The sequence below is a fragment of the Opisthocomus hoazin genome, chromosome 2, assembly GCF_030867145.1.
Source record: "Opisthocomus hoazin isolate bOpiHoa1 chromosome 2, bOpiHoa1.hap1, whole genome shotgun sequence".
Classification (NCBI taxonomy): Eukaryota; Metazoa; Chordata; class Aves; order Opisthocomiformes; family Opisthocomidae; genus Opisthocomus; species Opisthocomus hoazin.
In genome coordinates, this window is record NC_134415.1 from 34,635,309 (window position 1) to 34,707,397 (window position 72,089).

Below are 72,089 nucleotides of genomic sequence, written 5' to 3' on the forward strand. Positions count from 1 at the left end.
ATTGTCTTTATCTCAACCCACGAGTTTCCCCTTTCTCCTCCCCATCCCACTGAGGGGGAAGGGGAGGGGTGAACGAGCGGCTGTCAGGTCCCGGTTGCCGGCTACTGGGTTAAACCGTGACAGTGACAAAGCTTGCACCAGTTTGAATAGAGCAGGATGAGGTCAACACATGCCCATGTGATGCTTTAATTCTCACTTCCTCGCATCCTGCAAACACAAGCCCTGAAGCCTTTGAGGCTGAGAGGGGTCCTAAACCCGCAGGCTGAGGTGCGGGGCTGCGGCATCCCTGCGCAGGCTCTTGCTGTGGGGGACTGACGGGTGGTCAGTGCAGAGACCACCACTGAAAGCATCTCAATTAGACATCAGTCTTTAATTAGGCACTAGGATTGCTGCTGCGTACCAGACCCCTTCACATCCGCTGCGCTCTCATCTCCCTGTTTCTGCCTGACTTTGTGGCTATCGCCTGGCTTCTCTATCTCATCGTTACTTTTCTCTCATTATCTACACTTCCCCTGTGTGACGATAGCACAGGTGCTGGTTGGGAACGGAGGCCAGTGGTGAGGGCAAGGGGAAGAACATGCCATGGCTGAGGGGAGGCAATTCCTCCATGGGGCAGGCCGCAATTTTTGGATGCCCCTCACGTGCTGCTCTAAAAAGGCCAAACAACAGCAAAAAAAAAAAAAGTCTGTTTGCACTTGGAAATAGTGCAATTTCTGCTTTTAAAAAAATGTCAACACTAGTAAAGTCTTTCAATTTCAGCTAACGAGGAAAGCATCTGCAAAGATCGATGCTCCTGAACATGTGCAGGCAGAACAGCTCTGGGACTTGGATGGTGGGAGCTTGATACAATCAAGTTGTGTTCTGCCTGCTGAAAAATTTATGTCTGTAGAAATGCAATCAGGGCAATTTTAGGCTTGAGATAATGTTTGGAACAGGCAACCTGAAGGCTGTGTGGATACACAGAGGTTAGCCCATTCCCCAGGCACCTTTGCATTCCCTCCATGAGTTAGAAAGCAAAGCCGACAGGAAATCTTTGGTATTTAGGAGACTTGTGTGGCCCGTTAAAATCACTTATAATCACCTGTTCAGACGTAATATGACCATGGCAGTATGCTGGGTGTTGATGTAAGCTTAGTATAAATGCCACCTCGTATTTAGCTTACATTGACACTCTTAGCCAATACTTAGGAAAAACTTGGAAAAAATAGTATCTATAAAAATATATGAAAACTTATATGTAGACAAAAAATTATTAAATTTACATTTCTAGGGACACCTTTCTGAAAGTAAGCTTTTTTTCCCACTGTTCTGCATCCTCCTGTCAGACTGTGTTAAAAATGTACATGGGAGCAGACAAACTGTGATGAGTACGGATGAGCCACTACAACGTGAGCTTGGCTGGGGTAAACGCGACTCTGCTTGCAGCGGTTTCAGAGGCCGGCCAGAAACCAGCCTAACAGAAGTAACAATCCTCAGCTTTGGTGTACCCCAAAAGTCAGCAGTACCCCTTTTAAAATGGACAGAGCGGCCAAAAAATGGTTGCTGCAAAAAGCATTTAGGAAGGTGTTGCTCTTTATGCAGTTCATAGTGGAAAAGTATATGAATCTGACCAGGCATCCTTGTTGATGCCCTGAAAGGAGACGGGCTCTTCACTTCCCCCCGAAGCAGAATCCGTCACTGCTGTGGGTGGCAGCACCTTTAGATAAAACCACTTGGGTGTCACACTCGTCCTCCTACCCAACCCTTCTCTGGGGAGAGCAGCAGTTATTCTAGCCTGTGTTTTTAGCAGCTTGCAGCTCTATGCACCCCCCAGATCGAAGTGCCCATCAATAATGTATTAGGATCTGAATGACCGAATTTGTTGAGCAGTGGGGGAGGAAAATCCACATGGGCACCGTCACTTTGCTCTCCTGGGGCAGCTCCATGGACCATGCCGTTTAACTGCAGCAGAGAAAATCTTTGTGGTTTGAATTAAACACAGCACCACTCCAAAGGCACAATATTGCATACTCAGAGTCTCTCCTCACGTTCGCAGTATCCGCCTTGCAGATGCTTTAATAACACTCACAACAAATTTCCTGCTCACACGAGAAAGCACTGAACCAGGCGTGGACAAGCTCTCCGAGGGATGATGCTGAGTGGTGGCTCCCAGACTCCCAGAGCTGCAGACGTGGCATATTAAACATTAACGGGGTACTAGAAAGATGCTGGAGGATACAGGGCTGATGCTAACAGAGGCCAGCTGCAGCTTCTGGAGTTTTAAAAGACTTTAGAGCAAAGATGACTGACAACGCTGGATGATGCAGTGGATGCATCTTCTCCTGATCTACTGGTGATGCCTTGGGCATATCAAAATTGGCTCCGGCACTGGGAAATCTCCCCCTTGGCCCTGGGCATCTGTGGGTACCAGCAGTGGCTTGAAATGATTTGCTCTGCGGAGATTGTTTCCCTCCCTGCAGCTCGTGGAGACCCTCCATGTCATGACACCAGATTTTCATCAGCAGTAGGAGATATGGGGACGTTGCCTGCTGCTGAGCTGAAGGGCTGATGGGAAAAGTGCTGCTGCGAGCAGCAGTGTCACCCTGAACACCAGGGTCCTGCCAATGCACCAGCCCTCCTCGCTGCTTGTCAGGCAGAGACAATTTCTTTAAAACCCTTTAATCAAATTATGTTCTTAAAAAAACAGCTCCTGAGTCTCCTCTGCTGGAGTTGTTACGTAGTTAATTGCTTGAAGGGCATCCAGGAGCACTTCTTTGGGCACCAGTGCCAAACCATCTTCTGCTTGCAGATGGGATGGATGCTAGTGGTGCTCTGGATGCTGCCCCAGGGCTCGTGATGGAGCTGAGCGGTGCTGTGGCTGCTCCGCAAAGCCCTTGGGCTTCTCAGCCCTGAGAGCCATGCTCAGGGCCCCGCGGCGCTGCAGGGGATGCGAATGATCAGGAGCCGGCTTGCGAGGGAGACCTGGACATCGTGGTGGCACCCGTTCCTTGGCTCAGGGTTTGGGTCCTGAGGTGGCCTGCAGGTCTGGTCAAAATGAGGGGCAGGAAGGGGAGAGACAGCTTAAACACCCCAGCCGATGCGCCGAGACCCCTGCAGCGCTCCTGTCCCTCTCTGCTGGAGCAGCCCCGGAAGAAGGGGCTGCTGAGAGGGACCCCAGAGAGCCCTCAGATCCAGCCCAAGTACCCCCAGAGGCACCCGGCTCTCACCAGATTTCGCTTAAGGGGGTCAAAACATCAGGAGCTGCACTGGCAGGCATGTGTACGGTGCCCAGGGATGCTCTGGGCACCCGACCCCCGCGCGTTGCAATGCACGGTGAGCGCCTGTTACCCCACGGCTGTCTTCACTGTTACCTCTGCCTGTGCTAAGCCGTATTTTCTGCGGTGGAGGTGCATGGAGTGCGCATGAGCCCTCTCTGACGGTATTGCTGGCTGCACCGGTCTTCAGCACCTCTGTGGAAAAGCAAGCAAAATCGCCTGTGACATGAGGCAGAATTTTGCATTGGTGATTTTACCACTTGCTTTGGAAAATAAACTGATACGCTCTAGCAGGAAAGTGGTTACGATATTTCTGGGAACTTCCAGCAGCGTCTGTCCGTGGCCCCAGAATTCTCTGTCGTCTCTGCTCTTTTGTAGGTGAAACCAGCCAAAAAAGAGTGAACAATCCATCACAGTTGTTCTCACGTGAAGTTTTGAAGTAATATTTTTACAGAAAAGCAGTGTAGATCAAAATGCATTCAGGTTGGGAGGTGATACCATAAAAAATTTCTAAAAAGTTAGCTCGTCAACTTTTCAATGCTTAGGTACAAAGCAAAAATAAAGTAATTCTCAGGATAGCTTTTAAAACTGCTGAGGGATGCAGCTGCCTTTTCACTGGCAGTTTGAAAACCTAGAGCTATGCTTTTTTTAGACTACTTTGATAAACGGATGTTTTGTTAAAATCCCACTGAGCTGGGCTGCTTTCTGCCTCCTGCTTCCTAATTCTGATACCTGTGTGATGGGAGGATTTGTCCCCGTCAGCTTTATACACGGCAATATCTGCTTTCAGCTCTTTCATTTGCCTTTAATAATACTCTCAGGTTTTCAGTGCTGTGGCTTGATGTCAGCTTTTACCACCTTTGCGTGCACAAGGGAGCCGGTTTGGCAAAGAATTTGGAAAATGCCGAATACTCTCCCTTTCTCTTGGAGCCAAGGTGCTCAAGATTTGTAGGGTTGGGACTCATCCTCACTATCTTCAGGATAAACCACACAGAAGCATGTGCTGCCTATGACATTGGTCCAGGACTCAAGGACCTGCTGTTAATTCCTGCGCAAATCTCCTGCGTTATGATGGGCAAGTCCTTGGCTTTCCGGTGTCTGAGTTTCTGCATACAGTATCATAGAATCATTCAGGTTGGAAAAGAGCCTTAAGATCATCGACTAATGTATATGAAATGTGGATGCCCAAAGCTTGTCATTCAGAGGACTGAGGATAAGCTTACGGCTGGTCATGAGACACCTGGAAATCATGAGCAGTAGAAGCACCAGCAACAGAGGGGAGCAAAGATGGAGTATTTAATTCTTCCACGGGCTCCTTGTTATTGATAATGCTCTGAGGAGTTAGAAAAAAGATGATTGCACTTCAGATGGAAACAGTCACTAAAACATTATTCTTGATGGTTCATTTATTTTCTCTAAAGGGCTGTGGATACAGCCTGTAACTGCCTATAACCCATTTTTAATATAAGGTAATTTCTGCTCAAACGATCTCACAGATCTCAAGGATATGATAACATTTACCATCATCTATTAGATCTACACAGGAATATTTCATTTCTTCTGTAATAGCATAGCTGATGCTTATGAGAGGTTGCTTAATTATACCTACATTTTTGGAAGATGAAAGATGAAAGAAAATATTGGTACAAATCAAGATTTTACTTGCAGTCATGAAGAGCCAAGAGCAAAAATTCAGCATCATTATATGTTTATGAACAATCTTGTCCAATATTGGCTTGCTCCTTTCTAATGGCTGAAGGGTTTTACCTGATTTGCAGAGATTTCAGGAGTGAGTGTTTCTCTCCATGTATAATTCAGATGAATTGGTTTGATTTTGCATTGCCAGTACAGTTGATGTAATGAGACACAGACTGTTGCAGCTCCTGGTATGGACACGTCTCTGGCCAGGAGTGCAGGTCAGTGCCTGATCAGGGTGGGAGTGAGCTGGGGCAACACCAAAGCACGTGGATAAAGCAAAGTGACCCTTCGTGTTATCCCAGAGTCGTCCTCTTGGGTTTGGTCTCTCCATTAGTTTAATCACTTATTATGTCATGTCAAAATTAAGATGCTGTAGTGTTTGGCTAAACAGTTTTCCTTTCCTAGATGCTGCAGGTTAGTGGAAATGCCTCATCTGAAAGACACTTACCATCAAATTCCCACATACTTCCTACTGAGATAGACTTTCCGAGTGACTTGGAGTCACTTGTCCCATATAGTTTCCCCAGGAAGGGGTAGGGGTGGCCACCGGTCCGCAGCTCAGCGAGGATAGAGGTTATATCACCATAGCAGAGAGAAGATCTGAGGAAGAGCACAGAACTTGTGTGCCAGAGGGACTGGCATGCTTTTACTGGTCTATCAGTATGCAAGTGCCTCTAGCACACAAGCCTGCCCTCAGTGCAATACGTGGCTGGAGATCGAACCATATTGAAAGCAAAGAGATGCAATTAGATGGCTACTCTTATCAAAGCAAATCAAACAGATTAGTTACAGGTGCATTAGGTCCACTCCACTGGGGTTTTGGTTATTCCTTTCTCTAGTTTACCGGGAGCGTAAGAAGGTCAGAGTAATTTCCCTGGCCAAGTGAGCCATACATGCAGTATTTTGCCAACTGATTGACATTTAGTTGGTGGACATATGGACATAAAACTGCACAACACGCATCCATCTATTGCAGCTATTGGGGTGAGGGAAGGGGGCTGTCTCTCCTATTTCAGCAGGCATGCCCAAAGAGAAAATATCCCCAATCATTTGCCATTGCTTCAGGGCTGAATCACTCAGCAAATGATCTCTCTTGGTGTCAACATGATGTGCTGTGTTAGAGGCAATTGGAAGTTTTCATGCAGAAGATTGCATAGGAAATCAGATTTCCCTGCAAGCACAGCTCTCCCAGGGCGCGCAAATGTGTTGCTTTGGGTTCTGCTCGCTTAGTTTACAAGTAAAACAGAGTAACACGGTGAAGGAAAGCAGTTTGTAACTCTGGGGAGGTGAGACTTGTGGACAATTCTTCTCGAATTTGGTGGCATCTAGCATCTTTTTTACAGGGTCTCTCTCACCCATTCACTGGCCATTTGGGGACGCAGCAGAGGGTGGCTCTCCTGGAAAGGGACCTTATGTCTGTGCAAGATCTCACGGGTTGCAGGAGGACCGGCAGCCTCCTAGTCAATGCAGTGGTATAGCTGTGATTACAGACACTCAAATGTCAATAAAATCCAAAATAACGGGCTTCATCACAGCATTAAAAACTTCCCATGTCAACTGTTTTGAATGACTGGAGGGTGACAATCTAAATATAAATCTAACTTTTTTTTTAAAACTGATTTCAGGCACACATGTACAGCTTCGGTTGACTTTCAAGAGGAGTTTGTGGGAACATCTGACAGCAAAATTAAGTTCTATGTTTCTTGTGGGAGTCCGTTTCCTACAAAAACTGTAAACGCCTTGTTTCCTTGGCACTAAGATTTTTAAACCTGTAATCCTAGCAGGATATGAACTGTTTTTAATTATCCCCAGCGACAGTATTTAGTCCTTTGAAGGAATCGCTTAGGGGGAGGAGGGGAACACGGAGGTTTAGTGCAAACGCGAGGGTATGATTTATTTTTAGGGCCGGTGCAGCAACCAGCTCAGCCGCGGAGGTTTTGTCACCAATTTCAGCAGGTCACAAGTTCACACACTGCTTTTGAATTAGTTTGGGAGAATAAAGCAGTGGGAAGGAAACGGGAGACCTGGAAGGAGGCAGAGGAATAAATGGGGCAAAAGACCAATTAAACTGGATAAAAGCAAAGAGACAAACAGGCAGCATGGTGAGGGCTTTAATGACTTCGACAGCACATTTCAAGGGTGTTTCAGGTGAAACCTTTTTTGACTCACTCCTTTAAATAGCCTCATTTCTACCAAAATCACTGGTTACATGACTAGGGTGAGCTGGATTGTAACCTTTATGTAATCTTCCTATATAAATGTAATGGTTGCACAAAGTGCACTTTCCAGATAGGGTACAGACTTGCGAAGGAGGTGATGGTGTGTTTCTCGGTGTGAGATCAGCTACCCACCCAAGGTGGAAGCAGAATGAAACTCAGACCCAGAAGAATGCAATGGCAGTCATCTTAATCCAATGAAGTTTGCAGCTTGGTGGCTGGAACTGCTGAAAAACGTAATACGTCATTAAACCACACATCACACTGCACAAGGTCTAATGAATCATCCGTAGCTGCCTCATCATGTATGTACCAGCCCTCGCGCAGGGTTTTATCCAGCATGCTCGCTTCTCTCAAAACTAAGGCCATGTCTCCCGCCATGTCTCAGTGAGCTGGGAGCAGGACGGGGGTGCCAAAACTGCACGTGTGCCCGTTGTGGGCGATGCTGGAAAGGAGGAAAGCCAGCGCGGCACAGCGGTCACATGCCAGCGGGCAGCCCGAATGCCGAGCTGGTACCGGTATGCATATACAATGAGATCCCAGTGTCCTGGTTGCAGCTGGGATAGAGTTAATTTTCCTCCCAGTAGCTGCTGTGGCTTGGATTTAGTACCAGCAGAATGTTGGTAACACTGATGTTTTCAGGTGTTGCTATGAAATCAAGGACTTTTCCCAGTTTCTCATATTCAGCTGATGAGCAGGGGTGCAGGAGCTGGGAGGGAGCACAGCCAGGCAGCGAGCCCAAGCTGGCCAGTGGAAATATTCCTTGCCATGGACTTCATGCTCAGTTTAGGAATGGGGGTTGGCCAGAGGGCAGGAATATTTCTCTGCTCTTCTCATTTCCGTGAGTTCGAACCCTCTCTTGTCTGGGAGTTTGAACTTTTCTGGGAATTTGGTCTTTTTCGGGAATTCACAAAATCTGTGATTTCCAAGTTCCGTGATCACTGCTTGGGGACTGGATGCAAATCAGTCATCGGGTGGTGAGAAAAATTGTATTGTATATTGTTTGTTTTGCATATTCATTATTACCAGTAGTAGTAGTAGCATTAGTAGTAGTAGTGGTATTTCTTTTGTTGCCTTATTAAACTGTCTTTATCTCAACCCATGAGTTTCCCCTTTTGTGCATTTCTCCTCCCCGTCCCACTGGGGGGGAAGGGGAGGGGTGAGCGAGCGGCTGCCTGGTACTTAGTTGCTGGCTGCCGACTTAAACCATGACAGCCTTTCTTGGCATACAACACGGGGCTTGAAGGGCTGAGATAATGGCAGATCTGACCAGACCATGTAAAAACAAATTTGTGATAAGCATTCATTATGTCAGTTTGGTCGTCGCTGGTCACGACGTGGCTCTCAGAGTTGGCCTCAGAGTTGTGTTGAGTAACAACTTGCTGCATATACTGTTTACTGGTGTTTATGTGCAGTCCGTTACCTCTGGGCGTTGGATTAAGTTTACCACTTTACTGTCGCTGCTGGGTTAAACTATGATACCCAGTGACATATTCGGGAGCTTGAGGAGGCCCCATCATCCCTCTAATGTAAACGCCTTGCAGTGTAGCATAACGTAAATATAAATATAAATGCAGCCCTTATGTGAGGGCTGGATCCTGCTGCAATAAATTGGATTCAGGGCTGTTTTTACACCCCTGCCTCTGGCAAGGGTTTTAGGGAGCTGGAGGGAGATGCATGCCCTGGCTCGGTACTGGCAGCCCCATGTCCACTCCTAGAGGGGTCACCAAGGGGCTGAGGGAGCCAGCCCAGGCTTACCAGAGGGCAGCCATGGATGAGCTTTCCGCCAGCAGCAGAAACAAGGGAACTCTGCTCCCAGCGAGCCAGTTGCCTTCTCCCACCCCCTGATATGCACCAAGGATGGATACTTTTGCAGCCGCCTTTCGCCTGTCCCATGACAAGCCACTTGAGAGATCTTGGGAGCAGTTTGGGAGCTGCCAGTGTCGCCCATCCAGGTGAGTTTTCTCTTCCCCCCTTTTGCTTTGCTGCCTTCTTGAAGAGCAGAGCTAAGTGTCGCTTTTGCCCCCATTAGGAAATGAGTTGAGGTAGCTGGTGGTTCCTCCAGGAAGGGATATATGTGCAAACCAGGAAGGTACCAGAACAGTAGCATCAAAATGGAGTGGGGTAGAAAGTATAATTGTTATTAAAAAAAAAAAAAGAAAAATGTATTTTCTGTAGATACAAGTATCTATCAGATTAGTAGGGTTTTCCTCCCATACTCTGCGATGGAGAACCTTATGACTGGAATTCAGAGGAAACTGAAATATTCTGAAAATCTTAACTTCTTTGAAGCATGGGAGACCCCAAATAAATCCCCGGGGAACTGATACTCCTGACATCAGCATCTTTGAGGACACCTAGCATCAGTGCAGTCAGTGCTAAACAGCCAGCAGCTTCCCTCTCCCCTTCGCTGCCTGGGCCAGCATAAATTCTGGTGGCTGCAACTCATCAGCCCTTACTCCTTCTGCCAGGAAAACAATTTGTGTGTGTTTTGGCAAGCAGGGGCTGTCAAACCAGTGCTCGCAGGTTGTGTGTCTGGCTGGGACACTGCAGCAGCGGGTGCCATCCAGAGCATGTGCCCAGCACCAGCTCTCGCTGGGGCTTGTTTTAGCTAGCTGAGGAGATGGGGACAGCAATATGTGTTTTTGCCGGGTTTATAAACCAGAAAGGTTTGCACTTTGGGTACATGTTATCTAGCAAGATTAGCAAGCCTCCATGTTTGGTGCAGTGACATTTCTCTGTTTGCAGTGTGATTGATTTCTTAAGTGCCTTTCTAATCAATATCAAAATTTCCAGGATTTATCTTAATACCTTGGACAGATGGATCCGATTGATTTGAATGGAAGCTGGGGAGAGGGGATATATAGGGAGTTCCTTGTAACTGTATACAGAGCAAACAGTTTCCATCTGCTCTTTATTTTACCATAAAGCAAAGGATCAGTCAGCTGCAAACTTTAACAGATGACCATCACGTACATTAGCAGCATGTCACACTGGTTATTATCCCCCCCGGCTCTGCTCAACCATACACGGCTTAGTCGGCATCTATGGGATTGTCGGGTCACCCCTTATGTCTCCATGGTCTCCAAGCCACAAGTTTCAGAGAGGAAACTCGCCTCCTGCTCCCCATGCTCAGAAAAGAAGAGTACTTGCATACACATCCCAGGCAACAGGTTTCTCCTGTTTATTTCAAAAGTCTCTGTAATAGCTTAATTGCAACAATCCGAACGTCACCTAGAATTTGACATCCTCCCAGATGTACAGTATTCATCCTTTGTTGTGTATCACAGCATTAAAAACACACAGGAATGTTCCCCGAACACCATCAGCGGGTTCTTGCATGGTCTCATTAACTACCAGCTCTACACATCCTCTGGCAACGCCTCTGCACCGCTTCGCAGTGCGGCTGCGCATCAGCCGTCTCTGCCTCCCAGGTCCATAACCACACTTCTGTGAATGAAGGGGTGCCAAGCCCAAAAATATCCAGTTTTGTCTGCAAACTGTATATAATGCACCAGTAGAAATGTGATCTGTATTTAATTTGCTTAGTATATGGCTTTTAGTCCTCTTCATTCAAAGATCTTATAGTGGAAAAATCCTGAGCTGACATCAAAAACGGGACTGAGTCGCTAAAAGCACTCACAATTATGGCATAAGTTGGAGGCAAAGTTCCTGTCAACCCAGAACTGAAGCATTTTTTAAAATGCCACTTGTTTAAATAGATTTCCATCTTGAAATTTATTCCAGTTTAATGTTTTGCTAGGAGGTATCATGTGGAAGAGAATAAAAATCTCTGTTTTCTGATCAACAATTTACAGGAATTTATGCTTCTTGATTTCACCTCTTGACTCAGTGAACACAACCGAAATTGTGCTGGAAAAATACATGCAGCTCCTTTTGACTTCTAGCAGGCATTTAAAAGTCATTATGTCTATTTAATTCGGCTGTTTACTACCTGCAGTTCTACTAAGCTAATCCAGATTCAGGCAGGAGCAGCATTTGCTTCTGAGAACCTATGGGCTCTTTTGGCTTATTTAAATAATTTCAGTATCGTTCAAGCCTTTGGGAGTACACTGAGCGATGCCAGGCACTGGGACCTGCCACGACTGTTTCTGTCTGGAGTAATGTCATTTTTTTCTGACCAACAGTCAGCTGAAATTCCTCTTGGGTGCTAGAACAGTCCCTGGCTAATACCCATATTCACTGGTGACAGGACAGAACTCGTGTGGGACTTGCTGCCATCCTCTGATTTCAGTACCAATGATGAGAAATTTCCCTAACAGTGCAGAAACTTGTTCAGAGAATGCCATTTTTGGTGCTGCAGCTGCTCGCAGGGCAACGTCCAGCACCCCAAACATCCAGCTGATGCTCTCCTGAACCCAATCTTCTCCTGCTGCTGCCAAGCAGCTGGCTGCTGCGGTCAGAGGCAGCTCTGCTCACAGCTTTTGCATGTGAGCTCCTTGCTGTCTCATTTAGGATTATATTGCTTTTCTGATATGCTGATATTGGGTGGGGTTTTGCTGAACTTTTTTTATTTTTTTTTTCTGAAAAACCATGACCACTTGAAGGTCAGCTGTCAAATGGATTGAATGATCAGCGCAGGAAAATTGAAAATCATGACATCTTGTGCGTAGGCTGTGAATAATGGGCAACACCCTTTTGATCATTAAAATAGAAAATGATCTCTATATTTTCTGATGTTTTTAGCCCATTAAGAAGGCAGGGATATGACCGCATTGCTGATGATCTGCACCGCTTTCCTGGCAGTACATTTGCTGGCGGCAGACCAGGGGCTGGCGGTGGGATGGATCCCACGCCGGGGGAAGCTTGGCTGGAGAAGGCAGCTGCAGCCTGCCATGACATTCAGCTCCTCTCCAAAAACCACAGACGCCCCGAGGCAGGTCCGTTTTCTGCTGGGGGCTGGACCAGTATTCATGGTCCCTTGACCACGGGCACGCTCAGATTTGAGGACGGAGGCAACTCCATCCCTGAGTGCTATTCAGACCAAGGCATGGTCTCAAATACGTTTTGCTCTCATACAGATGAAGAAAACATAAGCCTTGACAGCCCCAGTGCTGTCAGAAACCGAGGACGTCCCTCGAGATGCAGGTGCATTGAGTTTAGAAATGAACGCTATAATTTTGTGGTGCATGCCTGAGCTTTGGGGCCCAATTGTGTATTTTAGCATCTTACTTTCTGATCAGACCACCACTTTTGTTGCTTCACTGTACTTTTAGGATGGTAAGAGAATTTTTCCCTTTTTTACTGATAAAGATCTCTTAGCAAATATAACCAGAATTGGTAATTGATTCATCTTGTAATATTTATATATGCTGTCATCACGCAGAACACTGAAACAAATCTCTCTATCTGTTTTCTGAGGAAACTAGGGATCATAGTGTTACTGCTTTGTCGATGCAGAGGCTGAAGGTAAAACGACTAGATAACTGCACCTGGGTCCCAAACACCCCAGAGTCAGGAACAAACCGGGTTCAAAGGTGGCCAGAAACAGTCTAGCACCGGCTACAGCACTTTGCTGCGCTTCTCAAGATTGGCTCAATATGTCAGTATGGGGTTTTTTTTAATTCTTTTGCCGTTCTCTATTTTTTAATATATTGACAATTCAAATAGAACAGTTGCTAGCCCTGAGACCCAAGGGCAGGGGCAGGCGTGTACAAGGCCTAAAGACAAGCACCGTCCTTAGGAGCTGCAATGGGCAGGGGCGATGGCAAACCGTGTCCCAAGGCACAGCGAAGGGAATTGCTCGGTATCCCCCAGCCAAGCTGCTTTAACAACCCTGGTGTAAACTCCCAGCCACCGAGCCAACCTGCAAAACAACATCTTTGGGCAACAAGGGTCAGTAAATTATCCTTGGCGCTGTAGCTGTGTGCCAGCGGTCTCTGATAAAAGTGGTCAGTAGCGAGTGGAGCTCTATTATTTGTTTCTTTGCCTGAATTAGAATTACATTTGCATGCCCTTAGTTTGCAGTTGCCAAACAGGTAAAACCATTCACCTTTTGGAGATCTGTACATATAATTGTGTTTGCAGTGATCCAGTAGTCTCAGTTTTAATCCCTTTAGAAGCTCTATTCATAGGAGTGAGTGTACAGGTTAGGGCATTTTCCAAATAGGATTTATGTCCTTCTGACTTTCTTTTAAAAAGCTTAAACAAATTAGACAAAATTGGCAAATGAAATAGGAAGGGCTTATTACATAAAACTATATCTTTAGCATCTTTCACTGAGTTCATGTCAAGGATTTCTGTTGGTAGGAAAAATATTCAGTCTGCGAATTCCAACCATGACAAGTAAATTATAAATTTAATTTTACAAAAAAATTTTTAAACGAAAAATATTCAGAAAAGTGTCTAATCTCAGTATATCTGTGAACATTTGCTGGTTAACTTGCTGGTGTTAGTATTTCAGCTGTTTGCAATCAATTCAAATGGGAAAGTGATACCAACCAGAAACCAGCACAGAACTGGTCATTCCTTTTATAATTCACACTTAGTAAAATACAGAAGCAAGTAAATACCAAAGCCAGTGCAATTAACTGCAGAAGTAAAATTCTTGACGTTTGCAATAGGAGATAATAATGCCAACTCCATTAAAGATATCCACCAATCTGTGCCCTTTTAAAAAGAAATAAAAATTAAACAGGAATACCATTGAGCAGATATATTATCACTGAAGTCTTTTTAACTTGGCTTGAAATTTGGAACTAATATATTTGCAGAGTATACAACAAGGTAGTATTCTAGTGAGCTAAAAATGTGTGTGCCTGTATATGTGAAGGAATGGCATTTTTTATTTTTGTAAATAAACAATGTCCACACGCACACACAAAAATAAAAACCCCAACACAAACCCAAAACCATTTTTCAGATGTTGTTCTTTCAGACACTGAGGTTTTACAATAAAATTGGAACTCAATTCTTGCACTGCCCGTACAGCCCATGGATGTTACTATAAACAAAAATTTTTGGGCATATTTTACTTGCAGAGAATAAAACTGATTCACCGATAGAAAAATCAGGGAATTATATGCACTGAGAAAGCACCTGGTGTTCAAATTGCACATTGTCAGAAATAGCAGTAATTTTTTCCAAGTTATTTATTGTGTATTGTTACAAAAGCATTAATTTTGCATTGACTCACTGGCTTTATAGAGTAATCTTACAGTCTGCAAAGTACAAAGGGATTATGGGAACATCTTTGTATTTCTTAAGACGGTCTGATAAAGCATCGCCTGCTGGGGGTGAAAATACTTGGGACAGTGATGTTTCACTATTTCAAATCCACCTACATTCTTGTGCTGAGCCCAGGCTTGGGAGCTGGCTGGGACAGACCTGGGCATGACACGGCCCTGGGACGGAGGGGGTCTGGAGGAGTGGGAATCTGCACCTACAATCTGCCCATCACTGCCAGGGATCAGCGTGGCTGCTTTTCCAATAGTAGGCTGGGTGATCGTCTTCCCAAAATCAGCCCTTGACAGCGTTCACCTCCTGAATGAAGTGCAGATGGTGAGTGTGAGCGTGTGGTCCCTTCCCTCTCTGCCCTGTGCCCCACAAAACACTTCTCTCCATGTTCCAGATGAGGCAGCTGAGCCTGTGATGCCACGAGAGATACTTGGGGCTGTGACGGTGCCTCACTGTTTTGGGACAGGGCATAATGCACGTACGCAAGGAGAGCAAAGCAAGGCTTTGGTTTTCTGCTGGACTGGTTGGAAAATACTTCTGAGCCTCTCCCTTACCCACACTTTTCATTCCTTTATAACAGTACACTTGCTGTACCTTGAGAAAAGCTCATATTTTTTTTCTCATGCTAAACTGCCAGACTGCTTGGCACTGCTATAAACTGTATCCATATTTACTGCCTCTTTCCTTTCCCAAGGAAGGACTACACACAATAGACAGGAAGGCTGTGGGTTTGCAGCTCCATTTCAAACTTCAAAACTGCACCATTTCAGTTCCCAAGAGCTGAAAGTTTGAATTTGATCCTAGAACTCTTTTTGGCTATGCAAGATATAGGCAATTGCATCATTCTTCCTGGTTTAAAGGTATATTCTAATTAAAGGATGGATACTATGCATTTAATAAACAAAAAGAGTAAGAAAAACGGTATGCTTCTTTATTGGTAGCTGCATTCGGACTGTGGCCACATAAACTGAAGTAGTCCTTCCTCTGCTATTGCTACACAACGTATTTACAACACATAAGGAACTGCTTACTGTGCGTACTTTAATACGCATATCCTACGAGTCAAATATCAGCGGAATTGCCCATACCTTCATGCATTTTCCACAGACAATGTAATTAGATAACCTTTAAATGTCCCTTCCAACCCAAACTATTCTATGATTCTATGATAATGCTTCTGTTTTCCTAACATGAGTATTCACAAAGGCAGAATATGAGCTCAAACACAGAATTCTTCACAAAAAGGAAATTGCATACTGGTTGTACAATGTGCAATGTACACTTCATCAGTTTTTTTGTGTGAGTCAAGTATTAACATGCCTTAATTGTGTTTATTATGTAACATAACATTTATTATATTATTTAAATGTAACATTGAAAATGTGTGTTGGTTTGGAAAGGCATGTTAGTAATCCAATTAGAGCAGAAGCCACATCCATAGATGTGCTAACAATCAGCAAAGTATGATTTCGTTTAGATTAGCTCTGAACATTCATTGTAGTAATTGGTCACTGAATATTTTTTAAGTTAAAGATTAGAAAACCACAAAAAAACTGAGAACAGTCTCATTGCTACAGCTAATTTCCATATAGTTATAAATTCACCCCACACAGGCAATCAGGTTTCTACCGAGCCCACATGCCTGGCTATATGGCCTCCACTGCTGCTCAAGTCCTCCCTTCAGCAGCAAGTCAAGACATGACCGAAATGCAGATAAATGGTCAGAGTATACCCACATTTTCACCCAGAGAAAGCTGGGGAGGAGAAGAAATCAAGGGCCACAGCTGAAGCCATGCTGGGACACCAGTGCTACACTGACAGGCAGCATCGCGGTGCATCTCTGGGTAACCCAAGCATGGCGTGGGGTGATCATCAAGCGCTTTAACGTGACTCTTACACCATTCTTGTCTTCCACTGGGTATTTTTGCTGCAATTAGAGCTGGCAACTGGGCTATCAAATAGCAAGTACATGTCAAAGAGGCACAAATATCCTTTATAACAGACCTTCTTTCCATTTTTAGTTGTGCCTACTGCTGCAAAGCCCCAACCACTGCCTAAAGTACCTTTGCACATGTCGCTGGCAGTAACCGCAGTTACCTGTGCAATGCTTCTTCTGCAGGGAGACCGGCAAACTACGGCCTTGTCCTTCAGAAACTTCCATCTGTGACTGAGGCAAATGAAATTACTTCTCTGAACAGTTATGCCCTCTGAAGCACAGCCTTTGCATTGCAAGGAAATAAGCGGCGATCCGAATTTTTTGCACAAAATGAGAAGTGTGTTTGCCGATGGGAAGAAATCAATGAGAATCAGATGACATCTCAGTGTGACTCCAAACTTTGTCTGAGACACAGAGGAAAGACAAACCCTAAGAAGTAAATGTCGTGACTTGTCAAACATTACTGGTTTCACAAGAAACTGTTCCTTCTAACTGTTCTGCCCTGAGCTCCAGGGGAAAGAGAAGACATCGCTTGAATTGGTCATTGTCCCTTATTAATTTTTACTTAAACTTTACTTCTCATCTGCAAGGCATTAGCACGGAGGCCAGGTGAACACGGTATCTCCTCCCTTCGTGCTGGAGGTCTGAGCAGCTCACGCCTGTGCAATCCTTGGTCTCACTAGCGACTGTTCACAGAGAAGTCCTCAGTCTGCAGCTTTCTGCCGCTCCTGAACGCTCTTCCCAGGCTCAGACAGCAAAAGACCAACCTGGGACATGTGGTCTGAGCTCCCGCCTGTGCTGCTTGTACAGCTGCTCAGTGGGCAGCTGGGATGGCTGGGTCTGGGCCCGCTGGGAGTCACCGCCGCTGTTCTACAGGGTGGTGCAGAGGGGGTTGTAGCAGGGAAGATGAACTTTTAAATCCTAAGTAAATTGCTGTCCAAAAATCAACCCTGGAAAAAAAATAATTTCAAGAATGTAACACAACTCCCAAGTTCCCTGAAAAGAAAGTACAATCTAGTGTCGTGTGCTTTCACTGTCCCACCGTTCCTTCAATTTCTTTCTGATTTCTTGTGCTTCAGCCTGTGCATGTGTATTGCAGGCATTTGCTTTGTCTGTAGAAATGAAATACCAGGAGGAATTGCACTTGTTGCAACTGGTTCATGTTTCGGGTTTAATTCACAAAAGAAGCAGGCTGCCCTGGGGAATCGTCAGCTGGACCACGCACAACAAAGAGGAGTTAAGAGCCCAAGTCTGCCAAGTTTGAAGAGAAGTTGTCATAAAAAAAGCTAAAGAAAGATCAGGAAGGACTAGGAAAGACTGATCTCAAATCTCTTACGTCCTCCTGGCTCATATACTCATGCACATGGGCGATGGGTGCCCAGGTAGTGCTAGCAGGCAGAATAGTAGAGATTTGGAGATTTGGAGTTCTCATGAGTCCTTGAAAAATACTTTGGCTACTGAGTATGACAGAACTGTAAGGCCACTCTTTGGGAGACCCAGTTCAGTAATTGTGCTCTGAACCCTCTTATAAATTGGCCTTGCTGAGCCAGATGGGGTTGGGGATTTTTACGGGGCTTAGATATGAGCTGGGGTTGAGTTGTGTCAGCTTCTGGGGATATGTGCGCTGCAAGAAACAGGGGCACTGGTAGAAAACTGGGCATGCACTTTATATGCCTCTGAGGCTAAGCAGAAGCAGAACAGAGTTTATCAAAGATCTTGCGAATAAAGAAACATTAGACCTAAGTGCATAGAGCAGCAATCAGATGGTCAGATCCCTTGGGGAACCCAGCTCTGGAAGCCAATCCAGTTCCCCCTGAAATCAACAGGAACTGCAAAGGGTCCTGCAATGGCATCGCTGTGACCAAAAGTACCAAAAAGACTCAGAAACGTTTAAATCATACTACAACACACTGCGTGTCTGCCTTTGACTGGACTCAGAAAAAGTACAGAAATAGCAGAGGAGGTATGTACAATTTCATATTACTTCACTGTATTTCCCAGGCAGGAATAGGTAGTTTGAAAACAATTTACAAGCACTTAAATAGCTTCCTAATCACAGTTACAATACTTATCCTTTGAAAACAACTTAACTGAAAAAAAAATAAAACCCCTTAATTTGCAAATTTGTTACCATAAAAATATAGTTCTTGAGCTCACAGAATGTTAATGCACTTGAACTTTTTTTTTATGAGTAAAATGATAAACCTAAGTAATTCTGCTGTGGCTTGGGATCCTATCTACTCAACCTCTTACGACCTTTGGGATAGAGCCCGACTGCTTCGATTTACACAGCACTTCACACAGCGGGGTCCATTCTAATGAGTAATAGTCCCCATGATGGCAAATGTACCAAGATACAACGCTAAGAGAGGTCTAGCTGCAAGAAGAGAGCAGCACCCCATACACGCTCTTAATAAACAAGCACATACATCATCATAGTTTAAGAGATTTACCCCGGGGGTAATCCTGAGGGAAAAGAACAAATTTTAATCCTTTTGGTTCCCTGCCTCTACTGTTTCCAAAAATGGTCTCTGCAGCTCTGAAGTCGCCTTCCTGAACTGGGTCTTTGCAGTTGGTCTTTGAGTCTTTCCCAGACCACGACCTGCCCCTACACATCCTGCTTACATTTATCCTTCAGTGGGCTTCAAATTAGGATCACCAAACATTTTGACCTCTGACTGCTTCTTCAAAGGGTCACTCACAGTAGCATTGGAGATGGAGTGCAGAGACAGACAGGCACATGGACACATGGACCTGAGGGTGTGTGTGTGTGTGTGTGTGTGTGTCTCTGCCACCAGGGAAGCTCCTGCCAGATGAATGCCTCCTGAATGCAGTCTCTGCCATACAATGTACTCTTAAGTATGAGTCCGTACCAGGTAGACAGAGAACACAAACACCACTGAGTGTTTCTGGCCAAATACATCTTTATAAAACCTGTGACTATGTTTATAGTATGATACAGATACACGTGTGATGGTTTATCTCCTGCTCTGGTTCCTTCTCCTTCAGGCAAAAGATATCACCGCTGCCATACTTCAGCTGGCAGACTCAAGTGTGCAAAACCTCAAATTAAAAGTTCGTCTTCTGAGGTTAAATTCCAAAATGTTTTGCACTACTACAAATTTAAAGGAAAGCAAATTGATGGATGCCCCAAACCCATGCAAAACAAAGTAAATAAACAATGGAGTAAAATATCTATATGAAGCTTCATGGAAATATTTTCAAACATTTCTAATATTCCCAGTTTGTTTTCACCAGCCTTTTCAATTTATTCAGCAATCAACCTACTATTCATGATCTTGCCTATAATGACCGAAGTTGTTTTCAAGAGCTGACCATTGTGGCTTCTCAGACTTCAGGTTTAAGTTGTATTTCTTGCTGGAATCAGCAGAATCCTTTTTATTACCTTCACAGCATTCAAGGAGTGGCACAGTATAGAGAATTCAGAGAAATGATCCAGAGCTTTGCACACATTTCTGAAAGAGATTTGCAGTATTTCCTATGCACCCATTTGTCATGCTAAACCAGACACTTAGACCAGGTTTGCTTGAAGATGCTTCTGGTTCTACAGCAGTTCGGGCTAGCACAGGTTAAACATGACTTAAGACAGTAGCAACAGCCTTAGGCCAATTTATGATTTAGTACCAATTTTCTGGGGGGAAACCAGCTTCTGGGGGAGCTCCAACACAATGTTCTTCCATATAACCTTCACAACCAGATTTGTGGGGGAAAAAATAGAGGATTGGGGTCCCCAAAGAGCTGAAAAGAAATCATTTGCATGAATCTCTGCAACAATCTGGCAGAAGTAAAAGATGCAAATTTAGGACAACAGAGAGCCTACATTCATTTTTGCTACTTATTTTCATGTAAAAGTAATGAAATAGGCATTTCAGCGGTGACGCAAACATTGACACCAGAGGTGCATACCGGTTTCTCTTGTATTAAATGAAGTCAGTACCAAAGCTGACAACTGCCTGTTTTCAGTATTTCAGCAGGTAGGAAGAGTGTTCCACATTTTAACACAGTTCTCGATAATCCCCTGACTTTTAAGAGTTAGGTAGCAGGTAGTATTTCAGACAAGACTGGCTAAAAAACATTGATAGTCAGGGGAATTCAGCCCATTTGATCCTCTATCACTGAAGTCAGCAGGATTACACAAGTGAAACACAGTCACCCTAAATCTGGTGTAACTGCAGTCACCTACGTCTATGTTATACACAGGCCTGCTATGAGGAACTGCTGCAGAGCACTGAGTACAAAGTTCAGGGCCAGATCCAGACCAACAAATGGTGAGGTACTGGTTTAGCCAAACCTTATCAACCTCAAGTTTGAATCTGGAGCTGAACTTGCCCATTTTACGCATTTTTAACCCAAAGTTTGGGCTCAGGCTATGTTCTGAAGAAGAACCTGCTGGTTTTGACACCATCATAACCATGTCACACCATTCTTCTATAATTGCATCAGATTCTGCACCAAAGACATCCAAGTCTTTTCCAAAAAAACCCTTTGGGGAAAATTATAACATTACAGTAAAGATGTTGCTGCATATTAGAGAAGACTTATAAAACCCTCAGAAACTAAAATGCTGAACGCTCAAAGAATACCAAGGATGACTCTGAATTTAAAACTTTCCAGTAGTTTACAGTGATAATTCCACCCTCATTACCAATTTATTTTTATTAAAGAAACAAAAGGAATTTCAAAAACTCTACCTAGAATCACTGGTTTCTGCCAAGCGGTTGTTCATGATGGCTAGAGCACCCACCCCTGCGGAGAAACCGTTTTGTCTCGTATTGATACAAACGTTCCTCGGGTAGCCATTGGCTGTCTCAGACAACTGCTTTTGCAAAATGGCCAGGGAGACTTTATTCGATGCCGTGAGCTCCCTCATGGAGATCATCTCTCCAGAGAGCCTCCTCCCCTCGGTGTCACTGTCATACTGTCCATCAGCGTCCACTGAGATGTTGTGTCGACGTAGGCGGGCTCCTGGGGTGATGGCGTTGCGACGTCCAAGGCGGGCACTTGATTTATGGCACTTTGGGCAACATCTGCATTCAAATTTTTTCAACACCCAGTTCAAAACTTGCTTGATTACAATTGAGATGACATTAAAAAGAGAGTATATGCAACATACCCCCATTAATATAAATATGAAGTTTCCGAATCTGTATAATCCCTGATTTTGGTATGCAGCATTTTGGCTGCTTACCAAATCTCCAAAGCCGATGGTGCTGAAGGTGACAAAGCAATAGTACAAGGAGTCAACGTAGTTCCATCCTTCCACCGCTGTGTACATTGCAGAGGCGCAGCAGGAAAGGGTAATAGCAAAAATTCCCAGAATCAGCATCACGTGGTAAACGGATGGCTTCCACCCCACAAGGCTGCCCACCCCTGACATAGCTGGCCCCCTTCGGAAGTTGGGAGGTAGGAGACCGCTTCTTCGCAGCTGTCTCTCATGGCACGCCTTCATGATAAATGCCAGGAGAGAGATAATGCGCTCCAAGAAGAGGTTGAAGAAAAGAATAGTCCCAGCACACCCAAAAAGGCCATAAATGATGAGGAATACTTTCCCAGCCACAGTTGCTGGCGTGGTCATCCCGAAACCTAAGGTGTGGAGACAAACGAGCATCGTTAATGACACGTTTTTTCATGCATAAGCTCAGGACGTATGAAACTTAACAAAGGTCCCATCTCACTGGACAAACGGAGTGCTACCTCTAAGTCATCTTAGGCCAACAGGAAACTGAGTTTTGTGAAGAATTTAGAAGGCACCAGAAAGCTCAGCAAGATGACCAAAACTCAAGAGAAAGCAAAACACCCTTGCAGACATGAAAGATGATACTAACAGCAAAACACCACTCTGTAAATGCAGGTGGAAGCATTCCTGAGCCCAAACCGTCTTGAAATGAGATGAGGTGAGGAGGCCACTTCCTTGCTCCCACGCGCGTGAGCCAGCGTGGCCTGATGAAAAGTTTAAGCTCTCTATTGACAAGCTGTAACCCAGCACAATGCTGCTGTTATCAAGGGCTGATTATACCACTCCCACTGAGAAGATGCCATGTTTCAGGTTGTATAACAGAAAAAAACAACCTCACCCCCAAAGATTGAATATTCTTTTAAAAATAACAGCACTTTAACATCTCAACCAAATTCAAAATACGGCTAGCCCACCTGATATGATCACAGAAGGAAGGAAAAGCCACGGCCCTGATTAAGTTCATCGGTGAGATACCCCTGCTGCAGAGCTGCCTGGCACACTGAGAGCACCAGGACCTTGCAATTTCAGCAGGGAAAGACACTGCCGCAGTTAAATAGAAAAATCGGAGTATAGAAACTCTGGAAACATCCAGCAGCAATATTAATTCACCTCTTCTTTACAAGAACTGTCTTCTGATGTCACTCGTGCACAACATTTTATATGTATAAGCAGAAATGCCTTGTAGCTATAGATGCTTAAATAACAGCAAGAGTGACCTTAAATTTGCATGCAAATAAATAGACGAAGTTTGCTCCACGTTATTTGCTGATATCAGTTATTTTATGAAAAAGAATTACATATGTTTCACATACTATCTCAGGAAGACTTCTGAAACTTAGTTCTGTAGGTATTGCCCTTGTTCTGCTGTTCTTCCCTGTAAAAATGCTCTGTGGTTCAATCAAAAAGCGTACTGATGGGGTTGAGGTGACTGCTCATGTCCCATGAACGAATAACCATATCTAATCTAAAATGCAGAGCAAGTAACGTATTCAGAGAGGTAAATATCAACATCAGATCACATCAATGAGAGTTTCCAAAGAAAAAAGGAGCTACTTTTAGCATAGAGCATAATGAAATCATTAAATCCAGTTTATTATCACGACCCACCTTTAAAAAGCAACAGGAAAATATTCCCTGTGTATAATGAGTTGAGATTGCTACTTGAAATCTATTGATTTATTTTTGTAATGGCTGTATTTTTCTGTGTAATTTGTTTGTGTTACCTTTGTACTTCATTGATACAGAATTTCGCATCTGTTGAAAAAGAATGTAAAAGCTTGTAACAAGTAAACTTGGAAACATCTTTTCAATGACACAAAGGTGCATGATGAAAGAGGTGGTCCTGCTTCCAGATTTGGTGTGCTTGGAAAACAGCTGTGTGACGGCAATTCAGACCATACTGCATCATCAGTATCTTCACAATAGAAACAGTCTTTTCTGTAAAAAGACAGCAAAAAAACTTGCACAGTATTATCAAAAAAATAAAAAAATTACCAAAGGGGACATTAGACTCTGTTTTCTGGACCCACGGTCTCTCTGTTTTGTCGTGCATAAAGACCACCTTTGAGCAGATCTCACAAAGGGGTCCCAGGCTTAACATGGGGGAATGGAAAGCTTGTGTCTGTTCCTCCTCCTCTGTGGGTGAAGCCGTTATCTGGGCTGGGCTGGCTGCTCGCGGGAGCCTTCTTATTTGATGATGAATATCAACTAGTGCCTGGTCCCCAGGAGAAGCTGGAGAGCCTGTTGCGGTTGCCAGCTAGAGATACCCGGCCAGCTCATTATGGAGAAGGCATCTGTTCGCCCATGCCTTGTCAGCAAAGCATTTAAACATGTGCTTCACAGCAAGCATGTGAACATCATCACCAAAATAAATGGGTTTATTGTCACACATATGGCTAGACACATTTATTAATTAAAAAAAAAATAGTGACAGTTTTGATCAAGTTGTAAATGCACTGAAGCTTTTTTAGTATTTTCTGGCGATCATTCATGAGAGGTGGTGCAGTTTCACAGTCTCGATGCAGTTTGTATAAGTAAGATTTCCTGAAGCATAGCTACCAAAATTCAGTATGTAGCTATGCAAGGTGAAAGGAGCCATACATCAACGAGAGTGCTAAGACTTACATAAAACAGGCAAAAAGTAAGACCAGGCAGACGTAGTAACTTCAGGTCAACAGCTAGCAGAGAGAAGTGCGCTCATGTACTTTTCATACAGGGTCTTCCCTTGCTGTGTTTGTCCCTTCGGCACCACCTGGACCATGAGAAGTTAGTCCTGGTGTGCTCTGCACAACAGGTCTGAGCTCAGCCCCTGCTCAAGGCTAAGTACATCATGATGCCTGGGTGAAATAAATTCATCCAGAACTGCCTGTGCTTCTGAGACAGTACAAGGAAAGAAGCACAACAATGCTCTGCATTTTTCATGGCCCTGACATACATGGTACAGGCACCCTGAAGTTAATACTGTGTGGTTCAGACACAATACTTCAACCCCTCTCACGCTAATTCTGCCCCACCACTTCAGATACCAGCTCTATGGCAGCATTAATTTCAGCCGTTTGATACTTCTCCATAAACAAACAGAATTAGTAGAGCTGAGTTGATAAAAACACTCAGATAACATTTATCCTTCAGCAGCGTCTCATGGGTAAGTGCTGGCAATTAATGAGTCCGTCATCCTGACTTGTGTAATAGGTTTTGTAGTTACTATTCTGCTCATTTGGACTTTTAATTTACTTAAGCTGGTGATGGATTCAAGAGGTAGTGCAACTGGACAAACTTGTGTTTGTCCAGTTGCCTTCTGATATGCTTCCCGTTGGGCTTCCTTTCTTTTCTTTTACCCATTTTTTTACAAGTAAGAGATGGTTGGTACCAGAAACCAAGAAGGAACAGCGGCTTTAGTACCCGTGAGCTCTCCTCTCAGGCCAGTCGGTTTGGTGATTACCTTGTCTTACTATATTTGGAGATTAAAGGGGTTGACAGTAAAGATATATTTAACCCGAGATGAAGGAAAGTTTTGGTCACCTTGAAAACCGAATACAAGAAAGTCTTCCAGCCTTTACCACGGCACTGTGTGTCCCTGCTTCTTTCAGCCAGGCCCTCAGCTCTTCTCACAGAGGCATCCTGCCACGGGACTTGGCTCGTACAGCAAGCCAGCATAACTGAGCAATCATTTTAAATCCCAGAGTGTATTTCATGAGAGTAGCACCACCTCTACTACCTCTTAATAATGAAGCTATAGTTAATGGAATTGAAAGAAACTAAAATTCTCGAATATAATTTTTTAAAAAATGATTCCTCAGAAATAAAGAAAACTATAACCAGAATGCTGCTTCCAGAGGGAAAGAAGTTCTTGCGGCATAAAGACCAAGCTCTTACAGAGCTGGTCCCCAAGAGATGTGGGTTACACAACACTGGCAGACAAACTAAGAGCAACCAATTTTGTTTTATGTCTGTTCCACACTTGCCTTAGTTCATGGCTTTCCATAGTCTTGGTTGATCTTTATTGACTAACATGTATACTGCACCAAGGAAGACATTACCATATTCTCAATTTTAAGACTAAAATTTCACATTTGTATTCTGGTGCTCCCTTCAACCCCTTTTCCACCTGTCAGCATTTCATAATTATTGCCCCTGGTAAGAGTCATACCTGTATATTTCACAACTACCTCTCCTTTATTCTATAGCTCCTCACCACCTAACATCCAGAAACAGTTGCCTTGGATACAGGGTCACAGCTCAGAGCCGACAAAGCCGCCACAGATGGAAACCTTCTGCTGCATCCAGTGCCTTTACCCAGGGAGTGAGAATACTACAAGGCAGTTCTTCCACCTGGCTTTGCATTTTCAGACTACAAATGAAAAACTTACTTCCCCTTTAACACCTTTGCCAGCCTGCTTTATTAAAATACCCCGCTTTGGGCTCAAACAGTACATTTTTTTAGAGTGTTTCCATTGCCAGAGCCTTTAATATCAAAGCTGCTGTACAATCACATTTGATCTTATTTAGACTGCTATCTGGAAACACAGTGCCTGAACAGCAGTGGTCTGTCCAGCACAGTGTGCATTAACATACTTAAGTTAGACCCATGCTAAGTCTGAAGGTATGAGATACCACCGCAGTTTTTAGGGCTGGTCTAACCTGTATCACACACAAGCTTAGACTACTTGGTGACCCATGTACTGGAGCAGATATCCCATGGAGAAAATGCTGAGTGACTATGCAACTAAGGACTGAGTTCCATAATCTACCTACCCACCCACACTTGGTAATCTATGTACCACTTCCAAGACGAAAAAGCAGGCCGTTTCTGGCATTTCCTAACTTTTTTTTTGCAATTTTAATAACATTCTTCTAACATGAACTTGTTCTCCACATAGCCTACAGTAAATAGATGGTCAAAGGCCCTGTAATTTTGCTTTGTGAATCATGGTGGGCTAAACCAGGTCCTTTTTTTCCCTAACTCCTATGACTGTTCAGTATATAAAAACATGCATACATGCACCCAATCCACCAGAGACTGTGGGAAAAGATGCCCAGTCTGTTCTGTGACCTGAAAGAGCACCATGATAAACTCAACGAACAGAGTTAAAAACCATCCAGGTCATTGCTGTTGCTTCTTGTTACATCTCCACTGGTGAAATATTAGTCAGGTGTCTGAGACAACTGCTACTCAAAAGGAGCCACGCTGGCAGAACAGAGGCAGAAGATGATTAATTGAACATCAAGGACTTTCAAGGAGCTGCAGGCAATTATTAAAGGCTTTCCACAGTACCAATTGCATTATGTTTATACACAACTGTGATCAGGTTATCGGTTATCTGAAATGCTGCTACATACTACATCACTGAACACCAGAATCAATCACCCTCAGCGTTTCTGTGCTGGCTGTGATTTAAATGGCAGCCTGAAAGGTCATGCCCACATTTTTATTCCTCTTTAAAGTACACTGTTTTTTAAAAGAGTTAATTGAGTTGTCAGCCTAAAATAACCTAAGCTTCCCTGACAAAAAAAAAGTGATTAAATTGGCAACCATGACCATAAATAATTAAAAGGGAAAGCTAATAAATAGTTGTTAGTTACCAGATACATGTGAAGGGTATAAAGAGACCAAGAGGTACCGATATTTTTTTTGTACAGGTGAATGGCAAAGACAAACCTAAAATGATGCCAAAAATTGACTCGGATGAGGATAAGAAACACGAGTGGGCAGCACGGCCTTGTGCCCAGGGCTGGGAGGCAGCAGGGCAGCTCCATCAGGCCAGGGATCCCAGGACTCCCTGGCTCCTCTGGCAACCTGCGATTTCTGCTCGTGGGCAAGGGGCTTGTGCCCCCAGGGGCATCCCTGAAGAGCAGCGGGATGCCATGAGGGGCTGCCCCCATGGGGATGGGGCTGGAGGCACCTGCAGTGGGGAGCGGGGTGATGGAGAGGGCTGTGGAGGTAACCAGAGGTGCTGGCGGCTGTGATCCTTGCGTTGAAGAGAGGACTTGGGTGCTCTGGAGAGGAAATTTTGGAACACAGACGGTGGTGAAGGATCTCCTCTGCTAGGAAGGGGACAGGGCAGCCAGTTCAGGGCTAAGAAGCTGCAAAGAAACCTCTGTCTCGTGAAACCCCCTGAAGATGGGAATATGAAGCCTGACCCTGCGTGCAGTGTACTTGCACATGGAGGTGCTGCCATGTGCGGCTAATACCTGGCCACGTCAGCAGGCAGGTGACGAGGAGACCCCATGTCCTACAGAGAAAGTGTCCTGTCTGACAGAGCTGGAACAACGTATTAAAGATGAAGGATATGCCTGACCTGAAAGCAGTAAGGGTGAAGTTTCTTCTGAGAAACCTCCAGTGTTACCACCTTGGCAGGGGTCTAAGGCATTAGGGGTAGCCTCCTAAGATGCCCCAGGAAAGGGGAGAGGAATAACCTCCTCAAAATTTGGCTGCTTCTGTACGTTTACCTTCTCCTCCTTGCAGCAGGTTTCCCAAGTGCGGTGTTCTACGCTGACACCTTCTAGTGGAGCTTTCCAAGAAAGAGCTTCAATTGCTAGTGGCTACTCAGCAGGCACATTTATCAGCTCAAGTGGCCTAACTTTGGTAAATGTGCATGATAAACGACCCTCAAAAAGAGAAACGCTGGGGCTTCAGCTTCACCAGCAGCAGCAGTACTCTTGCTCTATTCATTTACCAGAAGCAGGCAAGCTTTTTTGCTGAGTGGTACTTGCATGGTGCCCTTGCTGTGTACAGCGTGAGAAGTGCATACCATAGACAAAGCAAAAAAACCCCACCCCTGCTCACTACTAAATGCCATTATCGTAAACACGTAGCCCAATAAATACAGAAGGAGGCTGATCATCTGGTCTGGCCAAGCTGCTTTGGCGCAGAACTCAGACAAAGAAGAAGCAGAAGTGTCTCTAAATCAGTTTTACAGTTCCCTGCCTGGGGCTGGCTCCTTGCCTATGCACCTCGTACAAGCAAATGGGGACTGGCTTGTGCCAAGCCACCAGCGTCGCCAGCTAAGCAGCAGCTCTGGCCAGCGGTCTTGCTAAGCAGCCCGCCTGAAGCGGGAATATATGGGGAGGGTCACAGGCTTGAGGCTGGGAATCTTTGGCAAGCTTATGTCTGGGCTTTCCGGTTAATCCTTTTGACACAGTTTCGAACGAGGGACAGGGGCCCTTTCCTAAAAGGAGACATCGGACAACAAAGTTCAGAGAAATATGAAAATCAGAGGAGTATGAATTCAAATTGCACACAGAAAGTCAGGACCTACAAGCTGGCATTATTCTTGCTGACTCAACTGTAAACGGACGGAGATGTCCTGTGGCGTTAACAGTCTTCCTCAACTTCTCCATTAGCATATTGTTCACAAATAAACTTTCTTCCAGTGCTTCGGGTTTTACTGCTCTTATAAATAATAAAATCTGCTCTGCTAAACTCTCGGGGCCAGACTCCTGTTTAAAGTCATAAAAATCAAGACTGAAACTATTTTCTTCATTTTATGCTACCTTTCTTGGGCAAATCTTAAGCAAGATGATACTAAATGGCCTCTCGTTTTGTCAGTTTCTCTGCCCCTTGGCACAGCTGGGGTGCTCTAACGGCTTGTTAAAATGGAAAGAATCCGAGTTAGTGTTGGCTAAATTAGCACTAAACCACCTCGCACAGGAAAACTTCCAGAAAAAGGGGATGAAAGCAGGATGCTCTTTCTTTTGGTTGCAGCCTGTCTCCTTGTGAATTGACCTAAGCTAGTCCAGAGCTGCCTCTCAGGGCTGTCTCCACAGCTGACAATCATAGAGTCCTATCTTTGGTGTTTTCTTGCCTTATCCTAACAGCTGGGAGAAAACACTGTTGCTGTAATCTTTTCTGAAATGGTGGTGGTGTTAATAATGGAAAAATATAGCCCACAAGCTCCTCTGTTGTTTAAGTTACATTACTGCGGATAAACACTTCCTTGTGCTGGAGGCTAATGGCCTTTAAAATCCTGCCTCAACAGCCATTGGGGCTGTATCAAACCCTTGCTCACATCTGAGGTTGTGTGCAGAAGCACCTGCCTTGGCTTAACGCATTGCCGAACCTCAGCTAAAACACTGAGGTTTCTGAGACACTATCAGACAGAGGAATCTTCTCTGAATTTAGCATAACTATTTTCGAAAATCTGCAGAAAACAAAAGCATGATAATCGAGAAATACACAAAGTCTGTCTCAACAACCAGGGGTAAACGTGGAGGCACAGCTCATGGACCCTAAGAGCAGCCACTTCCTTCCCTCTCTTGAGATGTGTCCAACATCTGAAGTTGTACACTGCCACCTCCTCTGACCTTCCTACGGTCCTCATGCAGCTGATGATTCCAGGTGAACATTGTTCCAAATGTTGACTTCTCTTGCAATCTTAATTTTTCTCTCCTTAAAGCTGCCTCCACTCTTTTACTTCTATGTTTTTGAGAATGTTTTCTTTTTGTGTGGATAATTGTGTATCTAAGCAACACCCTAACAGGAAGAAGCTTATGCCCTGTCATTTCAAACAGAATGTTTCAAACATTAGCATCCACACCTGCTTTCGCTGTTTATTGAAACTTGCAGTTGCATTTCAGATGCCTGAATAGACCCCAGGTTGTGCAAAATTTTCTTCTGAGCTGTAAGGGAAAAAGAAAAACTGATCTAAATTTTGTTATATTCTTGAGACATCATGGGCTTCGAAGAACACTTGCATGCGTACCGCCATTCCAGTGCCAGCACATCTCACGATACTGCTCCTTTCAGGCTAAGAAATAGCATTATCTGAATTTCACGAGTGATCTTGGGTGTATGTCATATTTACCCACACGTGAAGTCTGATAATACAAGATGTTGCTCCTGGGCTTTCTAAGCCTTACAGGTGGGAAAGGCTGCCAAATGGTTAAATCACTGACTTATCTTTTGACTGGATAAGGCAATAGACTTGCAGCATTTTTTTCTGCCACTGACATTTGTGCAGGTATTCAGTGAACATCTATTTCTTGATAGTTGTCTTAGCTCTTCTGCTTTACCAAGAGTCAGCCTATAAAGATGGACCCGTAGGGCAAAAAGGACCTAAACATACAGGGCAAGAACTTTTACATTGTTTGGCCATTTTTTCCCGGATTTCTGTGCAAACTGCTACAGTTACGATTTAATGAAAAAAGCCTGACCAATACACCTCAACTTTTAAATGGTTTAAATAAGCCTTCCCAAGTCCCTTATTTCAAAAAGTTCCAGCTGAAAGAAGCAAATTCTTAAGTATCTTTTAGCTCAGGCACCTCTTCTAATTTATTCACGTAGGCATAAAGACCTAATTTTAAGTAACTGTAACAGAAATTTAGGGTGACAGGACTGCTGACTAACCAGTTATTTCTCATTTTCTGTTTCTGCATTTAACTATTAGTTCCTTAGTAGGCATTTCTCTTGACTACTTTTAAATTTAATGATACTGAACAACTTCGCCACTTCATCAAGATCGTTTTGAGCTTTTGATTTTACCTGATATTTTCCTGGTCCTCGCAGCTCTGCCAGTAGCAGTTTTTGTAAATGAACAAACCATTTTATCACACAACTTTTTCCCCCACTCCCCATTAAAATCATCATTTGAATTGAAGATCTTTACACCGCAGTCATTTCCATCATCAAAGGCTTAAAGTAGATTCGACTCCATACGTGTTGAGCACGAGTGACACTGTATTTTTTATTTACCCTCATAAGAAAAATATATTGCTTGCACAATACTCAATCGGAGCAAAGATGACAGAATATTCAATAATGAATAACCAAAAGGATTTTATGCAGTTTTCTTTTAACCGAAACTTATTGAATCAATTTCTCATCCAGTTCTCATGTGGGCAAATTTCTCCTAATTGCTGTTTCTGCCTTGATTAAATTTGCCTGCCTAAGACTTGAGAATGAATGTGAGCATTTGGCCCATCATTTCTAAAAGGGAGGAAGCTGCAGTGGGACTGGCTCAGAAAGTTTGAAGTTCATTGACGAATCGCAGGGGAGCTTTATTTGTTATCAAGGTATTAGCACTTTTTTTAGCAATGAGTAAGGAGCACTTACTAACTCCAGCCATAAAACAATTAGATCTCCACTGTATCGATGTCAGTGTTTTGAAACACAGGGTTTCAGACAGGGTTTAATATTTAAGAAACCTCTGAAACTCTTAAATTGAGTAATCTGAGCTAATGTGCTCTGTAGAAATCACTCAGTTTAGATGACTGAAGTGCAGCAACAGCTTTGCTTTCTGGGTCTGGCATAACCCTGCTGGGGCAGGTAAACCCTAAGCAGTACCGAGACTGATTTTCTCCAAAATAATATTTTCAGAAAACTTTTTTTTCTTTTAGAAAGGGCTGTATTTAAAGCACTGGGGTTCCTCCCTCCCACCTTCTAGAATAAAAACCCAAGAAATCTGGAATCAAAATTATTTCATCGCGACCTTTCAACAGGGACACCTCAAGATACCCGCGCAATTACATGGATGTACTCCAAGCAAAGCGTCCCATTGTTGCTCTCAACCACGAGAAGGCAAGCTGTGATTTAGATTACTTTCCTGCTCGAGCACCCAACCTATGCCCACACATTTAGGAAATTTCCATCAGCGGTACCCAAAGAACTTAATAGTCCCATGAAGCTACAGCAAGTAGAAAACATTGCTATGGTGCCACGTCCTCATCTGAGGAAAATCACTGTTGGATCTCCACAGAAACACGCTGACAATTGACTTGCTAAGCTCGGAGCCTCTAGCTCCCCGTTCTTTATTGAGACTACTACGGTGAGAAAATAACTTTTGCATATCCACTGGCGCATTGATCAGAACATCACACACGGCTAAGGAATCAGATCTGGCTGCAGCAGACCAAGCTGAAAGAGACTCTCACGCTGGCTGCAGACCGCATACAGGCTGGCAAAGACAAATCACCTGACACTGCAGCTTAATAATAATGCTTGCTGTCTCAACTGCTTTCTTGTTTGGTTTGTGTTCGGGGTTTTTCTTGACTTCCAAGAAGGTCAACTCTGGAGGCAACTGCCCCCTAATTTGAACCCTCTGCAAGAGCTGCCTGTACAAGCCTCAGAGCATTGCAGAGCCCTGAGAAAACACAACACTGATGCTGATAGGTGCACACTGTGGTTTGACTGTCGCCTTTTGGTCTATGTTGGCTGTATAGACAGTGAAATTGCATTCATGGAGAGCAGAGCGCCAGCACTGCAGTTCAAATTCATATCCTGAAATGTATCAATGAAGAAGACAGAGCAAATACATTTGCCCCTTAAAGCCTTCAGATCAGCTCAGTTATTTGTGGAATTTCTTGCCAAATCACCACATTAAGTGCCTGCTCTTGGGCAAGCTCATTCCCTGGCTTCTTGCAGCACAATCCAACATCTGACCATGCACTTGCTGAGTTGTCTGCCTGCCTTTTGCACATCACTTCCACTGAATTACCGCCTTCAGCACATCTGCACCTCCAGATTTTCTCACAAGACTACAACACAGAGCCAGAGGAGATTTTAGAAGCGAGTGGCTATGGTGGGTTGTGGAGCATAAGCAGAAATGATGTGCTGGGTATGCTGGGTCCCTACAGAGGACCCAGAGAGAAGGGGGTCTAACCCCAGGCGTCATCCTAAGCAAGGAGGGCACAGCTGCCAGGAGCTAGTTAGCTTGCAGAAAATACTGAACATTACATCTCTTATTATGTGGCCTCTCTTCACGTGGGTTCAGAGCCCATCTCACTGCAGGGCTGTGCCTTATCTCTTTGAGATAACAGCGGAGAAGAGCATGCCCCGTCCCTTTGGGTGGAGCTGTCAGTCTACAGGAATACCAGTCATTTAACAGGATACTTCAGGGATAAGGGAAGGATGAACAGTCCTTCTCACACCTATACACCGTGCCCAAAACACCTGTAACCCTCGCACAGCTGTACAGAGGGAAGGACTTTGCACAATTTCTCCCCTCCTCAAAGCACCTACAACCCACACATGCTCCACCCCAAAACAATCCATCCACAGTAATGCTGCTTTTAAAAAATATTATTTTGAAAACATCATTTCATGTACTGGACTACTTCTTTTGACCTCATTATTTAGTACCTGGCATGGACTTCTATAAAGCAACTGTATCACTTGATCTTCCAAAGGATTCCGAAACGTACACTTACATGTAGGAAGCTTAAAATCCAAATTCAGTAATACGTCGATGTCTCAATATGTTTTAATATGTAGGTATCTAATGTTTATTCTAACATTTAAGAGAGGAAAAAAGTCTGGATAGAGTCTAGATTCATGGACTGAGTCAGAAATCCAGAGCTTCAGGCATCCCGGAGTTGCCTTATGCGCTAGGCAGAATGAATCTGTGCTACCAGAATATGAGGAAAACTGTGATTGATGATGCTGTACTCTGCAACATTTCACCAGGAAGAAAACTGGTCTGAGTTATGCTTTGCTTTCAGTCTTTAACAAAGTGCTGGGAACTATTTGTGATTTGTATTTGGGGAAGGAAGGAGAAAAACTCAACCGAAAAACAAAGTCTACTGCCAGTTAGACCAATGAATCAAGAAAGAACTTTCACCTAGCTGCTCCTTAAATAAATCAGCACAAAAATAATAATAAATGCCTATGAGAAAATACCTTTTGGCGTGCCAGATAATGACTGAATAAATGGTGCGGACTGACAGCAAGCAATTAGAAATTAGAATGAAGAATTTTCTTACTTAGCTCTGAAAAGCAAGATGTGTCTAAGGAAAAATAGACTCAACATTTCATTATTCAACCACAAACAATGCAATAATAAAAAAAATGAATGCCCAGAGTGCTATCAAGAGGGCGTTTTATGGACGGTGAGCCATTCGCTTTGTGGGCTATTCAGGAAAACACTTTAAGATTGGACTCACCATTTCACTTCAGCTCTCTCTCCCATTTCTTAAAGCCCCCACTAACATGTTTCTCACTCACAGGGTTTGACCACTTCCCTCTGTAACCAGGGAAGATGCAGAACTACAGCCAGGGAAGTACAGGATACAAAGCACCTAATGAAGAGGAGCTCCTCGGCTCTGCAAAGGCCCTGCTCAGGGAAGGTGGATGGGGCAGTTTTCTCCATGCCCGACTACACCTAACCCATGTGTTCACAGGATGGAGAATTGGAGCCTCCCTCCCTCAAACCCCAGAAAAACTTGCAGCCCTGACCTTGGGCGGCTGTACTTCGATGCCTACACAGGACGAATTTACTACTTTTATTAAAACCAGTGAGAGCAAAGTCTTGAAAAGACCCTGCGAGTTCTCTGTATGTTGGAATCCTCTACAGGTAAGAGGCTGAGCAACCCGTGGGTGATTTACCCTTGACAGACACGGCATCTACTTGCAGTTTGTTAAGCAGTGAGTAAGAAAGATTGCTGAGGCGCTGTTAGGATAGGAGTGTGTTTAGCTGGAGTAATAAAGTTGCTTTGACACATGTAACTGGTGAAGTTGTTGAGGAAGGCAAGCTGTTTTGACTCTAAATGTCTGTTAGTTTTTGGCGAGGTTGAAGGAAGATTGCCTTGTCCTCGTCAATGAACTGTGACACGAAGGCAAGTGAAATTGCTCTGAACCAGGATAACACGGTGTTTGAGCTGACAGTGGAATCAAAGGTACTCCAGGTAGGTGGTTACAGAAACGAGCTGGCTGGGGGGGAACCAAGGCACCACAGAAGAACTGCTTTGGAACTGCTCCCCCAGGTGACATTTCCATACCTACCACTTGGTTTCTCCTATGCTGCCACTGAGAGAGACAGCTTTGTGCACTTCAGGAGTATAGCTCTGGGCTTTTAGTGGGACAGCTAGTTAATTCACCATTTTTTTTTTTTGCTTTTGCTGGGCAAACAGAGTCTCCAGTAATAACTGAATACAGCCGTGTGGTGGAAGCAAGTGAGACCATGGAGAAGCTGCTGAGCTCACTGTGAGCTCTGCCTCTCTAGAAGCTGCAGGAGCTTGAAGAGGCGAGTGAGAAGTGCTGAGGTGGGGCCAGCGGTTCCTCCTCACCTGTACACGCAGCTGGTAAAAGCTATGCCGGGATGGGGCGCAACAGTCTCGGGATGCTGGTGCTTTGGGAGACACTTACTCCTGCTGGGGCCGTGCAGCTCGGCACCCCCAGCACAGTGTCTCTGCCACGGCCGGCGCTGTGCCCAGGGCACAACTTCGCTTCGCTTCGAGCCGCCTTCTGTTGCACCTCCTCACCCGGAGCAAAACCTTGCTCTGCAGCAGGCTCGCTGAATTCACGCACAGTAGTGTAAGTAATCCAGGAGTAAGTACTAGCAAGTAGTATGTCAAGAGAAAGTACTACTCGGGGAACGCTCGGCAGAATCCAGCTTTTGTTGTAGCTGGGGAAAACCAATCTTCAGTCTCCGTCTCGCGTGTGAGAGACGTCGACCTTAGCGGCTGTGAAGCGAGAGCGGGCGCCCGAGGTTGCACTACAGGAACATGAGAAACACAATTCTTGGTTCAGCTGCTTACACCTGTCAAGACTGCCAAAAAACCCCGCTGCGTTCCTCATTCCCTCCGCCCGGGGACAAATGACTGCGGGCAGGGCGGTGAAGTGGAGACAGAAACACATGCTTGCAAACGAAGAGGAAACGTTTCACGTTTCAACAGCCACAGAGTGAATAAGCCAGGGTTCGGGGAGAAGCGAAGGGATCTGCGTTTAAACACCTCCTGAAGGTTTCTGTTTGCTACAGCAGGTGTAAAGAAAGAGTGGCTTTGTTAACATACTGACTTCCCCCCCCCCCCCCCCCATCCATTCAGGTCAGTCATAACGACCGCTTAAAAATAATTACCTTGTGACCAAGCAGGCCTAACGCTTAATTAAAATGGTGTTTTAATGACTGGGCTATTGAATGCGCTTGAAAAGGTAAAGTTAAGTGAATTATTCAATGCAAAACTAACAATACTTGACAACATTGCTGTAGTCACCATCACGACTCTATTAAAGAGATTAGTCACTATTGATAAAACATTTTCCGAGCCTAATGGATGTAACGGCAATAACGAGCGGCGCGTTTCTCCCTCTCTAATCAAGGGCAAGCACGACGTTTCTGCTCGGAAGCCCCAGGACAGTTGCCTTGTTACAAAACTTCAAAACGGGCAGAGCGAGAAACCCGTCGAGGTCTCGCGTCCGCAGGAGCGGGGTTTCTCGAGCCAGACTCCGAGAGCCGCCGACAGCCACAGCTTTACTCCCAGCAAATCTCCCACGCGACAGCCCTTCACGCTACTTTTACAGCAAAAAAAAAAAGTAAGAAACGGTAATTCCAGAGTAAACCCCAAGACTCCTCTCCCCCCAGAACTCACCACTTGCTCACGGAGAGCTGCTCTCCCTGAACACCCACCAGGCACCAACGACGGCGGCCAGAGAAGGCGTGGAGCGGCCCGGCCCCGGGCGCCAGCCAACACCGGCACCGAGCCCCGCGACCCGGCCCCGCACCCGCGGCGGGCAGCCCGCAGCTCCCGGTAACGGGCGGCTCGACAGCGGGGGCATCCAGCCGCGGGCAGGGACGCTCGGGGGGGGGAGGGGGGTGTAACAGCCCCGCTCGCTCTGCGGGACGGCTGAAGCCCACCCGGGCAACCGCACGGCGAAAGTTTGCGGGGGGACGGGACGGGGCTCCCGCCGCCGGCGGCCCGGGGCACCGCTGGCCGTCCCCGGCCGGAGCCGGAGCGCTGCGGAGCCGAGCACCGGGGCGGGCGGTGGGACCGCGACCCCTCCCCCCCCCGGGGTGGGGGGGTGCGGGGGGACAGGGAGCCGGACACCCCCGCCGGGCGCAAGGCCCCCGGTTGCCATAGCAACGCGGCGGCGCCGCTCCCCAAACTTGGGTCGCTATAACGACGGCGGCGGGGCCGCGGCCGCAGCACCCCCTTACCCCCCCCCCCCCCAGTAACGACGGCCGTCGGGGCGGCGCTCACCGATGGTGGAGACGACGGTGCCCACGAAGTAGAAGGCGCCGGGGAAGTCCCAGCGGGGCCGCAGGGCGTCGACGCGGATGCCCGCGGCCATGGCCGCCTCGTAGCTCCGCAGGAAGGCGCGCAGCTCCGGCAGGCTGATGTTGAAGATGCGGCTGAAGTTGTGGAGGGTCCGGTTCCAGCGGAGCTGCGCCGCCGCCTCCGACGGGCTCTCGAGGGCCGAGAAGACGGTGGCGCCGGCGCTGAGGTACGCGGCGATGAGGGCGGCCAGCAGCAGGAACCGCCCGTTGTCCTCGTTGAGGGGCGCCAGGCGCCGCCGGCGGCAGGAGCCCGCCGCCCCCCGCGGGGGCATCATCCGGTGCGCGGCGCGGCGGGCGGCGCGGGCATGGGGCGGCGCGGCGCGGAGCCCGGCGCGGCGGCGGCGGCGGCTTCGCTGCAGGGGCCGCGGCTCTGAGTCATCCCCCGGCGGGGCCGCCGGCCTCGCCCGCCCGCCCCCAGCCCGACGCCCCGCGCTCCCGGGGCCGGGGGCTGCTGCGGCGCGGCCTCGCCGGCGCGCCCCGGCCGGCTCGCTCTGGCCATGCGGGGCGGCGGCGGCCCCGCCGCGGGGGAGACCGCCGCGGGGAGGCGGAGGCGGAGGCTCCGCGCGGCGCCCGGTCGACGGCGGGCGGAGGGCGGGAGCGTGCGGCGCGGCCCCCGGGGAGCCGCATCCCCGGCGGGAAGGCTCCCCCGGCCCGGCCCCGCCGCCCGCCCGCCCGGGCCGGGCCCGGTGCCGCTGCCGCGCCCCCGGGGCGCCGCCGCGTCCGACCCGAGGGTGGGACGCGACGGGGCGGGGCGGGTCTGCCCTGCCCTGCCCCGCCCGGCCCGGCCCGGCCCGGCTCTGCGCGCCGCTGCGCGGGTCTCCGCTCCCCGGGGAAGCGCGGCCCCGGGCGGCTGCCGGCCCGCGGGCACGGCGGAGGCGGCTGCCCCCTCGCCGGGCGGGCGGCGCGCCTTGCCGTTGCGAAGGGGTGGTTTTATTTTTTTAGGTTGAAAACCCTTTCTCGGTGCCCGGTGCCGAGAGAGGTGGTTTGGAGGGAGCTGGTGGCGGTCGGTGGGGCGCTAATTAGTTAATTCCAGTCATTTCTAGGCGCACGGATTGCTGTTTCTGGTCTGGCTGCACAAAGTTAGACTCACGAAAATGGTAAATTTTGTGTTTGGTGCCAAACGCCCATTCAATCTTCGGTAGCATCTGAAAAGTGATTTTTTTGTTGTTGTTCCTAAGCCGGTGGATTCTGTCTTTGCTGTTTGGCTTGGAACAGACACTGTACCCTCTCTTAACCGTTAGGCTGCAGTAAGACTGCAGTCCTTTCCTGAGAGACTTGTAGTAAATAATAACATTTGTATTTTTTTTAAAAAAGGGAGAATTCAGTCTGATAAAGTATTGCAAAAACTATGGGAGCGATGCCAGTGCTGCAAACGCATGTGCAGGGAACAGCAACACGTGTAGGAAAGATCTGGGCTTGGAAGAGCAAATACTCCCCACAAATTTGCAGCTGCCAATGCCAGTCTCACCTGGACAGGTTTTTGTTCCCTGGTCTGTGTTATTTTTAACCTAGGTTTGATATTTTTTATACAGGAAAATCCTTGCTGTCTCTAGGTAGCTACTGGATGCCTTTTAGCAAGTGGATATTTGCCGTCGCTACCACTTCTCCATAGCTGTTCTTCACACGTTTGTTTCTTATTTTGGGTTGGAGAGGTTTTGCTCTGCCCTGAGATTTCATTTCACCAGCAGTTGTCTTCTGGCCACGTCCTCAACGGGAGAATTTCCTCCCATCCTGACAGACTGTTCATAATCGCCAGGTGAAGAAAATGGCTTGGGTTTGCACCTGTGCTTCCTACCAAAAGACCAGAGATAAAATGTAACAACTTCGTTTACAAAGTACTCAAATATCTTGTTTTGATAGCCACTAACATGTCTAAACTTTGCTTTTTTGCTAGTAGAGGTGGGAGGAAAGCGTCCAGAAGTATCAAAGAAGATTTCCAGTCTCCTGTGGTGCTCAAGGCGACCGATACCACGCGCAACCATGAGGGAAAAAGAGTGGCTCCTTTTTCAAAGTGCCAGTTGTGTCCCATTGTAAATACTATAACAAAATAAAAATAAAATAATGAAGCCAATAAATCACAAACTCAATAGCTGTGGGAAGTAACAGCAGATCTCAAGGACAAAAGCAGTGGAAAAACCCCAGGAAAGTGTATCAGACCTAATCAAAAGCCCATCAAAATGAGTGGAAAGTCTCCCACGGGCAGTCAAGGACGGAATGTAGTAGGTCAGATATGGACCGTTTAGTGCCAATGTCCATAGTTAGAAACAATTTCTGCCCCAGTAATCCAGGAGTAATGAAGTGCAATCCACTGTGTCAGATGCTGTAAATCTAAGATAATTTACCTGAATACACAGGAATTATCCAGCTTCAGCTGGATACTGGGGTTTGGATTCCGTTATTTTTGTGTTTGTAACACATGTAATAATTCCGATCCATTTTTTTTTCTGTTGAAAACATGAAGAAAGGAGTGTCCACTTCCCTGAAGCGCTCAGTAATTTTGGCTACTGTGAAAGGCCAATGATGTTCGTACTGGGAAGATGACTGGAACAGTTTGTGTGACTGATATTCTCACCATTCTAAGCATTGTCACCTCTTGGGTGGTGGCTGGGCCATAGGTGAAGGCTGAAAAATTGTCTATTTCCTGGAGTGACAGGACTGAATCTTTTCCGAGCCATAGAAGCTGACTGACTCTGGAGTCTGCGGTGACCTCTCTGGAGATGTCCTGCCTATGAAAGGATGACGCTGGTGGGACACCAGTTAGCTTGAAGAATCTCATAATAGATATGAAAACATACCAGTAAATTTCCATGAAGAAAAAAAAGCTGAGCTTAAGCAGCAAGGAACGTGGTTTAGCTGCTTCAGCATGGACAAGACAATACTTCAAGCATCACCAAATCATGGTTTCTAAGAATTAGAGCTGTTGACAGATTTTTCAAAATGTTTTGACAACTCATTTCACCAAGATTTTTTTACTTAGAGTCTTGAAAATTTGTTACCGTTTTGCAAAAATACTCCATTTTTTTCATTATGAAGCTAGGGGGAAAAAAGAGAAATGTCCATCTAGTTTTTTCATTAAAGTCTTGCTGAAAATGCATGGTCCTTTCCAAAGTAACTAACTCCTGGAAAAACTCTGTTAGCCGGACACAAATCCTCTACAGCTACAGGACTTCGGCTTAAAGGAAGGACGCGATTTTGGTGAATCTGATCCGGACACCAGAGTTTGTTTGAGGAAATGTCCCAAAGCTGCAGATCAGTTGTTTGGTTAAATGAACAATGCTTTTATCAGTTTGCTTCATTAATCGAATCATACCTCCAGGCATTTGGCCGAAATGTCACCATCTTTAAAACTGTGTGCCTAGGATTTTTTTAAAAGCTGATGGTCAACTGTAAATCGGGTTTTATGCTAAAATTGGACCCCTGCCTCCTGGGTGCCTTTTATGCACAGCACCAGCCATTTTGTTTGCCAGGAGGTCGGTGTTTGTGAAAGCAATTATTTTAATAATCAAACAGTGATGTTTACATTATTAGCTTGGTTGTTTAGAGTGAAGCTCGTGCAAAGAAATCAGATGCATTCATTAAATATTTAATTAAACCATTGTCTGAAAATAGGTTGTAACACTGAACATCACGTCTCATTATCAAAGAATAAAGTTTAATATGGTATTTTAAAACTTAAACAGCCTAGTTACTGTTACTCTGTTGAAGGGAACAGCTCTTTTTCGTTTCTTTTGTGGGTAAAATCCTTAAATTCTGAACCATACTTTGATCATGTGACTTACAAGCCAGTTATCAAGACCACTGCTTTTGACTTCAGGGATCCCAAGACCTCCACAGACGGATTCTTGGTTTCAATGTGAGCTTCACGCGTACGTGTCCCCACTGACTTTGCAGCGAATACCTGCTGAGAGAAAAAAAAACTCAAGTACATAATTTAGGAGGTTTTTGGCACTATATGGGCATGGAAATGTTTCAAGTGATAACTTGGAAGTGTCTTACGCGATTTGAATGTAAACATACCGTACAGTCCCTGGCCTGAAATGTGCAGCTGGTTTGCAGCACCTGGACATATTTTCTACCTTGACAGTGACTGAAGACAAATAGACTTGGAACTGTTCCTGCAGCTGGGATTAACGTGCAGATGTTTTTGTGCTGCTCTTTATACAGCCCAGTATGGTTTAGTTTTTGATTTGTAATGTGTGCCAAGGAAATCGCTTTTCAATGAGTGGCCTTATGGTTAGTCTGGATGCTCAACAAGCTGCACAGGCAACGAAGTGGTCCTCTTCTTCACTTGTACCTGCTACTGCATTTAAGGGGACAGTCTCTGCTTTGCTATTTCTTTGTAATTGAAGGAAATGGATGAGGTAATCGGTAGCCTATGCAACCAGAGCTTTGGTAGCACTGTGAGCGAGGGCTTCAGTCGTAATGCATAACAGAAGTGACGATGCCAGTTTTCTAAGTTAGAAGTCTGGGTACTTTGGGATGGAGGGTGAGTTCTTCCTGGTACCTACTTTACGTGATGACAGATTGAGACAGTGAGAAATATACTAGCTACAAAGTATTTGAGGAAAAGTATGTGTTTCCATGGAACCTTAGATGTTACTAAAGTCTCTTCCTCCTCTCAGACTACCTTTGTGGGTTTTGAAGCAGAAGACCAGCCCGGTGACCCAAACAGCCGTGTATGCTCTCTTGTCTGTATCAGGGCGACGTTTTGTGGAGAGGACAGAGAAAACAGTCAGACTGTAGCTGGTCTTCAAGCCACGAGTTGCCTATTGCAGCCAGCTGGGTTGAAAACCAAGTTATTTGATGGGTTGGCTAGCAGGTGATCCATCTTGAGTCCTGGGTTATCGGGTAGCTGGTCTGTATAAGCCTTAGTTAGTCTGTCAGTAGCACTCTGGCTTTCATGAGAGCAGAGCCAAAGAAGCTGACTAGATGAACTTCGGAATCCTTTGTGAACCCTTCCTTCAGGAATGCTTTCTTGTACTCCCAAACTCAAAATCAAGTCAGGGTGAGATGTAGGGGTCACCCACGTGCAAGTTTTGACTTGCTAGGTCTAACTGCTAGGGGATGTTAAGCTGTATTGAAACAGGAGTACTGGTAACTAAAGAGGTGGTTTTACTAGGAGAATGTTTCAACGAGTCTAAGAGAAACAGAAAGCAATTGCTGTTTAAATCAAGAGATTCCTGCATTCTTCCTGCTATTTATGAATAGTTATGCAAGGGCCTATTTTTTTTTAATTTTTCCTGGGGCCTGTTGATAATCTAACTGCACTTTCTCACTTTCACTGTTCTCGCTGAGAGAGAGAATAATCTAATTAACTATTCAGCCCTGACAATTACATTCAATTTAAATGTGATGAATAGCCAATTTCAAAATGCCTGATCCTGTATAGTGCTCTGAGCATCCTGAGAACATTAAAGTGTTCTCACTTGCCGGTAACATCAATGGAAGCTGAAGGCAGCCAGCATCTTGTGCGGTTTGTTCTGTTTCTGATGACTTATTTTCATCTCAGTCTTTGGCAGTATGAAACTTCACATTTTATAAAGAAACCTTCCGCTCTGGTGGGTTATGTTCTTCCTGCGTTAGTTTTGCTAATTTGTTTTCTATTATTGCTTTGCGCAGGGAAATCTCAAACAGTGTCTTGGCATGCAAAGAAATTTTAATACATTTTAATAATGGAAAGATAGTGTTCTGCAACTCTAGGAGAAGCAGCTCTGTAATTTTTCTGAGACCCTACAAAGGATAATTTCTGAATACGCAACCTACTTTCGAGTTCATGTAGACTATTAGCCAACAAACCAGTCCCCTGCTTGGTTTTTTGTTAATCTCACCTTCTTCAGCACGACCAGGGCCAGGCTTTTTGGAGGAGATCAGCATCCTTCACCTCTCCAGGTGAGCAGCTGAATTTTTGGAAGGACTGAATGGCCAATTAGGCAGCAACAGTGTTCTGCAGCCTGCTGTTTCTCTTGCCATAATTTGGAGGAAAGAGGAAAAGCTCTTTGACTCTCCCTGCTAAGGTGAAAGAGATGGCCTCTGTATTCAAAGAGGGGTTGAGGTTCACAGTGCTACATAGGGGAGGGACAGACGGACGGATGCACAGTTGGATGGATGCAGGAATCTGCAAAATGGGATTGGTTAGCTCCTGAGAAACCTGCATCCTCCAAACCCATGCTTGCCTGTGTACCGAAGAGCTGCAGGGAGCTTGCCAGGAGGGGAAGTAATTTTAGAGTGTGATTTGGAAAATGATTCAGTTTAAAAATTGCTATTTTTGAAGGGCTACTTTCAGCTGGGATCCAGTCCCCAGCACGTTCTCAGAAGCACTCGCCTCACTGCAGCAGAGTGTGGTGGAGGTGGGAGGAGAAATGTCTGTCTGGGAGCCGGGAGCCCTGAACCTCATGCTGCTGTCAAGAAAACAAATAATGGGGATGGGTCAGTCTGTTGCGCATCCTGTCCTGCATTTGGAAGCTGAGTGCTTTCACCTAGCTAGCTGGATGGACACGGCAAAGGCAGCTCTGCCCACCCTTCCTAGGGGCTCACCGTCCTCAAGGGAAGGAGCAGGCATGTGTATTGGGAAATGGGGCTGCTGGGCAGACAAAGTTTCGAGACAGGAAAGTCTACTTTATCCTGTTGACATAAAAACCAAGGACACTTGAGGAAATTTACCAAGCAAGGTTACAAAATGGCAAACAAACACCTTTTTCATGCCATCTGAAGATGTACTGTATGTATTTCACAGACCCTGCGGCTGCCTCCTTCACAAATCTCTCCAGCCGGTGGCATTGAAATGAAAGCTGCTAAGCTGACACTCACTCCATCAGGCTGAGGCTTTACAAAAGTGCAGGACAGGCAGCATTTGATCACAGCACTGGAGAAAAATGTTTGCAACCATTTTGGCCTGCTGGATTTGCTTTCTAGGGTGAGAAGCTGCAGACAGTAATCCTGTGCTGATTACACCTGCCAGTTATCAATAAAGAGGTTAAAGTGTGCCTTCCACTCTGGATTTGTCCCGCTTGTTTCACTCAGGTAGGTGCTAGTGATGATCCTCTGAGGTCATTTACCCTGCTAAGCTTTTCATAGGCACGCTCCACTTGTGACTGAGCAACTTCATATGATCTGGTTTGCTCTCGAGGACACGTGGAGTCGAAGTATGTGGTTGAAAACTATGCTCTGGTTCCCGTGCAGGCATCAGGACTGCTTGCTGGTGATGGCTTTAGCGTTAGCGTTTAGCACAACGGTACCTGGCCCAAGGCTTCTGGGAGTGACTGGCTGGTGGGTTTCCCAGGCAGTGGACCAAGCCCAGCTGAGAGACACCTGTGCGTGCGTGTGCATGTGTGTGCACGTAGATACTAAACAAAGTAATAATTTCCCTTGAATGAAGGAAAAAAGCTGACCCTACAGTTGGTTGATTGTCATTGTAGCCATCCAATGCGTGGCGGTGTTGTGTTAAGTGACGAACTTTATACAAGGTCACATTTTCATCCCTGCCTCTCGCTTTTCTCAAACGTTGCTAAGAAGTGGAAGCCTGGATCATTTTCCGAGTTGCTTCCCTGCTCCTGCTCACCTTCTGACATGCAGCAGGTGAGTAGCCCAGTGTCAGGCTGTGTGGGAAGGCTCTGAGACCTAGCAAGCAGGTGCCTGAGGCCGCAAGCGGGGGCCAGCCCCTCACTGGTTCACCTTGCATCTAGCAGAGAGGGTGTGGACTGTTCCACTGTGTTAGAGGGGAAGAAGTGATGTTAAAAGGGGTCATATCATTGTGCTGCTTAGTTATTATCTCTTTTTTTGGGAATATTTGTGTGTGAAGAGACATTATGGTATATTCTGTATCTGGGAGGATGAGGAACATAAGGAAAGCAACATATCTTTTGAACAAATGCTAAAGTTCTGCTAGGAAGCAGAAGGTGAAGAAGGAACATGATGGTGAGGAGGGCTCCCTTTTACAGCTGTTCATTCTTGCTTCAAACATGGTGAGCAAATGAGGGAATGTATCAAGCTTTCAAAAAAAAAAAATTTCAGTTTGCTGCGTAGAGGGTTTTAAAGGACCTTTCTTTCCAGATTAAGATTTTCCATTATTTATAGCCACATAAAAGATGCTTTATGTGTAATACCAATATATTCTTTGTGCATGTAATGAAAGAAAGACAACTGCTGTGCCACTGAACATGCAAAAATGTGTTGGGGAAAACAGACAAGGCTGCATTCAGGACCGGATTCATTTTCATCTCTGGTCTTCCTCAGCCTGGAAATGAAATTCAGCTTCCCAGGTTTCCTGTTTTTAGAGCTGGCCACTGCCCATGTTCACCTGGGCACTAGGGGAAAATTGAAGGAAGCTGTTTGGCAGCATTTTGCAGTCATTTTACAAGTGAGCAGTCAAAGCAGTGGAAAGGGAAAGCGATTAAACTTCTTACAGTGAATTTAATCCATTGTAGGTGTACTGTGACCAATGCTGTCACTTTGGTTTTAGAGCACTGGGGTATGATTTAGCCTTTAACAAGCACTTATCTGGTGAAAATGCATCAGTGGGAACATAAAAGATAAAAACGCACAGTGAAGAACATGCAGTATTGAAGCCTAGCTACATGGTGTGCTTCAGGTGAGAAAGACTTTAGGTAAGGAATGAGGTGAACATAAGAGATTAACTGGGCGAAAGGTGCCTAAAAGTGGACGCTCCAGGAGTGGCGTAAATAATGGTAACTCTGAGGGCGCGCCCTCAGAGAGATCACCTCTGTTCCTCTGCATCTGTGAGAAGCGCAGGAGGCAGGGGTGGAGAATGGAACGGAGCACAGACTTTTTTTAAAAGGTTGCTGAAAGGTCTATCAGTCTTACAGTCCTCTCGAAAGAGGTCCTCCCAGCTGCACAGGCTCCGTGCTAGCCCTTCAAGTTGGTTAACTTCCAGTTAAATGAGATAGTCAACATGGTTTAGTGTAGAGGTTGGAAAATTTTTAAGCATTGCTTGCTAAGCTATGTTTTCCTTTTCTCCCTCAGAGTTTCAGTGGGCTAATAGACAATATTTCAGAGATACAAGGTTTGTCCCTCATGAAAGCAAGCTGCCGATGGGCAGCTGAGTGTTGTTCTCCCCGGGCAGGCGGGGGCTGCTGGCTTCCCTTGGACTCTCAGCTGCATCCCAAGACGCAACCATTCCCATTTTGCCGTGCCTTTGTGTCAGGCTCAGCCCAGGCGCCATCCACTGCCACCATGCCGTCAGCTACTCTTGGGCCAACAGCTGGGTCATTAGATTCAGGCTTAGAAAACACAGGTTTTCTCTCACCAGTTCTGTGCTGATATATAGAATCACCTTGATCCAATCATTTCTCGTCCATTTGCCTTACTTACCCTTCTGACCTTGGTCCTGTTTCTCTCCTTAGGTTGAGAAATATTCCAGCATAGAGTTTCTTTTACTGTAATGCATTATTATAGCTCCATTGGAGATGCAATGAAATCATGGCTGGGACTGTGGCAAGCTCCCCACCAGCCATGAAGGAAATAAAGAGCATGCTGCTGGTGTGAGAACCGTTGTACTGGGGAGACCTTGTCGTGCTGATAATGATATAAGTGTATAAAACTCTGCTGTGAAAAAGATGTGTGTTCTAGCAAGCAGGCTTAATTTCTGTCCGAATGCCAGCATGGCTTATTATTTTCTAATGAAATGAAATATATTCATGCTCTCTGAAGTAGACTGTGTTGATTTAATTTGTGTTTTATGATCAAGATTCCAGATTTCATATCTTTTATGTTTTATAAGTAGAGAGCAGGGATTTAGCTGCATGACACCCATTAATATCAATACAGCTAACTCCCCATGCCCTTCTTTAAAGACTGTTTTATACATAACAACATGGAATTTCACCTCTCTGTATTTCTTTCAGTCTCTGCAGGAAAAAAACACTGATAGCTAATCTGAAGGCAAGCACACATTTTATTATTGCTCTTAAGGCAATAAACATTTTTAGTCCTCTGAATTTTTCCTGCTGACAAACAACAGGCAGCGTATAATGTAGCCATCAAATAGCTGCTTTTTTGTGGGCTGGGTTTGGGAAAGCAACAGAACAATCTCAGGCAAAAAAATCACAGGTTATTTGTTTTATGTAATTTCAGTGTGTTGCCTTTTGAGTTTTTTGCTTTAGAGAATTGGTGTGCACCAACTTAGGGAGATACTTCTCCAGTGTGAAATACTATTAGAAAAGGAATGTTCGCTTTTCTAGATGAAATCTTCTGGGTTTTCTTCTTTCCTCACATATGAATAAAAATGATCCAACTACTGTCAAGCATGAGAATAGGGAAAAAAGACATATTTTTCAAGCAAAAGATGCAAACTTTATTCTTTCGTTGTCATTACAAACCATGTATTCTGACTTTCGTCTCAACCTTACAATTTGTATCTCTGTGCCTCCCACTACCAAAAGACAAAATTCACATCTTAAACACTTGTAGTTCATCTTGTCACCATCCAGGAGACTGGAACAATCTGGGGCTGATCCTGGATGATTTTGAGTATTTTCCAGCTGAAGGAAAGACCTGTCACCATCACCTGAGGACTGTTGGTGCGTCTTGCACTTAACAAGATGGGCTATTTGAGTTCAGCTTGATGAGAACTCTTGCCAGAACAGGGTCTGTGCTGTGGGGTGAGGCAGCTGGCTGAACCTGCAGCGTGCTGTGCACTTTGTAGGAACTATATGATGGATCACACCTGTATTGTGCTTACCCTCAGGTAAGAAAATGTTACATTTGTCAAAGTTTATTCTTCCTAAAATTAGGCTTTCCTGATTCAACTCGTGCATCAGATAAACAAAATGTAGCTTGTTCTGATAGCACTTCGCAAAGGTTGGACTCAATTTTCCCTGGTTTGGGATTACAAAACATTCTTTTTGCTCTGAATGGAAATCATAGAATCATAGAATCATAGGTTGGAAAAGACCTCTAAGATCATCAAGTCCAACCATCCGCCCAACACCACCATGCCTACTAAAGTGCCACATCTACACGTTTTTTGAACACCTCCAGGGATGGTGACTCCACTGCTTCCCTGGGCAGCCTGTTCCAATGCTTCACAACCCTTTCAGTAGAGAAACTTGTCCTAATATCCAATCTAAACCTCCCCTGACACAACTTGAGGCCATTGCCTCTCATCCTATCGCTAGTTACTTGGTAGAAGAGACCAACACCCGCCTCACTACAACCTCCTTTCAGGTAGTTGTAGAGAGCAAGAAGGTCCCCCTTGAGCCTTCTTTTCTCCAGACTAAACAACCCCAGTTCCCTCAGCCATTCCTCATAAGACTTGTTCTCTAGACCCCTCACCAGTCTCGTTGCCCTTCTCTGGACACGCTCCAGCACCTCAACGTCCTTCTTGTAGTGAGGGGCCCAAAACTGAACACAGTACTCGAGGTGCGGCCTCACCAGTGCTGAGCACAGGGGCACGATCACCTCCCTACTCCTGCTGGCCATGCGCATAGAGCATCCCTGGACTTCTGCAATTCTGGTCATGAAGAAGATGGAGCACTACGGCAGTCATTGATACTGTGCATGTCAATTCCCTGAAGCAAATTCTCCCACCTATGATCAAGCACTAAAGTTTAAGAGGGGGCCAATGCAATACAATGGAACAGAAATCATCACCTTAACTGCAGTGTGTGGAAACTTGTATCAAGGACTTCAGCATAACAAAACAAGTCTATAAATAGAGAGGGATGTAATCAGCTGGAAATGACCGAGGAGACAAGTGTCAGGATTTTATCAGATGAATATTGAGAAATTCTGAGCTGCCAGTGTGAATGCCCAGGTCTCACACACACTGGAAGTGTGTAGCTGATAGAGATGTAGCTCAGGAGTTCATTGTTTGACAGCTACGGGAGGTATGAATTCAAGGGACTGCCTGATCTTAGGACGCTACTTCTAGGCTGTGTCATTTTTAAGTACGTGAGACTGGATTCTTTAGGACTGGTTCCTGTACATAGATCTGAGGGATGAAGATGAGGGAAAGAAAAGCTACTTTTAAGCTGAAGAGTAGTGTTGGCCCAAGAGCCAAGGAGTGTATATTGCAAGTGAATAAACTCATAATGAATATTTGAAAAGGTTTTGAGCTATTAAAGTAATCAACTATTTGAACAGTCTTCCAGTAGGAGGAATAGAAAGAGAAAAGCTGGACTGCCTGTAAAGTGGAGTCTGAAGTGTTTTGTATATAGTGACACCTCCAATAGCAGAAAACAATTTAATGTCTAAAGTACTCCTAAACATCGTCAGGTATTTTAAGGTGGATAGCATACAGACATCAGTCATGTATGGTATATCTTCCTGATCTCTGCTAAAATGGGTGTCCCATTTCTACTCTCTTTTCGCTGCAATAAATGTTGACTTTTGAAAGTCAAATAACTGTTGCAGGCTGGCTGGGGAATACATTTAGGAAGCAAGGCTTAGCATGATTTTGGTAGAAGACCCTTATCAGTGTAAACAAAATGAAAGAAGAAAGAAGTCTGTTGTATTTTACCAACATGAAGCCTCCTCAAGGTCTCTGCTATTCAGAACCCATCAGGAATTTTCTACCTGAGGAGGAGAAAGAGGAATGTTTGCTAAAAGACAGATTACAAACATCAAACTGTCTGTTCTTTAATTGAGCTTTTACACTGGGAGTATTCAGGAGATCTATACTCATAGTTAGACTGTTATCTGGAAAGCCAGTAAAATACGGTCTGCTGAGAACTACTTCATATTAAGCCTGAAACCCGGGGATCTTTTAAAACCCAGCAATTGTCTTGAGCATTTGTTTCAAGGCAGACACTGCTCTATACATTTAAAACAATCATTCGTCTTTCCAGACCCACTGGGTTGTTTTTTTTTTCTGCTTGATTAAGAAGCATAAGAAATAACAGGAAGGGGAAAAATGGGTATAAGGTAGGTTTTTGTTAAATGCAACACTAGCTCCTTCCTGAACAAGAAAGGCAAAAATCTGGGGGAGACCCCAGTCAGAAGCCTAATTCTAAACATCAGATGGTCCTAAATTTTTGCAAGCCTGATGCTGGTCCTCTTTGCATCACAGGTATGCTACATGGCTGCACTAACATCCACATTTCACCAGAATACATTCAAGTAGAGTCATGAAAGCTTTCTAAAATAGGCCAGATCTGGCACCTCTGCACTTGGAAGTCTGGAAGGTAAGTGCAAAGGTTCTCAGGTAGGCAAGCACCCAAATTCAGTCTGTGGGGCTGCACCTAGTTCAGTGAAAGATGATAGGGATGTCCAGAAATGGGGGAGTGATGGTCACGTGCAATAGCTGTTCACCAAACAACCGTATTGCTGTTTTTAGGAGAGGCACTGTTACACTCAGTCATGTTGACCTTTAGTTTCTTATTGCTGCAGATTAATCTCCTCTTTTGTGCTCTTTTCCCAGCTTCTTCAATCAGTTTTTTCTTGGTGAGAAGATGACTAGTAATTAGAATATTATCTTCTGCTAGGAAGAAGTTTGTGTCTTTGTCAGTTACCCTTTGAATTGCTGCTGCTAGCAGATACAGTCACAGAAGACAGATTTAACATTTAGTGCTATGCTTCCTGTCTGGTAATATGAAACTACATCCATATCTCCTGGGTTCCTATCTACTACTTAGGCACAAACCTGTCATCTTCTGTGTAGCAGGAAAGCTTTGCTAGAAAAGCAAAGTGGATGAACAACCCCGTGGTTGTGGTGTGTCGGTCGTTCCTCCAGCACTTGCAGCACCATGCTGCATTCAGCCTATTCCATCACATCTGTAATTCTCGAATCCCCTGCAATAAAGCACTTTTCACAATCATTTCCCAACAGTGGTGTGATAGCTATAAGCTATTTCCTCGTCTCTGAAATTAAATTCCCTGGTACTAATGGATTATGGCCATCAGCATTGTCAATATTATGAAGAACAGTACTGTTACACTGGAAACTCAATTAACCCTTACATTTTACATTAATTGTGTAAGGGTTTTTCCCTTGGCAACCCAAAAGGAAGCAAATACCCTGGATCCATGAAAACATCTCAGACGTAAAAGGCATCAAGTAATGACTGGCAGATATTGTTTTCCCTTCCCACAAAGAAAAGCAGTTAATTAGAAGAGAAAATAAGTAAAGACACTGATGGAGGAAAAGGGGATATATATGGTGCCATAGGTCCTTCGTAAGAAAGTCTGCCTGCTTGCATCTGCATGGTACACTAGCAGTTCAGCTATTTCTCAAAGGCGAGTGGGTTGCTTTCACAGCAGGTTTTGATGCATTGTTTGGGGGACATGGGGCTAAGGATTGTCCAGCTGTGATTTGTATTTCTGCTTCTGAATGCATTTCTCCTTGTTTCCACACATGCAATGAAAACTCCTGTACTCTCTTCTCCTTTTGAGCACAGCTGACTGAAGGCAATAGTCCCTGGGGAAATCTCATCCCTGTTTTATGATTACAGTTAGCTTTGAATTAAAAAAAATTAATTCTAATTTAACTCAAAATGGAACTGACTTTTTAGACTAAAATTTCAGAGTTGGATAATCAGGACTTTGATATCTTCCTATATGACTTTATGAAGGAATATTGTCCCAAATGATGCAGTGCTTTCTTAGTCCTGCTGAATGTAAGAATAAATCTATTCTAAGTTAATTCCCAGCCAAAGAGTTTGAAAAGCTACCCTTGCTATTGGCATTGTTTATTTGCAACAGCAGAAGTCTGCCAAATTTCAGGCTTCACCCTGAAAATACCAAGAGCTCAGTCCCTTATCCAGCAAAGCCCTTCATGATGGGGCTTAACTTTGAAACACACGAACAGTTCCTAGTGACATCTGCAGAGTAAATCATCTTCGACAGCTTTAGTTAAGCACACATGTCCTCCTGGACCAGAGGGCTTTGTTTCTGTGTTGCTCAGAGCACAACACTTTAGAAAATGTCTGTCAATAGAGGGTAGATGTGGAGTTGTTGACTCTGGTGCTTTGTGTAGGCAAGCAGGACAGGGGAGGGGGGACAACCTCTAGCGGGCAATGGCATTTGGGAGGGGCAGGAGACTTGTCTTCATGCCTTAAAATTTCTCTTTGGCTTCATCCCAAAGATTTAATTTCACAACACCAGGCTCCCGCAGACTTTGGGGGTTTCTGCTTCATTTCAGGGGAGAGGTGGGTCCAACTGCAGACCGCTGCCCAGAGGGTGAAAGGCTGCAGAGGTGGAGGACGAAATAGTACAGCATTGCTCAGCCCTCAGAGGTGTAAATGGGTGCTGGTGAAGGAGGCTCCTGTGCTGCATCTAAAACCTGGCTGAAGCATCTCACTGCTGCACTAGAGTGCTTTTAATCTGATGGAGCCTTCTTTGCTCAAATGGCGTCGCTCTCAACTGACATCAGGAGACAAAATCAATTCTCTTGAATAGAAGTGTTTCAGTCCTTAATTGTAACCAGATTTTAGTAACTTCCCCTCTCCACTGCTTTCGCCATGCAATGTTTTCTTTCATTTCTATGTGTTTTTAGGAAGAAAGTCTGGTAGATCATCGCCTGTAGCCATCAATTCTTCTGTAGAAAGGGAGAGTTTATGAGGGCAGGTGCACAGGAGACAGATGGTTAGTATGTCCTTGTGTTGACAGGAACAGTTACTGGCATGGAAGAAGTTTCATTTCAATATCACTATAAAACATGAAGCCAATAGCTTTGTGGATAATGAAGCACATACCAACCACATTCATTTGACCCTTACTAATAGGAGGAGGACTCTGACTCAAATGGGTTGAAGGCAGGTCAAGATGAAACCATCTGCCTCACAGCAAATGAAGCAGTGACTGACAGTGCACAGGTAGGTGGATAGCTTATTTCAGGCCAGTAAGCGTGGTGGCATGCACAAGATGTCCCCTGGCTGTAGGAATATAAGGGACTGCAGGGTGGAAATCAGCTTGTGCAGCTGAAAGCCTTAATGATCAGGAGCTCAGAATGTGACCCACCAGGAAAGTTCCGTAATAATCTAAAATATGGTGGGTTTTTTTGATTTTCCTTTATTTTATGAGAGCTTACTGCTGCTTTTAGTGGCCTTTCAGAGATGAGCTTTCAGCTAACGTGGAGTGCATTTACAGTGCTGGCAGCATGAAGTGCTCTCTGATGGAGCAGGCTTTCTGCAGTTTCTGTTTCTGCATTTGTCTTGATTTAAGCAAATGGGAAGGAAATAGTTAATGATTAAACTGAACAGGTAACACTGTTTACAGCTACTGAACACATTAAAAATTATTTTCTGTGTGCAGCACCTTTATGCCTCTGAGGATTCTGCTTGTGTAGATAAACAAGTCATTTTGCTCCCAGCTACAGGCAGTAACACAGGAGTCCTGTGTTTGTCCAACCTCTGGCTTTGAGATCTTACTTCTGCTGTTTCTCGGCATTGCTTGTTCTAACCCAGAGTTATTAAAACTGAAAAGATACCCTTAACCGGCATGCATGGAAAGCATGAAAGCCACAGGTCAAGGTCTGTCAGTTAAATAAACTAAATAATAGAAGGGGAGGATTAGCTGTAAAGCCCTACCCAGAGTTTTGTGCTGCTTTTGCCATTCAGAGATGGCCCCTTCAGTCGCTGACATCCGAAATACCACCGCTGGCTCACATATTTTTAATGCAGGGTTTTCGCTTCTGCATGTTGTGAGGTGCTCGTGAACTGTCAGAGCAGGCAAACAACTGCAAAATGCTCCTTCAGATGAATTCAGAGTGATCACCCCCATGGCAGGGGGGGTTGGAAACAGATGATCTGTAAGGTCCTTTCCAACCCAAACCATTCTATGATTCTATGATTTTAAAAGACACATAGCAAAAGACTTGTTCTTCTAAGGCAGCAGGTACCCTCTCATAAGATGTTGACCATCGTTGTGCTCATTATCATCAGTAGGACAGGAGGAGCTTGATGGGATGTAGGGCCGGGCACGGGACTGGTGTGGAGTTTGCAATTTCCTTCCACTTCCATCTTCTGACATGAACCAGAAGAGTGACCTTTTATTTTAAAAATAACTAACTATGGTGACCATCTGAATCATCGTCATGGACATTGAGCCTGATTGTTTGCTCTCCTGAACCTTGCCTTGACAGTTTCTTTCCAGATCTATGGAAGATATTATTACTACCATTTGTTCAGGGAAAGGATTGCTCCCAGCAATTTGCAGCTAATTCAGTTCTATTGTTCTTTGCCACTGCATGGCAATCTCAGCTCCTGAATTTTTAGTTTGTCATGAAAGGCAAACTAGAGTGTCATGGTGAGGGATTCATGTCCTATAATACATCTTTAAATTGATGTTTTAATGTGTATAAATTACAGCAGTTTTAATCAGTGCACTATATATTTTTATTACTATGAATGAGCTCTGGAGACATTATTTATGAGGAATCAAGCAAGATTTTATGGTGGGAACCTTAAAGGGCCTCCTTTAACTTAATTAACTAAAAGTAAGTCCACCAAAATCAGTGAAATGATGTGAAAACAAGCATGATCAGATCTTTCTCCTCCATCTTTACTGAGCACATCTGACTTCCTGGACTTCATTGAGATAATCTGGTAGTTAACAGAAGACTTTAGTGGCTGCTGAGTGTATGCCTGTTGCACCAAGTCCTAAAACATAGTCAGGTTTTTAAGCTTAACAGAAAACCCAAGATTTCTCCATACCTGAGAACACGACATGGAGTCTTGCATCAGTATTATTTTTTTGGAAAGAAAAACAGTTATAACCTGCCTTGCAAATATCTGGTCATCTAAGAATCTCCCCTGGTTTGGGGAATATTTTAAGGGCAAAAGACTTTTGTTGACCTTTCAGAAGCAGGATAAACATGTTCTGCTTTAAATGAAACAATTTCTTGGTAAGCATTGATAGTAGAACTAAGCAACTAGATTGGCTTCAGCTGAGTTGTGAACTGACCTGCTTGTACAGAACATTCCACTTAGCTGTAGAGGGGACCAAAAAAGCTGTCATTACTGAGTGAAAACTGCCTTTTGTGCAGTGTAAAGAGGAGTAAGCCCCAATTTAAGAGGACCATAAAAATGTCATGAATTGCAAAGAAAAAGCCTAAGTCAGTGATTCCATGAAAAAGTTTTGAGCAACTACAGAATTTTACTAGACAATATTTGCAGAATAAACTGGCAACACTTTTCCTAATGACCAATGTGCAATGTAAAAGTCACACAATGTTATCTCATTCCAAAGGGCAAAAAGTTTAGAATCTCAGTCAAAATTTTTTCCAATTTAGAGCAGTACTCATGGGACTGAGGAAGACTGATATTCAAATACAATTTGAACAGCTTTGTGAAAGAAGATATGCTGCCTGCTATAGGGACCCAGGTCCTAAAAAAAGTCAACATGCAACTAGCAGAAAAGCCAAGCAAAATCCTTGATGGTTTAATACAATAATGAAATGTTAAAGTTGTTTTGATGAAAGCTCTGTTCTATCTGACTCTTTTAATTAATGGACACACTGTCTCTTAGGACCAGAGGGGACCATCAGGTCAAAGTAGAATTTCATCCTGTTATTTTTCTGGGGAGTCAAAGTCATTGTGTCTAACTCAACCATGTCTTTTGGAAAGACATCTAGTATTGATTTCAATACTTTAGTAAGTTGCAGTGATTAATCATGCTTGAAGTTTAAAAATGTGCATCTAGTTTCTCATTTGAATTTGCCTGGCTCTATTTTCCAGACATTAGCTCTTGTTTCATACTTACTGTTTGACTTCTTGTTTAATACTTACAATTTGCTCTTTGCGAAGGCATTTGTTATCCAAAGACTTCTTATTTTTTTCCTTTTGAATGTGATAGCATATCTACCCTTGTATTTAGAGTAGTCCCCAGCCTGCTTGAGCTAAATCTCGTGCTGGAGTCCTCCATACAGTGGCCTTGCATTTGCAGAGTGGAGCTCCTCATCAGTTCAGTCTAGAGCAGTGTCTGAAAACTAAAGAGAAGAAATGGGGTGAAATAAAGAGAGAGCATGGGATGCCCAGGGAGAGATGTCAGAAGCATGAAATCCTTGGTGCTGGCTGAAGCCCTGTCCGAATGCTTGCCAGGCTGCCCACCATAGGGCTGGGGCATAGATGTCACTTCACACCTCAAACCGGAGCAGAGTGTTCAGAAGGAAGCAGAGCAGCCACCAGGGATTACAAGGGAGGCATGGAAAATCTTTAGAAAATCCTCTGGGCAACGCTGTTTTCCACGTGCAAAACCATTCCTGTGTTTTTCCCCCTGCTTCCTCTTCAAGAAGGGGAGTGAAAGATGAATCTCAGTATTACAGTATCTGTTTTGCCAGTGACTTACATCCTGGTTAAAAAACAGCAGTAGGTATGATAATGCATTCTGGCTCTGTCAAATACTGGAAGTAAAAAAAGGGGAGATATAAATGACATTGCAACCATGGAAAAACATGTTTTATAAATAAGGAAACAGTGGAGAAGAAGGGAAACTGGGTTGTGCCCCGCTGTTCAATATATAAATTGCTACATGCAAGTTACTCAAGCTGCAAGAAGGAATAAGAGATGCTAAAAATGAGGGAGAAAGCCAAGAGACAACCTAAGGGCACAGACTGGCAAACTGGTCTCAGCTTACACGGTGACCTGCAGCCATTCAGAAATGAAAAGCAAAATTATTGTTAAAGAAACAGCACCTATTGGGAGGTACAGCAGCAATGGTGGTTGTGGGCCTCCCCTTGCAGGGGTTTCCCAGAGAGGATGGTGGGTGGCCGTCTTGCTACCGCACATGTGATGATGGTCACAGACCTGCAGGAGCTTTGTGTACTTGGAAAATCTGTCGCTCTGTCAAATTTTGGTAAATGGGGGGAGCTCTGTGTGGCTCTGTTTAAGCAGAGTGCCTGATTGCAGCTCCAAGGGGGTTGCATGAACCTTGAAGGGACCTTCAGATTGAGTGTATGTTGGCTATAGAATTTTGGATGATAATAACCTAACTAAACCTGTCTGGTTTTCACAAGGTTCACAGCAGGCGCCTTTTCTCACCAGTGCCATCCTGTGCCCTGTTTCACATTTCTCTTGCAGAGCACTGGGACAGGGGAGAAGAAAGCTGTTCACAGGAAAAGCCTCTGAAATTAAAAAATAGAAGCAAAGTGGTCTTGCCAGTCTCTCATTCTTGGAAATACCTGAAGCTGTGTGAAATGGAGGGGCATAAGGCTGTGCTTGATGGTTTCCTTCAGTGCTCAGTGTCATGGGCTTTGTGAACCCTACCTTAAACCGGTCTCTCCACCTACAGTGCATAAACCGAGGTGGTGGTGGGCTCAGTGCAGCAGCACAGAAGCAGCTCCAAGGAGTCCATCTCCAGGCTGCTGCCTGGAATTCAGCTCCACACACTCTGCTCCCCGCCAGGCGTGTTGTTTTGGGTCAAGGTGGCTACGTGTCCTCTGGGCCTCATCCCGTACCACCCTGCGGTGCTGCACTGTGCGGGCTGGATGTAGTAGGTTGGGTTGGAGATTGGGGGGCACCTCTGCAGCGCAGTCCATGGTGGGGTGGCATGTGCCTTGTCCACAACTCTGAGGAGCTATTGGTAAGAGCTGCTTCTGCCTCCTTGTTCGACATAGTGTATTCACAGAGTGGTGACTGGCTTTTCGTGCTTCAGGAAAAGGTCTCAAGCAGTGGGACAGAACAGAAATTCACTGATAGCACCTTCTCAATCCTGCAGCTTCTTTGTCAAGGTTAAAAAAATCATTTGGAAACTAAACTTGGAATCAATTTATTTCAGCCCCTCCTCCTTTCTCCTCTCCTCCCCTGCTTCCTTCTGTCCCATCTTCCTTGCAGAAAATAAATCACCATGCAACTCAAGGGGGACAGTCCTGCAGAAGGAACTGAGAATTAATCATGTTGCTGAAATGAAGAATGAAAAAGTTCTTTAAAACTTTGTCATCTATTTATAAAATACATGACTTATGACTGATTTGTTTTCCCTTTCTTATTAATCTTTGCCATCTTTAGATGTTCAAGCAATGTAAGTCAGCCTGCCCCAGATTCATGAAGGGGAATAAAAAGGTTTCCTTTCTCTGCCTTCTTTTTCTGAGCATTGGGATCACATTTTATTGATGTTTCTCCACAACATAAAAAAATTGAGACTTACTCAGGAAACAAAATAGGGCCTGAAGAGGAATATCAGTTCTCACTACATTTGTGATAAAACTGTATGATTTAGCTTCTAGGTACAGTGTAAGAAAAAGGAAGCACATGTATATTTATTTGACAGATGTATCCTTCAGGAGTAAGGAGCCATTGGTAGCGCTTGCTTTGAACATCCTCACAGAAGTCTTCTTCTTGTCCTGCTGGCATACACCTGCATCTCATGGGCATAGTAGGACATTGAGTCTCACTGTATTGCAATGGCATTCGTGTAACTCCAGGATTTGTTGAACTGCTCTTTACACTTCAGGTTACTGACTGCATGTCTCTCCCTGCCTCTCTTGATGAATGACAGACAGATGGACAGAAAGAGGGAAAGATGACACAGTAGGAAAAAAAAGCATGGCTGTCATTAGTTTATGGTGAAAACCTACTCACATGATATGCTCCAGCACAAATGAAGAATCTTGTTTCTGCTCAACAATCCTATAGCTAAGATATGGAGAGCTAGAATTAAAATGTGCTGGGAGAGTCAGGTGTGTGTTTTGGAGCCCAAGATGGAGGAATTGCACATCAGCAGTTGTACTGATGAGGAAAACTTCCTGGGCTCCCAGTGGCATGCAAGGATGGTAGGTGGCTGGGTACGAATTTCTTCCTCTCTTTGAGCATCAACTGAAAAAACAATTTCTACGGCTTTATTAAATGGACCTGATTGTGAAAGTGGGTGCTATATATTTGTATATTACAAATAGTATTCATGCAGATACATTACAGTAAATTCCCAATACATTTTCCTTCCATTCTCTTCTTCCCCCTCAGCTCCAGTCTAACATTTTTGAGGTGGTGCTGCTGAACCACATTTAGAGGGAATGAAATGTTGTTAGGTCTCTCAAGCGTGTTTCATTTCAGGGTAGTGCTGTTACTAGCGGCCGTGATGGGTACAATGGGCCACTGAGATCTTGCCAAGGACCTGTGGAGACCTGAACCCACGCTTGCCTTGGAAGTCGCACGCACTTGAGAAAAGGCTCGGTGCTGTCAGGAGTCTGTGTGAAAGCTATTATTTGAATCTATTGTAGTGAGAGACTGCCTTTCCAGCTGGAGAGAAAATGAAAATTTAAAAAAATTAGTTTAAGACATTAAAAATGTACTGTTTAGTGCAACTAAAACTATGCTTATACAGACAGCAGAGGTCAGCTGTAACCCTCCATCTGCAGTCCAGAGCCATGACCCTCTGCAGCTCGGCTCCCAGTGGATACCTTACTCCATCTGCAAATGGTATTGGATGCTAGGGCTTGAAATTGCTCTGTATCTGCTCATTTCAATGTATTTGAAACTGAGTAAGGCCTCAGCCCTGGGTATATCAATGTCAAGAAATCTTCCCAGAAGCCAAAGTTTTCCTTTCTAAATTTCAGCCATTTGTCTCTATTTTTTACCTTCTTTCCTTTCTCACTCAGACCTACCCTGAATATTTCTACATTTTAAAATTTACATCTTAGACAGTTTAGAATTATTTGTAAGTAGTTATCACGTTCTCTCTTATAGTGCTATTAACCTGCCAAGCTGATGTGTGTACAGTCTTGTGTGGACAGTTTGTGAGTGGGATTGCTTCTCCCCTATGCTTGAAGCTGCTTTTGTTACAGCTTTCTGTAGGACACCCCCACCTCCCCAGTGTATTTCAGTCTTTATTCTTTTTTGGAATTTTCTCGCTGATCTTTATCTCCTTAGTACAGAACGTAGGAAGTGGGTCATATAACCTTTTAATCCCACTGTTACAATTCTGCGTGCTGTAGGTAACTAATGCTAGCTATTTATCAGCCTCAAGGTGCAGATAATAAATCTTGCTTGTCCTTGGGACACTTTACCAAGTGACTGATTAAAAGCGATCTTCATGGAAATCATTCTCTCTACAAATGGCCCATAAAAACATAAGCATATTCTGCTTTTCCTAGTTACTCTGGTCCTTTTAGTAGAAGAAAACTGTCAGTTCCCTGAAAAGACTCGAATATTCTGTTTTTAAACTTCTAGCACTACTCTCCGCTCCTGGCCACTATACTCTGCAGGTATTCAGTTCTGCTGAACACCTGGGCTCCAGAAGAATATCGAGAATTAATTTGATTTTTTCTTAGTGCAATTAGGCTGTCTCTGTCTCTGGGCAGCATTTCTGGAGAATGCATGCCCTGCCCCAGAAGAAGATGCTGGAGCAAGGAGCAAGGCTACCAGCAAAAGTGCTTTGTGGAGACACACAGATGGCTGATTGGCAGTGTTGAGGGGACAAGGGGGTATCTGTGGGGGAAAGAAGGTGAGGAAATGGAGAAGAGACATTAGCTGCAAAATTAGGATGGGAATGAGAGAGATATTGCTTAAAAAAATGGGTGATTTTTAAAAGACATTATTTTGTTGTCAAGTGAATTATAGAGGAGAAAGGGAGATTATTCATTAGATGCATCATAGAGACAGGACATAAAGGATTAGAAATGTTGTTTGAGCCATAAAGCTTTCACCAAGCAGGGAAAGAGTAATGATCTTGTTTTTATTGTGCCATCTTCAGGCTGACAAAGTTCTAATTTTGTTCCAAAAATAAAGTTATAAGCCAAATATAAAGGGCTCTTAATTTGTGTGTGTTTGCTTCTGTGATGGTCTTGACTGTGCCTAAGACAGTTTGATAACTATCTGTCAGAGAAGTAGAGAAACCTCGTGCTTTATGGGAGCCCAAACAATCCTCAAAATAAATGCAGATACAATTTCTTCTTATCCGTTAGCTTTCTGGTTGTTTTTATTTGCTACCGCAACATCCTCCATTAGTGTAGGACAAATACCTTGTGACTTGCAAGAAATGGCAGTCTGACCAGAGCTGCTTATGGCAGGAGGGCTGTGTTTGCTGTGTCGGACCCAGATCTGGGTCCTTCAGCCCAGAGTCATGAAACACCGCTCCAGAAAGAGTCTCGTTGGCCTCTCACTCCCGCTCCTCCAAGTCACGCGAGTACAAAATCATCCAGCATCTGTCAGCTGCTCTTTGGGGAATGTGCTGCTGCCACCTTGTGTGGCTGCCACCAGCCTGGCGTCACTGACCCCATCCAGCCCAAAGCATCCCGCTTGCCTTGCACGCCAACTGCCAAACCCATTGAGAGCAGATGAAGGACCTGTATCAAGCTGGAGAATTGATCTGACAGAGGAATACCAGGCACTGCACTTCAATTCTATTACTTCATATTTCTTGTGACTTGGACAGCCCTCTGACTGGCTGTGGGGGCAACTTTAAAAATAAATACCGGTGCATTTTATTTACCAGAACAGCAAGTACTGCTTTTTTTCAATGCTCAGAACAAGGTAGCTGGTGAGGAATGTAACACACGCACTCAAATCCCTTCTGTAAGCAAAATTCAAAACTCAGAAGAGTGCTCTTAACCTTCCAAGCTCTCAGCAACCAAAAGCGTTTTACATTCAGAGCTCACTGGAAGGCAATATTACAATGCTGTGCCCTGCACTATTTTGCGCCATTCACTCTTTGAATCACTCTTACGTGATTCACATAGGCTGAGTGAAAATGCAGAACTGATCTGCTAGCTACTTTCTTTTATTCTTGGTTTTTTTCTGCCTTTTCCCATTTTTCTTAATTCTCCCCCTTCAGTTGCTTAACAGTGTATTTCTCTCCATTTCCAAATTGAAGTTCACAAAGGGAAGGATGTATTACATACCCAACCAATGCGAAAAGGTTGTGACACATGAATGAAGCACCAAAAAGATAATGACATATTAAAACAAAGTTATTCTGATTTATAAGCCACCGAGAGTCACATTTTCGCAGATCCTAAGCAATCTGAAAGCTAGAAACGTACTTAAAAGAAACTTCACAAAAGGTAGCTTATGCTTGCTCATTGATGCTTTCATAATGTTCATGTCTTTCTCTTTTTCATAAGTTGCAGAAGATGATAACCTTAATTAAAGCAGAAAATTCTGTTAGAAGTTCCTAAGTGTATTACCTTCCTCTTTGGGCTGCACTGTACAATTAAACTAATTTCTCGGACTATATTTCTCAAAATTATCGGTTTCTTTCTGTAGCATATTCTGCTTCTTGTCAGGCACTGAAGCAAGTTCTTCCTCACCAGCATTTTCTTTTTTTTTTTTCGAGCTACAGTGTTGTATAAAACCAAAATGTGAAATAAATATTTCTAAGCTTGAGCCATAAGAAACTTCAGCAGATTCTTTCTCCATCCTAAAAGTTCCTCTTTAGCCCAGTCTGTCAACATTTACTCTTTCAGTAGGTTCCTGCTCTAGTAACTAGTCTCATGCTGAGCTTCCTCTTCTCTACCTTAACTAATATTTTTTCACGAAGCTTTTCATCAAACACACAATGAAGAGGTGTAGTGCATCACGTTTCAGAAAAAAACCCGAATCTCTTCTTTAGGAAAGAGACCACGTTTATCTTTAGTAATTTTATTCTATACTTCATCCCTCTTTCCTTTGTGTCTGGGTTTGTGCTTATTCTTTTATCCCAGCTTTGTTCTCAGCTTGCATATTGTTAAAGTCAAATTAATTAGATGTCTTTCTCGGTCACTTCTTTCCACTATTTTAAATGTGGGTAATCCAAGAAAGGTCATTAGCTGCCAAGAGGGCTTCAAGTGCTCTTTTAAACTAGAATGGAGCCAGCTGTAAAACAAAACCCAGATAAGATCAAACCAAACCTGGAAGGACTGAGCTGAAAAGCAAGACTTGCGTTTGCCTAACAGAACTACAAAAGTGCTTAATTTAGCCCCCCCCCCCCCCCCCCCCGAAAACAAAACTGAAAGCAGTATTGGCAAGGACTTGAGGAGAGAAGACTGTTGATAATAATGATTATACTTGGCACTGTTTTTCTCCAGAAAATGCTTTACAAACATGAACTAATTAACCAAAATACAGTGTATTTCACACCCTGTGGATCTCCTCTAGCTAGCATAGTTTTTCAAGCTTTGCTGCTTCTGTGATAGCCAGCCAAAGACTAATCATTGTTAACACTCTGTGATTAGAAGTAAAGCTTGTTCTGGTGGAGAAATGGACCTTATTTAGTCTAGAGACCAGTCTTACTCTATGCTAATGTACTCTGTTTATCAAACAGCAGTCAGCACTTCCTAATGGAGATGCATATGTTTTTGTCTAATTGGGCATTAAATAGGGATAAAACATCATACTCGCTCATAGTCCTTTGGTGGAAGGGTTGGGGAGAAGAAAAGCAGGTGATGGCAGTGAGCTTCCAGGCCAGGGCAGTTCACACCTGCCTGGCTGGTGAGGTTGCCTAGATTGTTGGTTGAAGGTGATGATATTGCATACTTTGCTTAGGTTTTTTTTTTATAAAATCTCCTTGGGAGCTATCCTTTATTGCATACCCATAGTGGAGTCTAGAGGACCCATCTAAGGTCTAACCCCTGTTGCAAACCACAACGCAAGGACTGGGAGGAGTGTTACTGTCTCTGCAGTCTTCACTCCTTCATTAAGCGAGTCTCTGTAGTGGTGACCGTCAGACTGGCCTATAGGAGTGACAGTGCATACTGATAGTTAAATAGCCATTAACTTTGCCTACAGTGGAACATGGCATGCATAGCTAAAAGCAGAAGTCTCAGTTTTAGTTTCTGTCTCCATCTCATACTGACTGTGCAGCACAGCAGCTGTTTAACATGAAAAACAGCGGCCAGTCCTTCTTTATGATGGATAAAACACCACGCCTCACAGGATTCAAAGTACTTGGTAGCACACAGACTATCCTCATCATGCTCCCATGCATCAAGGACAACTATATTTTTCCACTTTGATCACCAGGGTCTATCTTGAAGCTTCAGCTTTTCTCTCTTTGCCATTCCCGGAGATTTGAAATGAAAAGAGGGATGTATTTGTAAGTGACAACATCAATTTTCTTTGCACTGATAAGTAAAATCAACCCTTCTTTTTAGCAAGAAGAAAATTGCTCTGCCATTTGTATGTTATTGGCCTGTCTCTTATAAAATGTTATGCCATTCAAAGCTCCAGCAATCTGCTACAAATGCAGTTGTAGTGCAGTACATTTTACAAACAGCATGTCATGACAGAAATAAACCCATCCCTAGCATTAGAAAGAAAAATAATTTGGTGCTGATTAGCCATTTACATCTGTGCAAGATGACTATGAAACCTGGTGGGAGAGGTCGCAAGCCACCCCTCTTCACCCTGCGGGCTTCATATCCGCATCTCCACAGATCTGAGTGCTGCAAGGTGCGAGCCATGTCTCAAACAGATGAGGTAAAAAGGGTCTCCAAAACCTGAGTGGGGCCTCAGCAGCTCCTGTTGCCTCTTTTCCAGTGGGTCGGCACTGGGGTGGTCTGGAAACTGCACCGCAGCATGGTCCTGCCCTGATGTCGTGCCAGCAGCAGCCTCAGCAGTGGCACTGCCCTGGTGCCATAGCAGGAAACACAGCCTCTTTGTCCTTCAAGCACTGAACACCCCAAAGGCCTCCGACGTCTTGTGTTCTAATGAAGACTATGTGTAGGAGAGGGAAAGCAAGAGTTTTATCTGGTGCCAGTCTTCTCCAAGGCCGTTGCAACTGATTCCTGTTTACTGCATCTTCAGGAAGCTCAAGACAAGTCATGCTTTGGCGTCTACAGCTGATCCTGGTTTGACAGCCCCACATCAACCCTGCAAAGCAAATAAAGCAGGAGTGAGTTGTGGGACCTCTGGACGTTTGTGCAACCAAGCTGGGTGGACCAGCGTCACTGAGGGAAGGGAGAAGAAACTGATTCCGTTTTGGGCAGAAGTCTGCCCAACTCCTACTTGGAGTCCCACTTAATGCATTTGTTTCCTAGACTTTAATAAACCTCATCTGTATGCAGAGAGAAACTGAATTCGCTGCTGGACTCCACGCTGCCCCGTCGCTAAATTGAGAGTGATCTGGTGAACCACACGCCTAACCGTGATGGTGGGTGGAGAGGGAGCCTGAGGGAACTGTAGCTCAGAGCTCCTGCCTCTGCCAGCGTGAAGGCAGTGTGGGAATCCGAGCACAAAACATCAGGCGCAGCTGACACTGTGCCTCGGTTGTCACAACCCATTCATTTTCAAGCATTTTTGCTTTAGCATAGTTTATTAGAAGCAGAAGGTGATTCACTCCAGATGGTGTTACTCAGTTTTAAATGTCCTTTCAAAGGGAAGGGTTGTTTCCAAGTTCCACTACAACTTAAAATGTTGTCAGTAGCATAATAATAAAGCCAGAAAAGGTACGGGGAAGGGCAGCTGAATGATCAATGATATGCAACGGCGTTCCAGCCAGGAGAGATTAAACAGGCTACGGCTCCTCAACATCGGTAAGGTCAGTAAGACAGGGAAGGTTTATTTGCTGATTCTCATACAGCATTGTTTATGAGGCACCCAACGAAATTGCTGGGTGGCAGGTTTAAAATGAAAATAATGAAGTATTACTTCATATGGTTCGTAATTCAGTTGCAGAACTCATTGCCGACGGCCACTGGAGACCCATCATTCAAATGGCTTCGAGAGGAAATTAGCTCATTCAGTGAGGAGAGGTCTGCCAGGGCCAGTTAACAGGCAGAGATGTTCACACATAGACATGTGCAGCAGCCCCAGAGTTGGAGCTTTGGTGGAAGTATTGCTGTATGTGCTCTTGGTTCTTATTCCATCGCCTAAAGCACTTGCCACCAGCTGCTACCAGAGGGATCTTTGGTCCAATCCAGCACAGCTATTACTAAGTAAGAAGTCCTGGGCTGAAGTCAGGAAGGTGACATTAAGCACTATGTGTCCCCATACAAATAATCAGTCTACGTTACACATGCAGAATAGGACTGGATGTTGCAAGTATATAGGAACTGAGACAAAGCGCTTAATGAACGTGCCCAAAACTACGTATCAGTAAAAGAGGGGACTAACCTGAATCTTACGATTCAGATGGTGGCAAATGGATTTTACAATAATAATGGAGAATGTAGCCTTTCATCAAAGAGGGAAACTAAATAGACCAGAAGTCTGATATTTTCAAGATGAGATGTAGATGCCTTAGGTAGGTGTCTTGGGGACAATGCTGTCCATCCCTCTGATGTTCTTACCCTATCCCTTAAACAGCATGTATCATCAAACCTGGTGATGAATGACCAGTTGTTTTCAGATGACTTCCCATTGGTTTAGAGATGAGATGGGGCACTTTCTTCTGGAATGGACAACAGTTTTTTTAGGACCCATCACAACCACAGCTGTTGAAAGTAAATGAAGAAGAGCAAGGTTGCTGGAGGGTTTCCAGGACCTTAGCAACTCTCTTGCTGTTTTGCAATCCAGCATCCTCATTTCAGAAAGGCAGGATGGCTTGGTAGGAATTTCCCGAGAAAAGCCTTTAACACCTCTCCTCCCTGCAAGAGGCATTTACATCTTTATCATGCAAATAATATTATTATGGTTCTCCCCGAGCACCATAGGAAAAGCACAGGTAGGAATTCTCTGTATAGAAGGAAGGAATGTGAATTTTCTTCTGCTGAGTATATGTGTGGGCTGTAAGGTGGCAGGTTAGGATCCTGATTTTCCTAGTCTTACACATTGCACCAGTGTTGTCACTCACTGAATTGGTGCAAAATACCTGTATAATGTTAGAACCAGAAAATCAATTTTATAATTACAAATCACAGATTAAAAAAAGTTATCTTTTAATGCAGAATAATAGAAATATATTCAGTATTTATAATGATCCTTCTAATCTGAACAGGACCTGAGTTTTATATTTTGGAAGGGAGGGAGTCATCAGACATGCTTCCAGTGCAGCTGCAGACTACCCTATTTTGTGGTCGATTATCCATCCATAATTCAGGACAGTGAATTCTGCTGTCCTTTTCAGTTTCACACAGTGCATTTGTTTCCAAACTGCTTAGATTTTCAACAGTATTTAAAGTGGTAGAAATGATGCCAAAAGGTAATATCTCTGCAGTCTTACCCAAGTGTGTGTTTGGTAGCATCAGGATCTGCCCCAGGGTATCAGAGTAGTGATGAGAGCTCCAGCCAGAGAGCTGGGAGAACAGGGTTCAGCTGGCTCTTCCGTTTGTTGCTGAGGTACAGTTCATTTCTGTTGTTTAAGCCTCCCTTGCACGCAGGAAAACCAATCCCCATTTATTATGCTGTAGGGAAAATACCAGCTGGAAAGTCTGTGCAGTCTTGCGGTTTTGAGGTTTGTGTTTGGGTTGCCTTGAGACTACTGCAGTCTTTGGGTTTAAAAACAAATTGGTGGCCCCACTGCATTTTTTGAGGTGGCAGACCTCTGGGCTACGTGATTTACATGTGATTTGCAAATCCTGGGTTAGGGGTACACATAGACTGAGCTATTGTGATTCTTCTCCATGTCCTGGGTGTAGTTGGTAACTAGACCAGTGCTAGACATAGTCAGCTGCTCTTACTTTACCTCAGCAGAAAAAGTTTTCTAACAATGCCCAAGTGCTGCTGACTCAGCATCTGATTTCTACACATTATTTCAGACTAAATAAGCATTTTTCCAACCAGTTGGCCTCATCCTCCTTCCTGGCCTTGAAAGTCTATGAATCTGAAACACAGAAGTTGGAGAAGGATTTCTGCATGTGTCACAAAAGCCCTTTTATTTTCCATTACAAATATTTATAATTTAGATTTACTAGATTTACTACTTTCCAAGCTCGGGAGTTTAAAAATCTTGTAGAACTGCAATTATGAACCCTCCTTCCACATTAGAGACAGCTGAAATTCCATATTAACAAACAGCTATTGATAGGTTTTGATTTGCACTTGGAGGAAGAATTACAAATATTCCTCACTTCAGCAGGTAAAAAATTCCAGCAATATAAAAAAGAGCTTCAGGTCATAGGCACAGTATAGGATTTGCACTGTGTTGATTATGCCATTTCAGTTAAGATGTATCTCTTTTATTTTTTTGAGACTGGTACAGTCTTCTCTTGATTTAAAGATAGCACAGCCCCACAGAGTCAGTCGTTAAGCTTTACGTTGTTAACAGAATGGTGTCCAATAAATGATCTGTGAAAACATCTTAATTTCTTGGCTTTATGCTCCTGCATATTTTAAAGGAACTGGAAGAGACCAGCACCTAAAAAATCACTGATATGAAAATTTGCAATGTATTACTAGCCCTTTGGGAGCATCATAATCATCTGTGTTCCCACACCTTTTAACAAGTCATCTGTGATGAGCTGAGAGGGAGAAGGGCTATAATTATTCTGTCTGTTCGTTTAAGGATTCTTTCAATATGTAATTGATAAAATATAATACCTCATGGTCATACGTATTTTTACAGTGTTAAAAAATAATTATCAGAATAGACTTTTCAATAGCTTTTTACAGTTTTTTAGTTTGACATACCTGGGCAGGCACTTCATACATGGCTTGTTGATGTCGTGTTTGTGATGGCTCCAAGGGGGATGTGAAAGTACTCTTCCCTGGTCAGAATTTCGAAATCCATTTATTTGTATAGTGCACCTACTCTCAGTATTTTTATTACATGCAGTTCCAGTGGAAATAGATATTCTTCATTCCAACCAACTGAAGTGCAAACAATATTTTAAATCAGATACAGTTATTCATTTTTCAATGGTTACTCTTGTCCTTTTTATGAGCACTGTTTATTTCCTTAAACAACTTTCATGTTAACGTGAGGTCACTAAAATGCAGAGCAGTATAACGCCAACAGCCAGACCTGGGGCTAATAGTGGAAAGGAGGAGTCTGCCAGCTATGGCTCCCTGGTCCTGAGCGTTGCCACTTATCCCCCATGTAGCCCTTAGGTTGTGTGTAACCCCAGACCAGAAAGGTATCCAGTCCTGCAGCTCGGTGCTTGCTGCTGCAGAGGCATATCCAGTCCTCTGCGGAGCTCCTCACCATCTCCAAATAATCATTTTTGCACTACTTGCTTTCTGCTTTGACATACATGGACTCCATTGCTTTTTACGGATTTCCACCCTGAGCTACATCGATTGCAAAGCGGTTTGAGACCCCAAACGCACACCCATCTGATTCTCCCGAGCCCTGTATCCCTGGGCGCAGTTAACTGGTCAATGCTAAGCAGTGGCAGGTCAGGATGGCAAGCCTTTGCAGGTATAAATAAGACCCAAGGCAGCTGAATTAAACTTTTTTTATTGCAAATAGTCATCACGATTATCATATTAAAATCCATGTTGCAAACTGTCAGTTATAGATGGCATTAGCTCTGCTCCGCCATGAACTGGCTCCTCTTCACCACACAAATCTCCTGAAGCTGCAAGGGAACAAACATTTCTCACCAAGCCTGAGAGTCTTCTACTCTTATTCTGAATATATTTGGTTTTCTCACTGAATCTGCCAACATCCATTAGAGTCACCATTAACGAGGTGTGATGGGATTTGAACTAATCATTACAATTTACAAAATCGTTCTGAGCACAAAAACTTTTAGGAGTGGCTGAGTGGTGAACGCATAGACAAGACACTCTCTGGAGGTGGAGGAGGAAGGCAGTTTGAAAGAGGAGCAATCAGTCTAGCTCACACCCTGATTAGTAAGAAAGGAACATTTTGGTCTGCGATAAATGGAGGAGCAGCCTGAGGTGTTATGAACCTTCTCAATAAGCAGGAGAGGTAGAGGAAGGCATAAGAGAAGACAATCAGCCAGGCATCAGCCCAGCACCCAGGATTGTTTTAATTACTGAGGGGACAGAAGGACGGGGATGACTGTTCCCTGGTGCAAAGTCAGAGCTTGTCAGATTTACCCCTCTTTCCATTTCCAAGTGCTGCCTCACACGAAGTTATGCTTTGCGTACCCACATGCCCACTGATGATTTAGAATTCATATATTTGCATGAAGGGGTTTTAATCAGGGTCCTCTTGTGACTTTGCACACAGATTTATCGCTCTCTTAGAAACAGTATGTGTCAGCATTTTGTCTTTTTGCTGCTGTAGGGCCATCATACTCCCAGATCAGATGCAGAGTGTGATGTCAGTTTGGTATTTTAGCAACAGCCAGGAGCCCCATTTCAGCTGCCACGTGCCTCATATTCTGTTCATCCGCCTTAAGATAGGAGAGTCAACCCCTGAGACAGGAGGCTGCGGCAGACCTTCTTGACCAGCCAGCCCACCTGAGCACAGGGCTGTTGGAGGAGCTTCTGGGAGTGATGCATCTGCAGGTAGATCTCTTGCCAAGTCCCAGGCCCGGGTGTCAAGAACACAACAGTTACCCAGCTCTCTCAAGTTTGCGTCCATTTCGTTTTGAATCCCAAACCATTATCTAATTGTGGCCAAGTCTGAGTTCTGCTTTTTTTTTTAATCCCATTTCTAGGTATGTGCAGAACTGAGTTTTGGGTTAAGCCAGTCTGATCTCATAGTGGCAACAAACTGGAGTTTGTCGGTACTGGTTTTGAGGACCTGTTGAAATTAGAAAATGTTACAAAATAATGTGTGCAGCCTACAAACATCATTTTGCAATTTTTTCTTACTTAGAAGACTTGGATGGAAATGATCAAAGCTGTGTTGAAGAGAAGTGTACAGAATACAAACCCAATGAGAACAAATGGGTCACCAGGTTGTGTATTTCTAAGCAGTACGTGCTCAGAAGAGGTGAAGCACTCACTTGCCTTGGAAACTCAGAGCTGGTACAGTGGCTACAGTAGAAATGTTTGTGCTAAAATTAGAAAATTACAAGTAGCTTTTTGTCATTTGCTTTTCACCCCAGAGCAAAATGGAGTCTTTCAAGGAATTATAACTGAGAGGGCTACCCATGAGTCACAGATGTTCCTAGAGATGTTCTTAGGGCAGAGCTGCAGTATTTATTGGAAGGAAAAAATATTTCATTCTGGCATGTAATGGGCCTAGCTAACCATATGCTCAGTGCTAATCACATAAGCCAGCTTTACAGTTAGATATACTGGTGACTTTGACACTATTTTTCACCTTGACAGGGTAATAGCTCCATTGCTGTTTACCAGATACCACTATACAACATAGATCACCGCCACGGGCATTTTGAGTGTTTTTACTCAAGACGGTTTGAAAAGTTTTGACACTTTTCAGGGCTTGGACACATGTGGATTGCTGTTCAAAAGGGAGGAAAACAGACAGTAATGAGTCCAGGATGTCAAGGTCTTTCTGCCTGTCACTGGTCCACTTAAAATTGGGTTTGGGTTGCAGTATAGTGTTGAGGATTGCCTCGACAAGGAAAAATTGCCTAGCTCGCTCACTCAGTGTGTGGATCTTGCCAGCTTTCACGCTGCTTCTCCTAAAGACCCTATAAAATGTATGGCTGTGCATGGAAAGTAAAAACACACCAAAGAGAGGATCTTGTAAAAGCCTTTGCAAAGCATTTCTCCTTCTGACCCACAGAGGTCCCTTCCAACCCCTACCATTCTGTGATTCTGTGATTCTGTGATTCTGTGATTCTGTGATTCTGTGAATGTCAGCAAGTCCCACACTAAGGTGGGACAAAACCAGACAAGTGTATGATGGATCTGCATTACCCATGCAGGTTTCATCTAGTAAATGGTGCTGTAAATGCCAAGGGGATGCGAAAAGGAC

At 44.4% G+C, this 72,089-nt stretch overlaps 1 protein-coding gene across 1 annotated transcript; it reads right to left on the reverse strand.

Moving 5' to 3' along the window:
* Window positions 1-10,193: 10,193 nt before the first annotated feature.
* KCNK12 (potassium two pore domain channel subfamily K member 12) lies at window positions 10,194-37,819 on the reverse strand. The gene is made up of 2 exons (XM_075413149.1): window positions 37,468-37,819; window positions 10,194-21,905 (listed from the first exon to the last, which is right to left on the reverse strand). Exons 1-2 carry the CDS (start codon window positions 37,817-37,819, stop codon window positions 21,010-21,012), a joined length of 1,248 nt encoding a protein of 415 aa, XP_075269264.1. The 3' UTR covers window positions 10,194-21,009.
* Window positions 37,820-72,089: the final 34,270 nt, after the last annotated feature.

Bases quoted from the DNA above. Each gene is read 5' to 3' on its own strand.
- KCNK12 (XM_075413149.1), bottom strand. From the start codon at position 37,819: ATGATGCCCCCGCGGGGGGCGGCGGGCTCCTGCCGCCGGCGGCGCCTG. The intron at 21,906-37,467 runs GTGAGCGCCGCC...TCCACACCTTAG, and splicing joins CACCGTCGTCTCCACCATCG to GTTTCGGGATGACCACGCCA.